The sequence below is a fragment of the Microtus pennsylvanicus genome, chromosome 7, assembly GCF_037038515.1.
Source record: "Microtus pennsylvanicus isolate mMicPen1 chromosome 7, mMicPen1.hap1, whole genome shotgun sequence".
NCBI classification, from domain to species: domain Eukaryota; kingdom Metazoa; phylum Chordata; class Mammalia; order Rodentia; family Cricetidae; genus Microtus; species Microtus pennsylvanicus.
This window is the reverse complement of record NC_134585.1, coordinates 108,531,547-108,603,635: the sequence shown is the minus strand read 5'-3', so window position 1 is coordinate 108,603,635 and position 72,089 is coordinate 108,531,547. Positions and strand designations below refer to the sequence as shown.

The window sequence follows — 72,089 nt, the reverse complement described above, 5'->3', positions numbered from 1 at the left end:
AAATTTTGTTCCAAATGGCAGATTTTATTCTTTTAAATATTGTATAACATATTTAATTGCATATTATAGCACGTGGTTTCTAAAGTTTCATTCTTTTCTATACATTTGCAGTGATTTTGTACCTTAAATAACTAATAATAATGCTACAATGAATATTGAAGTGCTATCATTGACAATATGGCTTATCTATTCTGTTTTTGATAAAATCCACTCTCAATAATGTTTCAGTTTACATTTTTTCCTGAAGAGTAATGGGCCAACTATTTTTATATATCTTTAGGACATTTATATTATTATTTGAAAAATCTATTCAAGGTCTTCTCTCTTTTACAATTAGGTTGTTTCCTTGAAATTGAGATGAGTTCTTCATATGTTTGGGATAGCATTCCTAGCAAGATAAATAGTTTGCAGATATTTTCTCCTCTTCGTTAAGCTGAAAATCAATCTACTTCAAGATCCAGTCCATCACTCATGGGTATATACTCATGATGAATTCTACATCTTACTATAGAGATACTTGCTTATCCATGGTCACTGCTGTTCTATTCATAATGACCAGAAATGGGAAAGAGATTAATTGTCCATCAGCTGAGGAGTAGATAATGAAAACATGACACATTTATACAATATAGTATTATTCAACTGTCAAGAAAAATGACATTTGCATGTAAATGGATGGAGTTAGAAACTATCATCCTGAGCTAGGTAACCCAGACCCAAAGGATAATCATCACATGTTTTTTCATATATGTGGATGTTTGACTTTAAGCTTTGCATATGTGTGCTTCATCTGAATAGCTAAAGAGGTTATGTAATTAAAAAGGGATCAGGCAGGAGGATACACTCTTCCAAAACAGAAAACAAAATATAGTTTTATAAAGAGATAAAAGGAAAATAGAATAGGAAGACTAAGTCGTGGAGGGGATGGTGGGCTGAATAAAGGAGAGAATAAGGGGAGTGACAATCTACATTAAAAGCTTTTTGACAAATCATATGGAAACCTATTACTATAGAGATTATATATATATATTAGATTACATATTATATATAAAGATATTTTTCTTTTATTGAAGATAGATTCTCTTATCATACAACATATCAAGATTACAGTTTCCCCTTCCTCTTCTCCCATTCTTTCCTACTTCCCTTTCCTGAAAGAGTACTCCCTTTCTGTCTTTCATTAGGAAAGAAAAGACTTCTAAAAATAATAATTGAACATGATAAGAATAAGATAAAACTACCATATTGAAGTTGGACATGGAAAACCAACAGTAGAAAAAGATTATGAAGCACAGTCTCAAGAATCACAGCTCCACTTGCTTTCACAGTGAGGAGTACCATAATATGCTAAACTAATAGTTATAATATGTATGAAGAAAACTTGTTCTTGGCCACTGTAGACCATGAGCTTATATGTACTTGTTTAGTTGATTCAGAAGTTCTTGGTCTTCTGGTGTACTCTATCTCCTCTTCATCTTAGGACCTTTCTGCCAGCCTGGTGGAGGTGGCACATGTCTTTAATCCCAGCAGTCAGCAGTCAGGTTCAGGCAAATGTCTGTGAATTCAAAACCAGCATGGACTACAGAATGAATACAGGATATCCAAAGCTACACAGAAAAAACTCTGTTTAAAAAACAAAACAAAGCAAAAATGTATCTGCTTCTCATTTGGCAGGATTCCCTGAGCTCAGAGGGGGAGGACTTGATGTAGACCTCTCAGTTTCACTCTCTCAATGTATAATGTCTGACTGTGGGTCTCTGACTCTGTTCCCATCTGCTGTCAGAAGAAGTCTTTTTGATGATGATTGGATAAGGTCTATGACTATAGCAGAATACTATTGGGAGTCATTTTATTTGTATTTATTTCTTTATAGATCAGTAGTGTTTTGTTTTACCCTAGTTCTTTGGGTTATCCATTTGCTCGTTCTTGACTACCCTAGAATATCAGGCATGAGTTCCTTTTGTGGAGTGGGCCTTAGGTCAAATCAGACATTGGTTGGCTTCTCACAGTAGTTCTGTGCCACAATTGTAGTAGCGTATTTTGTAGCAGGACAGATTGTAGATTTTGTGCCTGGGTTGGTGTCTATGTTTGTGTTTCAGTAGGTTGCAAAGTACTTTCCCACACCAAAGAGACTAGGACACAGGGTTGAAGGCTACATGTGGGCACCAGCTTAGCTTCTCCATGTTCAATGAGATGTGTGGATGTTTTCCTTGGCAATGGGTCCCCACTGTCATTATGTGGAGAATGGCCTTTTGTTTTAGCAACATCCTGGGTGTTTTGGGGAATTTCCAAAGGATGCCCTTGGCCAACAACTCAATTAAATGTAACCGGTCCTACAACTGAATAGCTTACCTGGCTAAAAGTGGTGAATAGTTGAGATATCATATCTCCCATTATTAGTAATCCTCATGAGGGTCACCTTTATAGATTTGAGGACATTTCCATTTTATTAGGTTTCCACTCAACAACCCTAAATTCCCCTCCCCATTCTAACTGTGTAGTTGGAACTTTTTCTCTCCTACCAGTCAGGTCGTAATGCAGAACATGGAGACTTTCTTAATTATGAAAGCTCAGTTAATAACTTAGGCTGGTTTCTAACTAGCTCCTAGAACTTAAATTAACCCATTTCTATCAATTTGCATGTTGCCACATGGCTCTTGGCTTGTTAAATTTTCCTTTTCATTGTTTTTCTTGAGCTATACATTTTTCTTCACTCCCTTCACTTTTTCCCCCACCTCTACCCTCTCTCCTGACCTCCAAGCCACCAAGTTATTCAGGAGATGTTGCCATTTTCTCCTTCCTATACAGATCCTTGAATGTCTCTCTTGGGTGTCCCCTTTGTTGTTTAGATTCTCTGGGGTTGTGGACTGTAGGCTGGTTTTTCTTTGCTTTCTGTCTAAAAACCACTTATTTAGTGAGTGCATATTATATTTGCTTTTCTGGGCTTGGTTTACCTCACTCAATAGGATTTTTTTCTAGATCCACCCATTTGCCCGCAAATTTCAAGATGTCATTATGTTTTACTTTTGTGCAGTACTCCATTGTGTAAATGTAACACATCTTCTTTAACCATTCTTCAGTTGAGGAGTAGCTAGGTTGTTTACAGGTTCTGGTTATTATGAGTAGTGCTGCTTTGAACACAGTTGATCACATGTTCTTGTGGTATGGTTGAGCATCCTTTGGGTATATACCAAACAACAGTATTGCTAGGTCTTGAGATAGATTATTTCCTTATATTCTGAGAAACCCCCATACTGTTTCCCAAAGTAGTTGTACAAGTTTTCACTCCCACCATCAATGGAGGAACATTCTTGAAGCAATTAGAAATATAAGATATTTTCATTACAGTTTTTAATAGTGATACTACAGCTATGAAATAGCAATGAAATAATTTTATGGTTGGGGTCACCCCAACATGAGGAACTGTATTAAAGGGTAACAGCATCAGGAAGGTTGAGAACCATTGCCCTAAAGTAATATTCTCAGAAACTTAGGGGAAAGGAAAATAAACCTAGAGTTTTCATGTCCTCTCACAATCCTTGCACTTAATTCTTATGATACAGTCATTTCATTACCACCATTCCCATCTGTTTGTAAAGTCAAGTCAATTAACTTATACTAATTATTATAGTGTATACTAAAGTAATTACACTTTAGCATTATTCAACACTTTATCTGATAAAACAGCAAGGAGGTAATTATGCTTTTAAGTTATATGTAGTACAAATACTGTTAGTACAAGACAATAAGACTGAAGAGTTATATAGATCTGATTTCTCCGAGTGGCTCTGACCTCATTTATGGTGATAATAAAGTTTTAGTGGTGGAAGAAAATACCTCAAATAAATCTTCAGCAGACAGTATGACACCAGCCCTTCATAGTTTCAACAGACACAATACTATAAACAACAATGCTGTTTTAAATGGCAGGACGCATGAATTTAAACATTTCTCTGTTTTTTTTTTTTTTTTTTTTGCTTTAAAGGAATAGCAAATTGAAAACCCTCTTGGCCATTGGAGGCTGGAACTTTGGATCTGGCCCGTAAGTTCTCTTTAGAAAAGCAATTGTTCATTAAAAGTGATACATTTCAAGCCTTTTAGATTTCAAAACTCCTGATGGATATTAAGGACCTCCATTAAATTAAGGTCTAACTTAATAAAGTACCATAAAAAGTCATAATTCTTATTGGAAAATTTTAGGATGTCTATTGTGACTTTCCTAGGGATAAATTTTGATGGATGCTTTGGGATGCCATCCTCTGAGTTTTAGTTGCTTGCTTCTAAAGAAGCCTCTTCATAAAGTATATAAAAAGCACAAGGACTGATGAAGGTTGTGTATATCTATTGTCTGTCTTCCTGACAGGTATACCAACAAGACTTACTTGAATACACATGAACTTGGAGTGTATTTGAAGATACAGAATTGTCTGTGAACTAAATTGGTTAGGCATGAAAAACAACAAGGCAATTTGCAAAAAAAAAAACCCATCTAAGTTGGGAGTGGGGATGAATGATAGGATAATGTGGATTCTGAGGTACTGTGACTGGCAAGAGTAATAATTGCAAAGAGAGAACCCTGGAATGTACTTTAATTCTCAATCAGGTTTTGGATAAGGACAGTGAGGAAGAAATTGAACTGCAAACTGTTTTTATTCTGATACATAAAAAAAATGTCAAGATCTTATTCTGCCTTATTTTGGTTTGTCTCAGCTTCACTACCATGGTCTCTACTTCCCAGAACCGCAACACCTTCATCACTTCAGCCATCAAATTCCTGCGCCAGTATGGGTTTGATGGACTGGATCTGGACTGGGAATACCCAGGCTCTCGTGGAAGCCCTCCTGGTGACAAGCATCTCTTCACTGTCCTGGTGAAGGTGAGAAAAATGGGAAGAGGTGGTATCCCCATAATTCAAAGCCTATTTTTTTCCAAGGACAACTGAGTGCTTTCATAGTAGAACCAAATATGACTTGATAATTATGGAATTTTAGCATAGTAAGGGTACTTAGATACCATACACTGCTTGAACAAACTATGTCTTGGACATTACTCTATATACTGTTTTCAGAACAATTCATTTCATCTTAACATTTACTCTATTATGTAGGTTTGCTAAGCACTAGGGCCCTCATTTTATAGATAAGCAACCTAGGCACTGAAAATATGTAAGTATATTGACTGTCACAGAGCTAGTAAGTGTCACTAATACCCATGCTGTCTGTTACTGAGCCATTGCTCAAAACTATCTACTGTTATTGAGGAATTTAGCTCTGTGAAAGTTATTTGGTAAAAGCCAAAACCAAGGATAAGGCAGAATCTTGACTTTATAGAACACATATCTGAGGAATGAAGCATAAGCAATAACTCTAGCACGTTTTGATAAATACTGATGTAATAACGGTCTACAGACTCCAAAACCAAATGAGGAGTTACCTGATTCTGCTGTTGTGCAAAGACACAAGGAGCATTCTAGGTAAAGTGATGTTGGACTTCATTGAGAGAACTTGGTGTTATCCAATTCAGTGAGGGTAGAAATCACACAAGAGAAGACAGATTTGTGTGTGCAAGTGGGGAACGAGTTTCAAGCCTGTGAGAACAAATAGGTGGCAAGAATCAGATCATGTGGAGACTTTTATATCAAGTTAAAGAATTCTGAACTCACCTAAGGACAACGTAGATCTTTGAAAGATTTCATGACCAATAAATATGACAAGACTTGGAATTTTGGAATGGTTATTTTTGGATTAACTATGACTCATGAATTGGGAGTGCTGAGGCAGGATAAAGCAGGAGTTCAAAAGAAGTAAGTGAAGCAAAAGGTGACCAAGATTCCCCTAGTGGCCTTAAGACTGGAAGAAGAAGAATAGACAGAGATCTATAAAAAGAACAAATATCAGTAAGAATTGGGTTTGAAGTAGAAAGGATTCCTAGTTTTCTGATTTGGAAGACTAATTTTATTTTAGTGGAGCTGGTATAGATAGGGAGAATAATAAGGTTGTTTTATTTAGCTTTGAATATGCATATGTCACATCTGGAATAACCACAAATAATTGAATAAATACCAATCTAGAGGTCACAATAAAAAACACTACTGAGCTCATCAGCAAATGTATATAATTGCTAAGGAAAAATAAATGGAATGGTAAAGCAATAGTTATTATGTTTGTCAAATTGGGAAAGAAATTGGAAGTTAATAAATTGACTCTTTACACCACAGTAATAAGAAAACCTGTTTTTATTTGTTTTTGTTGTTTTTATTTTTGTACATTGGGAGTGGAAGCAGTGATAAGAGGTTTAAAAACAGTATAGCAAAGTAGGATGCATATTGGAGTTGTTTCTGTATTTGATGTTCAAGAGTGAATATCTTAGCATGCACCTTCTGCGTGTGTAGTTTCCACCGTGTAAATGAGTGAAGTCCTGACTATGCACCTACTAAACACATCCTTTCCTGTCATACAATCTCTTCCAGGAAAATCAAGCCTGTATAATTGAGGGACACAAAAGTTAGGTAGTCTTGGTTGATCAGTTTCATAGAAGGCAGTCTAAGGTGAGGTAGTATTGTGGTTTTATTTGGCACTTCTAGTTAGCAGTTTGGCTGGAGACAAGGTTTTTTTTTAATTTTTATATATATTTTTTTATTGAGAAAAGGAAAAAAAAACAAGTTTCCGCCTCCTCCCAGCCTCCCATTTCCCTCCCCCTCCTTCCACCCTCCTCCCCCTCCCCCCACCTTTCTCCACCTCCCCCCACTCCTTTCCCCCTCCCTCTCCAGTCCAAAGAGCAGTCAGGGTTCCCTGCCCTGTGGAAAGTCCTAGGTCCTCCCCCCTCCATCCATATCTAGGAAGGTGAACATCCAAACTGGCTAGGCTCCCACAAAGCCAGAACATGAAGTAAGATCAAAACCCTGTGCCATTGTCCTTGGCTTCTCATCAGCCCTCATTGTTTGCCATGTTCAGAGAGTCCAGTTTTATCCCATGCTTTTTCAGTCACAGTCCAGCTGGCCTTGGTGAGCTCCCAATAGATCAGCTCCACTGTCTCAGTGGGTGGGTGCACCCCTCGTGGTCCCGACTTCCTTCCTCATGTTTCCCTCCTTCTGCTCCTCATTGGGACCTTGGGAGCTCAGTCCAGTGCTCCAGTGTGGGTCTCTGTCTCAATCTCCATCCATCACCAGATGAAGGTTTTTTTTTTTTTTAATTTATGAACCAAACTTGTGAAATTAAGCTGTACATTTTCTGACCTTTCAGTGACCTCACCATAACATGGGTTTCAGATAATAATGTAAATTATTTTCTTCATCAATTCATGCGTCAGATGTTGCCAAACAAACCTTTTCTACACTATTGCTCTCATTTGCTAATCAAAAGCTGGTTGGCTGATATCTGGGCAGGAAGTGTAAGAGCCGGACTAGTAGAATTTTGGGAAGGGGAAGGTCAGACACAGAAAGCCACCAGAGATAAGCAAGATGAGAACGTTGAACCGAGAAAAGGTACCAAGCCACTTGGCTAAACAGAGATAAGAGTTATTGATTAATTTAAGTGTAACAGTTAGTTAGTAACAAGACTGAGCTGTTGTCTGAGCACTTTTGAATAATATTAATCATTTGGTTTGGTTATTTGGTACTAATCAGTTGGGATAGGATAACATCTGTTTACAATCAGATCATCAACTGGCTTCATAATAACTTCATTTTTAAACTAGTGAGATGCTTTGGTAGGTAATGTTTTTGTCCAGGCATGAGAACCTGAGCTCAAGTTTCTAGCGCCCACGTTAGGCCAAATGCAGCAATGCACATCCGCAATCTAGGGTTCCTATAGAGATGGGAGGGAGAGACAGGAGCATCCCTGGAAGCGTGTGGACGAGCTAGTCTGGCAAGCACAGTAGCAAAAAACAAAATGAACTGCCTCAGGGAAGGTAGAAGGTGAGACTGGCAACTGTGGTTGTCACATGTGCTTGGACTCACACATGTGAACAGGAACATTTTATGTGTGTGTATGTATACGGTACATGTATGTGGGGTGTCATTCCACAGACATTGTCCTCTTTGATTTTTGAGTCAGTTTCTCAGGATCCTAAAAATAATAATTGGCACAGGCCAGCTGGCCAGTGCACCCTAGGATCTTTCTGTCTCAGTTTCATCAGAACCAAGATTAACAAAAATGTGCCGCTTTGCTTTGCTTAAACATTTTATGTGCGTTCTGTGGGAATTGAACTCTTGAACCCAGGTCCTTCTGCCTGCCTGGTAAGCACTTCATCCACTGAGATATTTCCACAGGCTCACTTTAGTCTTTGTTGAATAGCTCCAAAGATCAGAAATGGCAATCTTTTCTTAGCCAAAACATGACCACTGTAAATTATAACATATAATCATTGACTGCAGTTCTGTTCAATGAAGTGACATAGAATAAAACCACAGACATTACAATATCTGTGTTTCCCATTTGAAGACAGACAAAACATTCTGCTTATATTCTTCTTCCAGTAAAATATTTCAGTTTTTAAACTATAACCTACACAGCAATGTTCAGAGGTATCCCTGGAATACCCTCTGGTGATGCAAATGCCATTATCAGAGCTCAACTTAGCGTTCCAAATACATGAGAGTCATACAGAATGCAGGTGAACTAACATCTGTCACTGAGTTGGACCTGTCACCCAGACCTTGCCACCTTCCCCTCTTGCTAATTCAGTACACTACTGAATGATATATTGGTGTTGTAAGGTGAATGGAAGCAACTTTCTATACTGCTGGAAACTAGATAAAGGGCGCCAATGAGAGTGTAGCTTCAGAAAATTTCCAGCTGTCATGCATATTGCATAGCTGTAATTCTTAAAATTAATGTTATCTATACTATTGAAATTATTAAGATATTGATAGACTAAATCAGACAAAATAGATGAAAGCACTTTAGAGAAGAAAGACGCTGTGAAAACATGGATTCATTGTATGTACATCTCTGAAACTAACTTCAAATATGCTTGCCTTGTTCTACAGGAGATTCGTGAAGCTTTTGAGAAGGAGGCTAATGAGAACAACAAGCCCAGGTTGTTGATAACTGCGGCTGTAGCTGCTGGCGTTTCCACCATTGAGGCTGGCTACGAGATCCGTGAACTTTCCCAGTGAGTGATGTACTTATTCTAAACTTCTGCAGGAATAATTAAAGCACTGTGGTTATGCTAGAAATGTCTTGCACTCAAAGACCTTGTTTGTGAATTTGCTTTGGAATAGGTGTCTTTGTTGGCATAGATGTGATAAACAGTTGTCAGAAACTTTTAAATACGTTTAAATCTTACTACCTATCAGGTACCTAGATCACATCCATGTCATGACATATGACCTCCATGGCTCCTGGGATGGCTACACAGGAGAGAACAGTCCCCTCTACAAAGACCCTACTGACACTGGCAGCAATGCTTACCTCAATGTGGTAAGACCCTACAGGAATGCAGACTAGGGGTAAAGTAAACCATATGGAAATAAGGCCTCCAATTTACCCAAATTCAGCAACTGTCCAAATTAGATAAAGATCTTCTTAAGTTACTGGCCATATTTCATGAACTATAACTTCATCAAAAGTTTTTGAAAAGAAAATATCAAGGAATAAATCCATTGGTTATGAGCATCTTATAATTTGCCTGCTAAAACAGGGAACTAATATAATTAAATACTGACCATTGCCTCTTTACTGCCATTACAGGAGTATGCCATGAATTACTGGAAGAACAATGGAGCACCAGCTGAGAAGCTCATTGTTGGATTCCCAGAATATGGACACAGTTTTCTTCTGAGCAACCCCTCCAATAATGGAATTGGTGCCCCTACCTCTGGTGCTGGCCCTGCTGGACCCTATACCAGGGAGGCTGGGTTCTGGGCCTACTACGAGGTCAGTAGATTGGCTGTCTAGTGCTCTGTGAATTTCACATTCAATATTTTACATAGCCTTCAGTTTATGATCTCCTGGATCTGAAAGTTCATTTTTCCTATTACCTACCTGTAGTATACAGTTCACTCCTGGTGCCATATGTTTGGATAACAAGCTTCTAAATTTAATCCAAATATTTCTTCAAGCAAAAGATCATGCTCCCAAGAACAGTTACATTAGCATAGAAAGAAACCAAATGAACATATTTCTCATTCTACTATAGATTCCAATATTCTAGTACTAAAATAGGGATAAAATGTAAGAACTTGATAAATAACTCCATCTGGGAGTGTACACTATTTACCTAGAATGCAACAGCCCTGGATATAATTTCTAGTAGCATAGGACAAAACAAAGTAGTAAGATGTTGTACAATGACATTTTGTAAAAAATATTCCAAGCCTTTTGGTCATTCATTTAATCTGAACATTTAGGAAGTTCAAGCAGTCCTATGTCCAAAGCAAAGCATAGACAGAGTCTACCTTAAAAAGGGAATACTAGGGGTGTGATGTAGCCCAGCGATAGTCTGTACTGAGCAAGTCATGTCCTGCGTCCATTGCCACCACTGCCATGATGAAAACAACTCATTTTTTTTTAACCACAAACAAAACTGAATCATAAAGTTGAGGTAGCCCCAACTGAAGATATAGAAAAGAAAGAAATCAATGTTTTCTCTCTTTCATGAAATTAACATGTGAACGGTTGAAATCTCTTGATGTTTAAAGATTTGCACCTTCCTGAAAAATGGAGCCACTGAGGTCTGGGATGCAGCTCAGGAAGTGCCCTATGCCTATAAAGGCAATGAGTGGGTTGGCTATGACAATGTTAGGAGCTTCGATGTCAAGGTAAGGTCAGCTCCTTGGATTTGCTGACATCACAGCACCAAGCCTCAGGAAATCAAATTAACCTTACATTTTCGATCTTTAAACAGACTCAGTGGCTTAAGCAGAACAATTTTGGAGGTGCCATGATCTGGGCCATTGATCTTGATGACTTCACTGGCTCTTTCTGTGATCAGGGCAAATTCCCTCTGACCTCTACTCTGAATAAGGCCCTCGGTGTGTCCACAAGTAAGTGACGACCTGAGTATGCAGATGGCGTGTTTCTAATGTCCCTTTATCATTATAAAGGCAGGCTTGGCATGCTCACCCCCATTGCATGGGGTATACTCTTCCCATTCCATTCCCTTGTTCTTGCCCAGGCAACCTTTCCTAAATCTCAACTTCTAGTGGAATTTTGGGAAACCAGCCTAACTTTGGTGTGTGTGGGAACAATTTTTATTTTCTTTTATTGAGCTATACATTTTCTCTGCTCTCCTCCTTGCCTCTCCCTTCCCCCTCAACCCTCTCCCATGGTCCCCCTGCTCCCAATTTACTCAGGAGATCTGGAAAATTTATTTAGGACTTCAAGGTTCGTAAGAGTCTGCAGAAATTGTGCTTATCTTTAGCATACAAATCGGTATGTGTCCTTTAATGAGTGTGTGTGTATGTGTGTGTGTGTGTGTGTGTGTGTGTGTGTATGTGTTATTCAATGTCTTGCTTAGGTTCCTGTGATGAAATAACAGGAAGTCATGCCAGTAGTACTCTTATTTATCCACAACTCAGGGAATGTCTCAATCTCTCTATCTGTTTCTAGAATTTTTCTCCGAGGTATTAATATTCAGATCTTAAAACCATCTCTTTGTGCTAATTTGTGAATGCCTTAGATGGCAAAAGAGAGAAAAATAAAAATCGGGACTGGATCCACACTTTTTTCTTTATTCCTGATATGTAATTGTCTTTGAGTCTCTTCAGGTGTGAGACTTCAGCTAATTGCATCCCCTCCTGGCAATAATGTACCTAGTTTTCTTTACTTAGATGTGAAATTCATAGCCATAGCAGGACCACCCCTCTACTCTCTCTATTATTATATTTTAGGCTGCACAGCCCCTGATGTGCCTACTGAACCTTCTGAGCCAGTGACTTCTCCTCCAGGAACTGGAAGTGGGAGTGGGAGTGGGAGCTCTGGAGGAAGCTCTGAAGGCAGTGGATTCTGTGCTGGCAAGGCTGATGGCCTGTACCCTGTGGCCGATGACAGAAATGCCTTCTGGCACTGCCACAATGGAATTACATACCAGAAGCACTGTCAGGCAGGGCTAGTATTTGATACTAGCTGTACTTGCTGCAACTGGCCATGAACCTGACTCTGTCACGCTTTCCCAAACTTCTGCACTTTCCTTTAGCTCTTGCCAAAGATATTTTGCTTCCATCTAAAGCTATATAATAAAATCAGTTCCCAAACCTCGGGCGTCCTTGATTTTTCTTCATTTAGAAAGACCAGCTCTCTCTCTCTCTCTCTCTCTCTCTCTCTCTCTCGCGCGCGCGCGCGCGTGCGCGCGCGCGCACGCACGCACGCACACACACACACACACACAGAGAGAGAGAGAGAGAGAGAGAGAGAGAGAGAGAGAGAGAGAGAGAGAGAGAGAGAGAGAGAGAGAGAGAGAGAGAGAGGGAGGGAGAGAGAAGAGAGTGTGACAACATGGTGGAATCACGAATCCTGCATTTTTTTTACCCTCCAATGTTCATGTGCATGATAGCCTGGGCTCTAGAAGATCTTTCATGATGGGTCAGTAACCTAGAGATCATCCCCAAGTCTAGAGAATATACAGTGCTGCTTGCATTGCTAAGGAATAAAATTGAAGATCCGCACTCTCGCTGGGGATCTGGTGCTATTCTAACAACTCTGGAGTTGAAAGCAGTGACTAGATACATGCCATGGACTCCTCTTTGGATGCCTACCTAGCAAAAAGGCTTGCAGGTGTCTTTATCAAGAGTATCAAATTAACTCCTAATGATTTAGTGTCTCTCTAAAGTGTCACCAGAGATGCTTTGTTCTGCAGTAGAATACAATTAATGCAAAGACCCATAACTTGTCAATATGTGGAACATAGGAAACTGTGGAATGCTTATTCCTAAATGAGATATCTACATCACACCCCTCCTCTCAAGACTCAAGGATAACCATAGAAGAGGTTCTTAAAAGATTGTAAGAGTCATAATCAGCAGATAAATACAAGAGAGCAGCATTTTCTGGACACTATCAGAAACATATAACATCACAAAAGTTGTGACAGCATACACAAGAATAACATGCCATAAGCACCATCAATAATCTCTACATCAGCTCTTGCCTCCAGGTTCCTGCTCTTTTTTTTTTTATAATTTTGTCTGACTTCCTTCAGTGATGGACTGTGATGTGGAAGTATAAGTCATATAAACCCTTACCTCTCCAATTTACTTAGGTTATGGTATTTCATGGCAGCAATAGAAACACTAAGACAAACTAAACTAGGACCAGGATAGTGGGGTATTGCTGTGACAATCATGATTATGTCATTTTGGGGAAAACTGTGGAAAGACTTTGGAACTTTGGGCTAGAAAAGCCATTGAGTGTTGAGAGTGAACCATTTTGTGGGAGCTTGGGAGATAAGAATGTTGAGAGCAGAGCAATGATAGAGGAATGGGTGGTAAAGTTTCAGAGAGATGTTTAAAGACTATCAGGGCCATTTGTTATTTTGATTTAAAATTCTGTGGTTCTGATCATTTGGGATTGGAAACTCAAGAGACCAACAATATTGAAATGAAAACTTTGCATTACTGGGAAAACTGATGCTCTTTGATTGAGAAATTAGCAGTGATTAAGAAGAGACTAGAATCATTGAAATGAAAATTTTTAGAGTGTGTTTTTTCAGTCAGCACACCAAAGCTGTCTTCCAGAGGTGGCCAAGGTTGTGTCTCTTTCTGGTAGCCAAACTTTGTAGTGTAAGAGTTACTCAGGTAGTACTGGTTTTAATAGCAGGACATGAAGATGTCGTGGGGAACAGCTAAGGTTTGGCACTGTGGGAGTTCAAGAAAACCCACTGGTGAAGGTATAGCCAGGATAGTAGCTGAAGGCCCAGGACTAAAGGCAGATAAATTGAGGCTTGACACCATGAGAGAGTCAAGAAGAGGGCATTGGTGAAAATGTAGCCCAATTGCAGCAGAGATCCCAATACTTTGAAGATGCTGGTACCATGGGATTAGGATTAGCTCCAAGAACAGCATCAAAGGCCACTGGAGCCACCTGACGCACGGAAGACAAACTGTGTGTCAGTAAAGAGAGAAAGACCTTTCAGAGGTTTCAAGAAGATCAAGAGTGAATCCTATACTTTGGACCTGGAGCTATTTATATGTTGTTGGAGTTTGATTTTTTCTTTGATCAGACTGTGACTGTGTAGTTTTTCCCTCTTGAAAAGTTTTTAACATGATTTTAGTTTTTTAAAAATTTATTTATTTATCAAAAATTTCCATCTCCTCTCCTCCTCCCATTTCCCTCTCACCCCCATTCCCTCTCTCCCTCCCTCTCCAGTCCTAAGAGCAGTCAGGACAGAGAACATGAGCAAGAAAGTCAGGACCGCGAGGGGTGCGTCCATTCACTGAGACAATGGGACTGATCTAATGGGAGTTCACCAAGGCCAGCTGGACTGGGACTGATGGAGCATGTGATCAAACTGGACTCTCTGAATGTGGCTGACAATGAGGGCTGACTGAGAAGCCAGGGACAATGGCACTGAGTTTTGATTCTACTGCATGGACTGGCCTTGTGGGAGCCTAGTCTGTTTGGATGCATCCATTCCTAGACCTGGATGGAGGGGGAAGGACCTTGGACTTCCCACAGGGCAGGAAACCCACCCATGATATCTCTTCCATTTCCCCTTCCCAGAGAGATGTCATTGGCCCACCTTAAGCCCTCCTTGTTACCTAGCCTCTATGATGTGATTTTTGTGTCAAGTTGACAAGGTGTCAATTGTGCTGGAAAGTTTTGTGTCAACTTGACCCAAGCCTTAGTTATCTGAAAAAAGGAATTCTAACAGAAAAAATTATCTTCATAAGATCTAACTGTAGGCAAGTCCGTAAGCATTTATTTATTTAGGGATTGATGGGGAAGGGCCATCCCAGACTGTTGGTCCTGGGTTCTATAAGAAGCAAGCTGATCAAGCCATGGGCAGCAAGCCAGTAAGCAGGACCACTCCAATGCCTCTGTATCATCAACTCCTGCCTCTAAGTCTCTGCCTTGTTAAAGTTCCTGTTCTGAATTCCCTCAAAGATGAACTATGATGTAGAAATATAAGCTAAAATTTCCTTCTTCTCCAACATGGTTTTGTTATGGTGTTTCATTACAACAATAGAAACCCTAATTATGACCATTCTCAACTTGACCACATGTGTTCCAGCAATCAAATTCAGAGCTCAGGTCATTAAACTTTGGTGGTAGGCACCTTTACCTGCTGAGACATTGCTCCCTGTGTGCTGTCTTTACAACAGTTATTTTACTTATTTTGTTTTCCAAGTACCTGGATTTTTTTAAAATATGGTATCTTTAGAAGTTTATACATTCTAAGGTCAGAAAAAACTAAGTTCTCTCTTGGATATTGTATATGCCTCCAATGAAAAAGAAAGATTGTTTAAAAGGATAGCAATAATGAATAAATGATAAATTCAGCCAACTGACCAACTTTAAGATGTGCAGGCCTTAGTGCAGAAACAAAACAAGACAAAAAAATTCAGGCAATGCTATCCTCCTGCAACCTTGGTAGAACTCTGAAACACAGCTTGCTCCAATACTGAAGGGACTTAAGAGGTGAGTGAACAGCCATGTAGCAGGACACCCTACTCTATAGGATCTCCCCAATGGGACAAAACCCCCAGGCACCTTCCCCAATTCCCTCAGCTTTTCTAGCCATCCAGCATGGAGTTTCCTGTGGTTAGGCTCTCCCAAAACCCAAACACATTCACTGGATCCCCCAAGCTACTAGCCACACTCTGCATAAGAGCTGAGAGCTTGCTATAATACTAATAGGGGCAAGAGCTTGCTACAACATTGAGGGTATTAAGAGAGAGCACCAAGAGAGCAAACCAGGAGAGAAGACTAAGAGAGAGGCTTTTTGAGACAGACATTGACAGTACAGAGCAGACCAAGAAAAACTCCCAAACACTCAGACAGCCATAGCAAGGATTGGACCAATAAGCAAAGACACTGTTGGCCTCTTTTGAAGGAAGAGATGGGTAGGCTCCAATGCAAGAATTCATCCAACAGCCTAAAAAGTGACATAGTAACACTAGAATCCAGTGGTCACACAACAGGAAGACTTGATCATTTAAACCCAGTAGAAGTAGAAGAAAATGACTTTAAATGTAACTTTATGAAAATGATGGAGACTTTTAAAGAGTAAATGAAAAACTTCCTTAACGAAATGGAAGAGAAGACGAAAAAAATTAAATTAGCAAATCCCTCAAAGAAACCCAAGAAAAACAAGAAAAAGCAATCGAACAGGTTAAGGAAACAGTTCAAGACTTGAAGACTGAAATAGAGGTAATAAAGACAATATAAATTGAGAGAATTCTGGATATGGAAAATATAGGTAAATGAACAGGAACTACAGAGAAAAGTATAACCAACAGAATAAAAGATATAGAAGAAAGAATCTCAGGCACTGAAGATACTATAGAGGAAATAGACTCATTGGGCAGAGAAAACATTAAATCCAACAAAATCTTAGCGTAAAATATTCAGGAAATCTGGGACACCATGAAAAGACCAAACCTAAGAATAATAGGGGTAGAAGAGGGAGAAGAACTCTAGCTCAAATGCACAGAAAACATATTCAACAAAATCTCTGCAGACAAAAAAATCAAAGAAAACAAACTAATATACATAATATAGACTCTAAATGTATTTCTCATCTTTATATGACTTATTTTTCTTTACTCCTTTAATCTACGACTCTGTACTCTTTTATATTACTTTTAATATCTCTTTAAAGACTTTACTTCTTTTTATAACTGTCTATACTTTTTTTCTCTCTCCCAAGCCTATGTACATTTTTAAATACACTGTGTCTTGTTTAGAGGTCTTTTATGCCTTAATCTGTCCTAATGTGTATCTGAAATCCTTTTCTGACAAGGAACATTTTAAAATGGCAAGCAGTATGGTTGCAGCAGCCCTGGACTTTTGTGGAGGTATGTTTACTGCTAGCTCTGGGACTGCTGGGTGGGAGCCATGCTCACCACCTCAACTCTTGGTAATACTGTAAAGCACATAAACCCTTTTTTTGTCTGAGCAAAACCTAAATCTGCCAGGCAGCATGCTGCACAGCCTAGAAATGTCTCTGTGTATGGTGGCAGGAAACAGCCATGTTTTCCTGCCTGTGCACGCCTAGCAGACCCAATCCAGCTGTTCATACATGTGGAGGTGCTAGGTGGCAGGCATGCTCTCGGTTAGTTTCCTCCTAACTGTTGGGACTGCACCAGAGCGTTGGAATTCCATCAGAGTTGGGGGTTTGGGCCAACTGAGGATGGCCTGAGATGGGAGAAGGAGGGGCAGAGGGTATGCCCTGGGGTTTAAGGCCTAGAGATTAGGGTAAGTTTAGCTGGGAGATCAGTCATTAACTTCTTCTAACTGGTATAGGTGGTATTTGTGCCTATAGGAGCTGCTGATGTTGCTGGGGTAGGTGAGGGTGTTTGGCAGATTGGGTCCTGTGGGAAGAGTCCAGTGGGTGGCAGCAGTGGTGGTGCAGCCTGCCTATAGGTCTTTCACCTGCTAGTGGGCTACTGGGGTCTGTACCAGAGTATTGCGGTTCCAACTTGTGTTTCTTATTCTTTGTCTATATCTACTATTTTAAAATGTGTCTTTTGATAATGTCCCAGGTAACCTGCATGTTTTGTGCCAGAAGTATTTTCAATTTAACATTTTTTTCTGCCTGATGTATCCATTTCTTTTATTGTGTCTCCAATACCTCTGTTTCTTTCATCTCCTGTATTCTGTTGGTAAAGTTTGCCTCTGTGGTTCCTGTTCAAGTTCCTCAAATTTTTACTTCCAGATTTGCCTCAGTTTGGATATTCTTCATTGTTTCTATTTTCACTTTCAAGTCTTAAAGGGTTTTATTTATTTTCTTTCACTATTTGTTTCCATTTTTTTTCTAGATTTCTTTAAGGAATTTGTTTCCTCTTTAAGTACCCCTATCATATTCACAAAGGTTGTCTTAAGGTCTTTTACTTGTACTTCAAATGTGTTGGGATATTCAGGGTCTGCTGTGGTAGGATGACAAGAGTCTAGCAGAATTATACTGATATGCTGTTATTGTGTTTTTACTCTGGTGTTTAGGCATCTGAGCTTGGAATGATAGATGTAGTAATGATTTATGGGTTTGTCTTTGTTGAGTGTGTGTTATATTCCTTCATTTCTGTTTCCTCTCTAGTTCTTAGAGAGTGTGGTGCCGTGTGTTGCCTGTGGGAAAAATCTTCTGGGGTCCTGATAGGTATAGTCACTGGTGGATTCATGTAAAATGTGTTTCTTGTATGAAGACCTTAGATTTAAAAATGGGAATGGGCTATGGTGGTAGATGAACTTTGCAAGAGGGAGGAAAGCCTAGTTTTCCACTAATATGTGCTTAATTGGTCTCCTGGGAATTGGGGCAGGGTATGAAGAGAGGCCACAACTGAAGGTCTTATGTTGAGTTTGAGGTGAACCTGAGGGATTGGTCTTGGAGTATGGGTGGAGAGGAGGGATCTGAAGTTTGCCTCCCTGCTTCCCTGGCAGGAGTGGCCTATGGGGTCCCAGGGATTCCACTCTGGTGTTGGGGATGGGATAAAGCAGCAAGTGGGATAGGATGGTCTAGAATGGGAAGATCTGTAGAATCCGCTGGAGATTGGGAGAAGCACAGACATGTAGTGTATTTTCCAAAAAAAAAAAAAAAAAAAAAAAAAACCATTAACGCTTTTGTTTATTTTTTCCACTTGAACTCTCAGTGATCTCCTTTATATTTGAAATATGGCCTCTTCTACATTATTTTTTTCCCTTGAATGACACAGTGGGTTTGACTATTTAAGCCCACGTGCACTGTAAATTATTGCAAGATCACAGATGAAGGGATTTCAGGAGAATTGTCACCTTACTTGTGGGAACATGGACAAAAGTGTCTCTTCCTTCCCCATTGTTTCTGTTGGAATGTGAACCTCCAACATAGGCTTATAGGTCTGAATATTGGTTCAAGAGCAGGTGGAAATCTTTGGGAAGCTTGTTGAACTTTTACAAGTTAAATTCTGGAGAGAAAAAGTACGTCACCAGGGCTAGTCCTTGAGGTTTTACAGCTCAGCTGTAACTGAACAAACACTTTCTGTTCTCTTTGGTTCCAGAATGTGATTGCTGTGTGACCAGCAGGTGCCTGATACAATGCCTGCCCTGTACTCTGTCTCTTGAGAACTGCAAGGCATAAGAAACCATAGCTCCCCAAAGTTGGGTTTTCTCAGAGTTGTTTACCAAAAACAACAAGACAAATAGCTCAGACAACAGTTAGCCATCACCATATATGAATTTTCAGTGGAAGGTGAATCCTCATGATGACCCCCATTATTGTGAATGATTCTCTACTCAAACTGTTAGTACCTGCAGTATAAACAGTAACAGCAATACAAAAAACTATGGAGAGAGAAGTAACACCTTGGTTGAATAATAAAGCCTCAAGAAATACTCTTTTATATTGGCAGAAATTATATGCTATATATTATACATATTGCTGACAATGGTTCTTACTCTAGGCACAGTGGTTAGCCTAGAAACCATATACATAAAACAAATGAACTTGGTCCGCCGCTGCCGCCTCCTTCTTCTGCCGCTCCTGGTGCTGCCTGTGTGCTCCTTCAGTGGAGACCTGGTGCCTCTTTTTTTTTTTAATTTTTTATTGAGAAAAAAAAGTTTCCGCCTCCTCCCAGCCTCCCATTTCCCTCCCCCTCCTCCCGCCCTTCTCCCCCTCCCCCCACTCCTCTCCCCTTCCCTCTCCAGTCCAAAGAGCAGTCAGGGTTCCCTGCCCTGTGGAAAGTCCAAGGTCCTCCGCGCTCCATCCAGGTCTAGGAAGGTGAGCATCCAAACTGGCTAGGCTCCCACAAAGCCAGAACATGAAGTAGGATCAAAACCCCGTGCCATTGTCCTAGGCTTCTCATCAGCCCTCATTGTTCGCCATGTTCAGAGAGTCCGGTTTTATCCCATGCTTTTTTAGTCACAGTCCAGCTGGCCTTGGTGAGCTCTCAATAGATCAGCCCCACTGTCTCAGTGGGTGGGTGCACTCCTCGTGGTCCTGACTTCCTTGCTCATTTTCTCCCTCCTTCTGCTCCTCATTGGGACCTTGGGAGCTCAGACCTGGTGCCTCTTTTGTGAAGCGGCAGCTGAGGAGACTCTGGCGTTCGCCATGGCATACACGAGAAACCCAAGGAAGGAGTCAAGACCGAGAACAACGATCATATTAATTTGAAAGTGGCGGGGCAGGATGGCTCTGTGGTATAGTTTAAGATGAAGAGGCATACACCACTTAGTAAGCTAATGAAAGCCTATTGTGAGCGACACGGTTTGTCAATGAGGCAGATCAGATTCCGGTGTGATGGGCAGCCAATCAATGAAACAGACACACCCGCACAGTTGGAAATGGAGGATGAAGATAACGATTGATGTGTTCCAGCAGCAGACAGGAGGTGTCTACTAAAAGGAAAACCTGATACTTTACTCCAGAATTTTGTTATAGACCAAGAATACATTCTCAATTAGAAAGCCATAATTTGGTTCCACCACATCCTGACTACTACAGTATAGTTTTCTCTATTCTTTCATTTCCCTGTCCCCATTCCCTTATTGTACATAAAGTAACTGGTGTATGTGCACAAGCATATTGTGCTTTTTTCTTTCTTTCTTTTTTTTTCTTTTTTAAACTAAATGACCCATGTTCTGATTGACAGCAGATGGAGGTGGTCTGGGGGAAAGCACAGTTCTGTGAAAATATCCCCCTGCTCCATTAGTGGCACGCTCATCAGCTCTTATCTTTATATTCCAGGAAGTTATTTTGCTCTCAATGTTTTAACAAAAGAACTCAACCACAAAAATCCTTGCATACCTTGTTCGATTGGAGAATTTTAATGTTTTTCATTTATCATTGTAAATTGACAATTTTATAACTTTTTTGTACATAGCTGTTACATGTAGGGCAATCTGTCTTTAAGTAGGGATAAATTACTCTTGAACCAAATGATCCTAGATAGTTTTCCCTTCAAGTCAAGCGTCTTGTTGTTTAAATAAATTTCTTGTTTAAAAAAAAAACAAAAAAAACCCAAATGAACTCAGTTTGTTCTATTTTTATAAATTTGATCATACATAAAAATAAACAAGTGAAAAGTGGACAGCAGCAGGAGAGGTGACAACCCAGGGAAGGGCTTGAGGGAAGGTAACTGGTAGGGGTTGGAGGAAGAGCAGGGACGAAGGAAGGGATATTGTGTATCTTGACTAAAATCACTAAAGAAACAAAAGAAAATAAAACGTCAGGTATATTTTGTCTAGAGTTGTCTTTCAAATGAATAATAAAGAATGCAAACACTATTCATGGTCTGACAGGCACGGAAGAAAATGATCGACACAATTAACATATTGAGCTGTATGTCAAGGGAGGGCAGCTAGTCTTCAATCTCTCCTTATTGATGAGGAAGGAGGCACAGAGAAAGCAACAATCTGAGGTCACAAGCAACAGTTTGTGGCAAGTTTTGTCACTGTCTCATCTTTTCTTAGTCATTTTATAATATGGTAAACTTTGAACAACTATGCAAAGTGACCACAGCCACGCAAAAAAGGAGAAAATGTTTGGTTCCATTAATAGGAGATTCATAGATTTAATCTTGCTTATCAATTGAGTTATGAAGAACTGGAGATTCAATATTTAATGACTATTACTGTGAATTTTTAATAGAGTAGAAGTCAATAAGATGAAAACAAAGGGGAAAATAGTGACACACCTAATTTGCTGTTCTGTTGTGTTAAAACACTGACAGAATCTATCTATGGAGAGAAAACAGCTTATTACAACTTATATGATACAATGTATCATCAAGGAAGACAAGACAAGTTGGGTGTGAATCAAGGGCACGAAAGGAACACTACTTGCAAACTGATACTAAAGGTCTGTACAGTTACCTCTCTTATATAACCAAGGGCCACTTGCCTAAGGATGCCTTGCCCACTTTGGGATGAGTCAGCCCACATCAATCAGTAATTACCAAATTGTCACACAGACCAATTGTATGGTGGTTCTTTCTCAGTTGTGACCTCCTTTTCCTAGATATGTCTAAATCTGAACTAAGTTTAACTGTGCTTGAAAAGCAATATAAATACAATTTTAATATGGACTGCATGCTGAAGAATAGTTGAGAATATCAACTGGGAGTAGTTTTGCTACAAACCGCCATGGAGAAAAGGTAGATGCAGCCTGATGAGTGAATTCAGATCAGTCAAGGCAGTTAGGACTGAAGATGACGGCTACTTTATAATTTCTTCAAGAGGGACTTGTACTCATGAGAATGCCAAGCAGAACTGCCCACCTTGGAGTCCTGAGGTGTAAGGAACATTTTTTAATGCTGGATGCCAGACAAGAGACCTTTTCTGTAAATGTTCTTATTCTGATCATGTGCCCAGATCAGCAATATTCCTCTCCAGGGTCTCATCCATCATGGCTGTTAAATAGAAGCATGTATGACTTTGGAATCAGTTCATCCCTACTCACTCTCTTGCACCTCTCTAACAATGCACAAATGACATTTCTACATCTACGACAGAATAGAGCAAGTTAAAATTTCAGAGACGTGGATTTTCATATCTCATTATATTCAACAGTGTTCGGAAAGATTATTTTGTCCACATAGTGAAGACTAGAGAACCCTAAGAAGCCTGGGAAATGGAACAGGTCAAGTTCAGGCCCAGATGCACAATTACAGCTTATACAGCATACAATGCATTCATCGCACACAGTTCTTCTGGAATGTGATTGTTGTTAGGTCATGCCAGAAGCTACTGCTGTCACTCTTCATGCGAGTGACAGAATCAACAGTCCAGAGTGACAGTTCCTACATACTCCTAGAGCAGTAGCTACTAACAATACATCAGAACAGAGGATCTACACCTGAAATACACACCACAGGGAGCATGGAAGTGAGCTTCCAGTGTCAACAGCTTCTCCAGAGGAAAAGCGAGTATGTTTGTGCTGTCCAGAAGAGAGATGTGAGCTATGCCTAGAGGAGTCCCTCAGATGAAGGACTTTAAGCTCTGAAGGTAACTTTCTCTTTTGGAAAGACAGGTTGAAGTTAGAATAACATTCAATTCAATAGATTCTACATGTCGTGTGAGGGTAGACCTCTTGTCATGAAATTTACACATAACTGTGCATCCAGCCAGCCTACTATATAAATGGGCCAAGATCCCAAACTTCCTAGTGTAGGCATCTCAATATTTATAAAAACCTACCTCGTAGGAGTGAAACAGAATGTAAGAAAAATTTTTGAACTCAAATATCCTGACAAGGGAATCATACCAGCATTTGTGAAAGCCCATAAAACAAAAGGTAAAACTAAGGAGTGAATGGGGGAAGAAGAGGGAGCTAGAAGAAAATGGGAAAGAAATAATAGTTTGTAGGCAGAGACTGCTCTTTTGTTTCCTGGCTGCCCAGACCCAAAATAATCACACAGAAACTATATTAATGACAATAGGTAACTTAAGCGTATTTCTAGCTAGCTACTACATCTTAAATTAACCCATTTTTTATTTTATATTTTACCACGATGCTCATGATTTACTGGTAAGGTTTCTGGTATTTGTGTCCTTCTGTTGCTACATGGCGTCTCTCTAATTCCACTTTCTTTCTCCTAGCATTTTTTCTTTCCATAGGCCAAAGCAGATTTATTCATTAACCAATAAAAGTAACACATGTACAAAAGGACTTCCCATACCAAGAGTTTGGTAAAGGGGGAATAACATCATCAAATAGTAGGAGGTGCTGAAAGGATTCTGAGACCCAAGGAGAGATGAAAGAGTGACCTGGACTTTACTGCTCAACAAGACATTCAGCTTTGCATATGCTGTGCTGTCTTGTAGTCACTGTGACTCCTCCTGGAGTTTTGTCTCAAACTGAGAGATATAAATGATCCAAGTCTTCATTCATCCCTGCAGTAACATCAAATGCTTCTTTCCCAATCTCCATCCATTATGCACAAGAATGCTGACAGATAAAAGACCATGAGGTTCCTGGCTCTACAACTTCTTAACACATGTCTTCTAGTATTACAGCCCACACAGACACACACAACTGCTGTTTTCATGTGAAAGAAAAAATTCTCCAAATTCACACACACACACACACACACACACACACATACACACACACGGAGAGAAATAAAGACTCATGATCTGAAGGATGATTTTATTTTAGTAATTTGGGGAAGAGCAAGGGAGCTTTGCAAAAAAACAAAGGATACCATTCTGTTCAGAGTAATGAGAAGAGCTGAAAGGTCAAGCTCATGCCATGTCCCCTCATCACGGGTGGATTGAGGACAAGGTCCACTTGGGATATGTGCAGGGATTAGATTGCATTCAGGCCACATAGGAAGGCATCTTTATTATTCTCTTGTCACAGAAGGCAGAGAATCCACTGGCTCAGTTGTGTTCTTCTGATTTCCACTCCCACTGTCTAGTGGAGCATTTACCAGATGAAGGTCTGGAGCAGAGACCATGCAACCTGAAAGACACAGCACAACAGGATGAGTGGAAACCTTTATTTTTAAAAAAAACCTTTCCTAGAAGTGAAGTGAGGACAAGATGCACTGGAGAGGAGAGGGGTGATTATCTCATCTTCCTCACATTAGATCAGAAGATTTCTCTATCGTCAGAAGTTGAAAAGGGATGTCATATTGACCTGTGTTCTCAAGTGATTGCCTGTCTTTGTATCTTTCTTCAATGACACCCTTTCAATTTAATATGTCTTGCTTTATAAATCATATATGACACTGTGAGCTGATGGAAGCCACGTATATAAAAGCTTCTTATCCAAAAGATCTTGTTACAAAAATTAAAAGGTCATTCCGGTAAAAGAACTAAAGTACTCTTAATTCATTTCTGTCCTGTTTCTCCATGGAGACAGAGTGAGGCAATGAAGATGGCCTTCACAAGGAAGCAGATACCTATAGTGAGAGTCAGTACAGTTTCTAAATGTTCCTATACATCATGAAATTTAGGAATCTTTGCACGTCCCTTTGAATGCTAGAAGTCCAAGACAGTAGCAAGGAACTTTAGGTACTGGAGAGCATCAGGATATTTATCCCACTGGGGATGAGCAATGGGATGAAATGGGAAGATCCTCTCCATGCAAGGTGACACAAATGTCAAGAGTGCCTTTGGCTCAGTGAAGGGACATGCTTGTACTATTGCAAAACCCTGCTGTCACTTACTTGTACTGGTCACCTTGAGGGCTTCTTTTACTGTAGAGGTCAGAGGGAACTTGCCCTGGTTACAGAAAGAGCCACTGAAGTCATCCATGCCAAGGGCCCAGATCATGGCACCTCCAAAATTGTTCTGCTGAAGCCACTGGGCCTGGTTCAGGAGAGAGGTTAAGAGTCATTTGGATTCTTGCCACTTAATTTTGGGGCCTCTGGTCTTCCAAGGGAATGAACATACCTTGATGAGAAAGCTCCTGACATTGTCATAGCCAACCCACTCATTCCCTTTGTAGGCATAGGGCACTTCCTGAGAGCCTTCCCAGATCTGAGTGGCTCCTTTTGTGAGGAAGGTACAAACCTTTAAAAAGACAAGAGATCAAATTCTTAAAATATTATGCTAAAAAAGAAAAATATATTTTGTTTAGTATTCTCTGTGCCTCATTTTAAAATGAGTGTTATTTGTAATTAAAGACATTGAGTTACATTTTAAGTGGGGCTGATCAGTGGGGGAAAATTCTCTACAGCTAAACTATATCAAAGGTGAATTTTCTTTTTATCTCTCTTTTGTTTACATTTTGTTTTTTCCCATTTTTTGTTTTAGATAATATCTAGGTCTGTAGCACACAGTAAGTTTACACTCTCGCCTCTCCTGCATTTTGGCTTGAAATACGTTTACAGGTGTGAGGCATCACAGTTATCAAAACCATTCAGTCACAACTTTTCCCCAAACCCTAGTAAATGAACCCAGTCATTTTCACCAAGAAAAGAACTGGATCACAGAGGAACACCCAGCTAGTGCTATCATCCGATGCTCATCTAAGGTTGAGATTTAAGCACTGGATTTAGAGAATCCACATAGTAAGACACATTCTTCAATATAACTTTCCTCTGTGCTAATGCAGATACACATCAGTATGTGGTCTGTTACATGAAGAAATAGTATTTAATGTTAAACACTGTATATTTGTATGACTAAAGAAGTATAAATTAAAACATTTTATAAATTTGGAAGAACATTTATTAGATCTAGTAAGAACTGGACAGAATGAATGTTCAGATTCAGCTGATTCCAATCTTCCACCCCCTGACACCTGGCTACAGCCCAGTTCTCATCCTGAAACTGAAACAGCACAGGACGGCCAACCTACAGACCTCATAATAGGCCAAGATCCCAGATTCCTGTGTGTAGGGACCTTCAGGGCCAGGGCTTGAGGTTGGGGCACCAATTCCATTGTTAGATGGGTCAGTCAGGGAGAAGGTTTGTGCATATGTTGCGAATCCAACAATAAGCTTCTCAGCTGCAGCTCCATTTTTCACCCAGTACTTCATGATGTAATCCTGAAACACAGCAGGCGATTAAAAGTCCCAGACAGCTGCTGAAGACTTGTGGCTGTACATGTTAACTTCCCAATAGCACAGATTCTGTGATTAAAATAATTTTAGAGGTTTTTCAAAAACATATATCTAAATTTATTGTTAATGATAACAATAAAAACCAGTAATTTGAGAAGCTGTGTATGCTTCTAGCTATTTCTTGTATTAATTTACTCATCATTTAGGTTGTCTCTAGTATGATCTGCATTGCATCTTTTCAGGAACATACCATATTAAGGAAGGCATTGGTGCCAGTGTCAGTTGGGCATTTGTACAAAGGACTGTTTTCTCCGGTGTATCCCTCTTTATAGTCATGAAGATTGTAGTTCATGACTAGGATGTAGTCCAAGAACCTTGAGGAAAAGAGACTCTTAAATAATTTCTGATGAATATTTTCCGCACTTATTCAGAAAAAAGACATAATTTCCAAAACTTGTACGCAAAGCTTTGGAGCAACAAGACCCCTATGGGTTTGTGTCCCCTGACTTAATTCCAAGGGATGAAAAAAGAGTAAGAGGGACCACTTACTGGGATAGCTGGGGTATCTCATAGGCAGACTCAATGGTGGAAATGATACCAGCTACTGTAGCAGTGACCATCAGCCTTGGCTTCTTGCTTTCCAGGGATTCTTGCTGAAAAGCTTCAGACATTTCCTACAGAACATTTATGTATACTTCACATTCATTTTGCCTATTCAAATATATTATGGATGTATATATAATTGTATAATAATTAATAAGATGCTTTTAACATTTTGCCTCTTCTTAACATGATACTGTATCAAAATCTCATGATATATGACATTAAAATTTGTCAGTTATCTAATAAACATGGATATTAGAAAATCTAACTATGCCCCACCTCAGTGTCTTATCCAGTCACCTACAATGTAGAGTCCATGTTTCTGGTCAGAGCTTCCCCACCCGTCAGTACTCTGCCTGAGAAATTTCACTAGCAGGCTTTCCTCACAGCCAGTTTTCTATGGTGGAAAAACCTGCTTCTACTTTCTCAGTAGCTGAACTATCTCATAAGGCCAAGATTTTATGGAATGAAATGTATAGTTGGCATAATACAAAGAGGAAGTTGGTAAAAAATGGTTCATAAGTATAATTAAGTTACAGAGAAAATCAACATGTATTTAGGTCAGCTCTAATAAACAAATTATTTTGGTATGCAAATTATTTCCAACCAATTGCTACAGACATTACTATTTAGATCAGTGGTCATTTGTCTAAGAATTTTTACAGGATGGATAGACCAAATAAAATGAATGGGCTTACCACCTCACCTCAAATATTAAACCCCTACACACTGCATTATATGTGCATTGATTTTGTGTAGATCGAGAAGCAAGGACTAGGAATCATAGCAGTGTCTGGAGGCATGGCTCCCTTGTAAACAGAGGAGCTGTGTTTGATGATTAGTGCTATTAAATAAAAGTAACCTAAGGCTGACTTAGTGTCTTACGGTGAAACTATTCAGAGTGGTTGAAGATCTGGTATTGGTGGTGTGAAAAAGAATCTGTCACTGGAAGCATATCCCATTGGCATAATAGTCTGAGTGAAAAATGAAAGACTAGGAAAATAAATCTAGGAAGTAAAGGTTCTGACTTGCAAGGGGATAGATGTACAAAAGCATCTGTATTCTTAGACTTCACATTATTTATTCATTTTGCTTCCTAATCACCTACTGTTGCTGATACCACCAGTAAAGTAAATTATCTCAGGTTCTTTTGCATGAACTCTTAGTTATTATTTATTCAAGATGTTTTGGGCTTCTGGAGTTATCACACCCAACAGCTTTATGGATATTCATCAATTCTGTTCAAAATCTCCTTGTCTGTGTTAACCATCTTACCTAACATTGTAAGGGTCAAATGATCTCAGCAGGAACATGTAGCTCTCAAACTTTTTCACATGAAAATGCTCCCCTGGTCCTATTGATAATGTCTCTTTTATAGTCTCATGTACTTGACATCCTACCTTTGTGTACAACCCCTGTTTAGTACTGATTTAACTTTTACCTTGTTGACTGACTTCTACGGCTTTCTGTCCTAACATGCCTCCTCAGATTTTTCCATCCTTCATGGTTAATGTCTCAATAAATACCCAGACATACATATGTCACAATTCTACACTCTCTCTAATCCTTCAACTAATTACATAGAATGGAATAAGAATTCCAAATACTTGAATATACACAAAGTGCCCCATGATCAGATGCTAGTCATTTTTGCAAACTCACCTTTTCTATCTTACTCCTTTACTCATGTAGATCCCTATATGCCATCCTCTCCTGACCTAACTGAACACTCCCTGAATTTGTCAAGACTGAGATCGAGCATCAACATGAGAAGTTCTTTCTCATCCTACCATAGCATAGACTTGGGTAAAAACTAGATACTGAAATTTTGTCCTCCAGGGACCTTTATCATATCAGTTACCTAAATGAGCTTGTAATTGCAACTATGGCTTAAAGATTCCACCCCAGATATACATTATGCAAATCTAATTATGCTCAGTCATCTCTGTTTTGACATAGTCCAAATATTTTCCATATGCCTTGCTTATTAACAACAAACAGTCTCACACAATTGTTCCATGCATTGAACTCTACAATCAGATTGCACTGGTGATTATAACATTCAGTATCTTTGGGATCTTGGATGAGATATTCTCTACTGTAGTTAGTCATTTGTGAAATAAACACTCATGCTTAGGGTTCCTATTTGACAGAAAATGTGAAGATGAATCTTGATTGTTGAAAAGCACGCAGAGTAATACCCAACACATAATAACTTGTTGCAGTAAGGTGTGGTGATATCTAAGGATCTTGGTAAGCCTAATATTCTCAACTCTAAACTCTTTTTAGACTTTGCTCTGCAACACTCCTTAGAAAGGACAGGTTTTGTATCTTCTAGGACTCCAACACTTTATCCTTTTCCTCACCTGCACCAGGACAGTGAAGAGATGCTTGTCCTCAGGAGGGCTTCCAGGAGACCCTGGGTATTGCCAGTCCAAGTTCAGCCCATCAAATCCGTACTGGCGTAGGAAGTCAGTAACTGATTTGATGAAAGTCTTGCGGAACTCAGGAGTGGACACCATGTATGAGAAACTGAGGAAAACCAAAAAAAAAAATAAGGTAAGGCCATGATACAGACACGTTGGAATCAAACCCGTGAATAACTCAATTTCTGCCTCCGAGCCCTTCCCCTGGCCTCTCTGATTTTCATCCTGCCTTCTTCCAAAATCATGACTTTTCTCAGACATGGTACCTTAGTATAGTTTTCTTTTTTCTACTCTATAATTCCTGAATTTCCTGTGGTGTTTTCACCAACCAGATATCTGAGCTAACTGTGTTTATTTTTTCAAATGTCTTCCAAATACAGGGAAACTTATAAATCTTCTTATCCATAAGATTCCCTTTTATTTCTCTTCTCCAGAACACAGAAAAATGGAAAGACATTCGTCACACCTCTGTCCATGACAGTTTTAGGAACAGGCTGTTTGAAAGGCACTAACTCACAGCTGTCCATTCGTATCATTCCAAAATTAAATACATGAAAGCCAGGGTATCCTTTTCAATATCTTCTACTTACTATTTAGGCTCTAGTGAAAGATTTAACTGAATTTCAAAATTCATGAAATGACATCTTTAATGCCCATGGTAATGTTGTGAAATAACAGAACGCATATAGAATAGAACTAGCTTGTTTTCACATAAATGAAACTCTGAACAGAGCACTTACGGGGCAGATCCAGTATTGCTGCCTCCAACAGCCAGGAGAGTTATCATCTCATTGTTCCTTTAAAGAAAAAGTTAAAGATGAGAAATTTTATACTCTGTTGGTCTCTCTTTTTAAAAATGTTCTGTTACCTGTACTAAGACTTGTATTAGTTGTTGTCTAACATAATCCATCATACTATAGTTTAATCACATTGCATGACTGAAAGATTTATATATTTATATATAATATGTACATTATATTATTTGTATATACATATAACCAACTAAATATATATTTTAATAAATGCAATTCAAGCCCTTTATGCTATAATCCAATTTTCAATTTGATTTTCTGGAAGTAATAAACTGTCAGGTATTTATATTCCTATAACAAAAAAGTTAAAATTAGCTTCTATTCTCTTCTACAACTAGTTTTGTTTAACTTTCAAATACTGTATACCATAGTAATGTGAAATGTTATCTAAGTCCTTGTCACCTGACAGCTGACTCCTGAGCCAAAAGGGTGAGTATCGTATGCAGTAATTTTTCTTGAAATAATGTCTTATGCAATACATAACAGAAAGCTGCCCTTCTGCATCACACCATATGTTAAAATTATTTGAAACTGAAATTATTGAGTAAATATTAGATGTGACTTTATCAAATGATTGCAATAAAGCATGTAGTAAGCTCCATAGCAGTGGCTGTACATGATTTTTCTTGATATGAAATAAAAACAAAGGCAACAAATTTAAAAATGTATACTAGGATTTAATCTGTAAGGCAAAGGTTAAAAAAGAGGAACCACAATAATAAAGGATGAAGCTTGGAATGGAAGAAAACTTTTGTAAGCCATACAAATAATAAAGGATTTTTATAATAATGTAAGGAACATTTGAGATCCAAGTTAGAGGAGGAAAGGTAGTCCCTTGTTGGAGCCCACAGAAGTGGGTCTGCTTCACCTTGACTAAAGGTCAGAGAGTTTAAGTCTATTCTTGTTCCTTCAAGGTTATGACAGGAGGTTTGACCCTGGGTGTTGCTGCCTGTATGATATTTGGCCTAAGGTATGGTTGCTGCTTGTTCTGAGTAACAACAGAATACTTAACTCAGGATATAATTACTTGGTGTTTCAGGTACTGAAGAGGTAATTACTCTGTTTGTTGTTTGTATCATGCTAAAGAAGTCTTTTGCCTTCTTCCCCTCTTTTTGATCGGGGTATATAAATGTATGGAAAATAAATGTGGGAGGATACAGTATTTACTGGGTTGCCCTCCCAACTCTATTCTGTGTCTCTTTGTCTATTTCTTTTGTATCTCCATTTTTTCTACTCCCTTTTCTTAATTTTCACATTTCCTTCTAAGTATGGAGTAATAAGCTGGGTGGGACCCAGCTGAACTCTGTCATCTGGATGCGGGATATGGCAGTCCCTCCCCATCTGCCATTTGCAAACTCTTATGCTTTTCATTCTGCTAGAGCTGCAGTTCCCATTCAAAGATTAGAGCAGGGTCTGTTAGGCAGACCTTCAACACTCAAAACGTATAATCTTCCCTGTCTCCCATAGCCTGCTTGAGCTGCTTTTCTTGAGCCAGGTAAACTGAGACAGTCAATCCCTCCAAATTCCATGTCTTTAACTCTGGAGAATGTGGAAGATTACCCACACTAGTGACCCAGCCCATGCCAGAACACAAAACACTTCATGCCTACTTGCAGTGGCTTCCCCCAACAACCCCATTTGTGCTTTCACATATTAAAAGTGATTGTCTGAATAGAACTCTGACAGCATAGCAAATCAGACCAATAATAAACAAATAAGATTGCAAGAAAGATTCTTCTATACGAAAAAGAAATTATTAGTGAAATGAAAGGGCATTCCACTGAATGGGAGAAAACATTTGCTAGGCATCCATCACTTAGATGATTAGTGACTAGAAAAGTGGAAGAAAAAAGAACAAATCTTAAATTTGAAGAAAATCAAATAGGCTAATTAAGCAATGCAAAGGGATTGTTTATACATACAAAAAAGAATAACAAAGGACAATGGCACGGGGTTTTGATCCTACTTCATGTTCTGGCTTTGTGGGAGCCTAGCCAGTTTGGATGTTCACCTTCCTAGACATGGACGGAGGGGGGAGGACCTTGGACTTTCCACAGGGCAGGGAACCCTGACTGCTCTTTGGACTGGAGAGGGAGGGGGAGAAGAGTAGGGGGAGGGGGAGAAGGGTGGGAGGAGGGGGAGGGAAATAGGAGGCTGGGAGGGGGGGAAACTTTTTTTTTCCTTTTCTCAATTAAAAAAAATAAAATAAAATAAAATAAAAAAAGAACCAAGAAACACTTAAAGAAGTGATCAACATCCTTAGCCATCAGGAAATGTAGATGAAAACTGCTCTAAGCTAAGCAGTAGTGGTGCAAAGCTGGTGGGGTAAACAACCCATATCTAATTTTATTTAGGACCGTGCTATTAGATGATATCAGTCCCCAACATTGATCAGGGGGCCAACAACCTGAGACCAGAAAGGTCTGAGACACAAGGGCAAACAAAATACAACTGTTCTGCTAAAGGAATAAAGTCATAAGACAACTAATGACACTCTACTGTTCTACAGGGAAGTGCCTTGATCAGTCATCTTCAGAGAAGCTTCCTCATGCAGTAGATGGGAACAAATGCAGAGACCCACAGCTCGACAGTGTGCCAATGTGCAAAGAGTGAGAGACCTTGGAATACTTAGTTCTAAGCGGGATGGCCTCATCAAGTCCTTCCCCTCCCAAACCCCCAGAATAGAGGGAGCCTTGCAGAAGAAAAGGCAGAAAGATTGTAAGAGGCAAAAGGGATCAAGGACACCAAGGAAGACTGTCCAATGTCCTCTAAACACAGCCGCACAAACAGACTGGTAGGATGCTCAGGGACTACACAGGTCTGCAACAGAGGGGGTCTCAGCACTGAAAGGAGAGGTGGGCACAAGCCCCTTCCCTAGCCCAGAAACTATCGTCAATTGATAAATACAAGTGAAACTTTAGTTTTCTCCAATGGGGTTTCACTGGGGCTATACACTACTGTTAAAGATAGGCTCTTTATTGTGTATTTAAAGATATACAATAAATTCAATGGTGTCTTTGGAGGGACTTTGTCTCATAATGTTTTGTCATGATATTTTCTTAACCTTACAGGTTCTTAGCATATATAGCATATGATGTCTGGTGGTTTTGTATTTTTACAGGGTTCCTATGTATAAGAACGCTAGCCAGGCAGTGGTGGCGCATGCCTTTAATCCCAGCACTCAGGAGGCAGAGGCAGGCGGATCTCTGTGAGTTTGAGGCCAGCCTGGTCTACAAGAGCTAGTTCTAGGACAGGAACCAAAAGCTACAGAGAAACCCTGTCTCGAAAAATCAAAAAAATAAAAAAAGAATTGCATGTATCTCTGTGTCTGTATTTGATTCTGTAGTTTTATCTTAGGCTCTTTACCATTCATTTGTTTTTGTCTATTGTGGTTTGATTGTTTTTGATTTATCTTATTTTATTTTTCATTTTTCTGTAGATGCTTGTTTAATATTTAACCAGAGATGGAAAGGGTGTGAATTCAGATGAGAGGCGAGGTAGACAGGATCTTGTAGGACTTTAGGTAGGGGAAACCATGCTCAGATTTAGTGTATGAAAAAACCCTCTATTTTCAATAAAAGAATTCAATAAAATAGTCTGTCAAAAATTTCAGAATGACTACCATTAAATTATCAAAAGACCAAAAACGATTGTTTTTATCTAGCACAATAAAGCAAATATGCACTCCCGGTGTGTATGTAAAATAGTGCAGTCAATTTAAAAGTCAGTCTGATGAGCACAACTTTTCTGTGGATGTGTCTTAAGTAGTCTAGACTGTAGGGGAAACTCCGCCCAATGGGGGGCGTGTTCGCCTCAGGCTAATGTTTACATATAAATCTGGCGGCCCACCGGCCTCTCTTTTTTGTACCGGCCTCTCTTTTTTGTATCTCCTGCTCATCGCTGGATCCCTGATGTTGTAAGCCATTCCTTCATTAAAATTTGCTGTTTCATATTAAGCTAGCCTGGTTATTACGCCGCCTACACTAGACCTCACTGCAGAGGCACTTGCGTGTCCCCTTTCCCTAAAACTCTATACTCAATAGCTACATAAAAGAATCCCTTCAAATTCCCTTCAAGTGACAAATGTATAAGTAATATATTGTACATTTTAGGTAGCTATAAAGAAAATGAAAACTTTGAAATTTTGCGGAAATCTATAAAAGTGAAAAATTACCAAGAGAAGCAACCTAGGTAGGGTAAGATAAAAGTAACATGCTATCTTTTGCATGCTGATGTAAGTGTTTATTTTCCTGGTGTTTACTATTAATACCTTAGGACACAAGAGAAGAGAAAGTGAATGATTTGGATAGTGGGTAAAGCCTGAGAACAGTGCCATGAAGGTTAAATGGCTGTGAAGAGGAATATACATGTGGTGTAAATATTTCAGCAGGAAGATGGGTGTAGGTTGAGGAAAAAGGGGGAAACAGAGGAAAGAGAATCAAGGAAAATAAAGTGCGTATGAGAAAGCCACTGTGCAACCTCCTAATGGGAAATACAGTTAACCTTTGGGAGAGTAGGCACACAGAAAATCTACAAGATAAAGCAGCACCTGACTATAGGCAATGAGGCATTAAACAAAACCTATTTCAAGTATGAGAACCTCTCTACAAGAGTCACTGATGAGAGAGGCCACAGAAGCTGCAAAATAGTAAAAGTTTTTGCCAATGTTCTTGGTCTCACTTATGAAACTATATGATGAGTCCATAAGGGTAGGTAGGAAAAGAAAGACTAGAAAATTGTTATAAGAAAACAAAAGGGACTGGAGATATGACTCAATAGTTAGGAGCTCTGGATGCTCTTCCAGAGGTCCTGAGTTCAATCCCCAGAAACCACATGGTGGCTCACAACTATTCGTAATGAAATATGGTGCCCTCTTCTGACCTGCAGGCATACATGCAGTCAGAACACTGTTTACATAATAAATAAAAGGTGTTCTCTCTCCCCCCTCTTTTTCCTAAAAAAAAAACACCACAAAATAAAAATTAAATAAAGATGGATTCTAGAATACCAAATTGAGAAATTTATCATTGAAATGAGTGTGTATGGATACATGCCAACCATGTACTGAAACATTCCAGGACATGGACAGGATGCAAATGTTTGTTTTGTGTGGTAAATATATACAGTCCCGGTTAATACAAATGTAAAAAGATGGCATTGTCTGGGATTGCACTTTAAAAAATTGCTTCTGAACCACATTTTAGAGAAAGAGACACTATAGACACAAAACAGATAGTTTTTCCCTTCTCTGACCTGTTTTTCAGGGTACGTAAAATTTGGTAGTCAGACAAGTCACCCATTCTTCTTTGTGTGATCCTGTTGTTCTGAATCTCCGCAAAGGCATAGATGAGGTGAGAACACAGGCAGGGGTCAATATCACCAACACTGAAACTGCCCAGTCCTGGCCTGTCCTGGGCCGCATTGTTGTAGTAGCACATCAGCTGGTAGGAAGAACCTGTGGGATGTGAAGAGTAAGAAGTACAGTATGCGGCAGGTGACAGTGGGTCTGCTGACTTTTGTTCCTTCCTCTTTCCCCTACTGTATCTCAGGTACCTTTTATCTCTGAGAACCAGATTGTGTGGAGACTCTTGAGTATGAGTCCAAGGTTTCTAACTCATGCACCAGGCTCTCACTGAGTTTTGTTATTTAGAATTGGTAGAGGTCCATGTTCAAAGCTTGCATGAGCATAGGAGCTCATAAGAATTCATGCTTACCATTCCCGAGAAGCTCTACAGTTACCAGTTCCTTAACACTCAGAGGGAAACACTGCTGAGGACAACACAGATGGCTGAACTAAGAGTCATTCCTTGATGATAACCCATCCCTTTCCCTGGGTGATTTATCTCCTCACACTGTTTTACAAGTGCACTAATATGATGGTGTGGTGTAGGAGTCCCTTTTGTATGTGTGCTGCTTTCATTGGTTAATGAATAAAGAAACTGCCTTGGCCTAGTTGATAGGGTGGAACTTAGGTAGGCAGAGAAAACAGAACTGAATGCTGGGAGGAAGAAGAGCAGAGTCAGAGAAGCCATGGATCCTCCACCTGAGATGGACGCTGGTTAGAATCTCCAGTAAGCCACTGCCACATGGTGATACACAGATTAATGGAGATGGGTTAAACTAATGTGTAAGAGTTAGCCAATAAGAAGTTAGAGCTAATGGCCAAGCAGTGTTTTAATTAATACAGTTTCTGTGTGGTTATTTTGGGTGTAAGCAAGCTGGGCAGCTGGGACAAACAAGTGGCCCCTTTTCCTGCAACAATGGTATATTTTTAAAAGGACACACAATAAGCAGACATATGTTGTAAAAATAAATATGATAACATAAGGCTTATGGGAGGAAAAGACTTTGTCAAGAAAATGAGGTAACATCACTAACTTACCCAGCTGGGCATTCAGCAGAAGTGCCAGACCTAGAGAGAGAGAACAAACATGGACTTAGAGGTAGCTGTTGGAATCCTTAGCACTTCTGAGAAATCTGGACAATTGTACTAGAAGTTGATCAATATTATATAAATAGATCTTCACATCTGTACCAAGGGTGACCTTTTTAATTAACATAGATACATTTTCCTCTACTCTTTATGAATTCACAAAACATGCAAAGACACTCCTGTTTCTCCTTCTGTGTCAAAATTGAAGATAATTTTCAGAAATCAACTGTCTATACTAGCAACAAGTGCTAAAATTTTACAAATTGGTTCTCTTTTGTGACTCAACATTCAGAAATACCCAGCCTGCCAGAACCCTTGGGATCCCAGACTTCCAACACTTAGGGTATACTCAAGCATCAAGCAATACACCCTCTAGATGTGTTTTTTGAGTCATCTTTGAAGACTTTTTCCCACAGTTAATATGATGTGAGGAGCCACATATCTATTATGGGCTTCAAAAACAGTCCTTGAATTTTTTTAAATGGGTTTCACCTTTTATTTTGTTTTTGGCTTTTAACTGGCAATCTCACTATTAGCTCAGACTTTCCTTCAACATTGAACCTCGTCACTCCTGACAGATGAATGGTAGACATCTGACGTCACAATGCCATCAGACCACTTGTACTCTAAATCTCTTATTCATTGAGCTTAGGATCATTTGAATATATTCAGCATTTTAGCAAAGTTTGTAAACAAATTTAGAGCAGCTGGTAGATTTTCAATGAAATGGCATAAACAACTACTAACACAATCTCTTTGAATGAATCCATAAAAATAACACTTTTATGTCACCAAAACTACAGCATGTTCAAGGACAAATGAGAAAAACATTCTTCATTGTAAGGGGCAAAGAACACATGGCTAGCTCTAGCTCCTCCCAATCATTTTCATCTCTGTAGAACTCTAGTTTCAAGACACTAACAGATTCATAAGCACAACTTCAAAGTCAGGCAAGAGGTAAACCAAGAGAAGCAAAGAGAATGATTGGCTGCAGCAAGGAGAAAAGAGCACACACATTGCACATGAGTGAGACTTTCTGCTAGGCCATGGCATTGATATCAAAAAAGAAGTGTCACAATAGCCCATGGTGGAAGAGCAGGAGAAATCCTGGTTAAAAACGAAGAGAAATTAAATAAGAAAAGATAATCAATTTAATCATAGTAGTACTATACTATGAAATATGCTCCTTGGTTGTCAGATCTTGAGGCAAAAAAAAAAAACAGGCAAGATTGAGGCTCTAAATCTGATTACCAACTCACCTGTGACAAGAATGAGCCTTGCCATGGTGCCTTTAGGACTGCCCCAGCACAGCCTCCACTGCCTTTTTATGCATTTGAGAGCCTGCTTATCACAGATTTAAGATGAAAAGTAAACACTTTATGGGTTTTTGTGTGGGTAATCAGTAAATCCAGAGATCTATATACTGACTCAGCTCCTTCAGAATCTCACCACCATTACCTCCTTACCTGCCCTTTATTGAAAAAATGTTATATCTCCTTGCATTATGCTGGATATAATAGCCCTAGAAAAAATCATTCTATCAGTATCTTTTAAACAGGGTTCTTCCATATATCAGCTGATCAAACATAAAATTAAAGTTTTGTTGTGGAGATATTTCATATCAGGCATAAAATCACATTCCTCTTGAAAGGCAAACAAAACAATTCTGTAGAATTTATTATCTACTTTCCACATTTTTTCTTCCATGGAATTATTGCCATGGAAGTCAAGTACCCACTTGACATAATAAATTCTAAGGAAATCCTTAGAATCATAAGAACATACTTTAAAACCCTTCACTCCACTAAATTTGAAAGTCTAAAAGAAATGGATACTTTTCTTGATAGGTACCACTTAGTAAAGTTAAATCAAGATAATATGTGCATTTTGAACAAACTTATAACTCCTAGTGAAATAGAAGTAGGTCATTAAATTTTTCTCAACCAAAATCCACCCAGGACCAGATGTTCTTTGTGCAGAATTCTATCAGAATTTTAAAGACAAGTTAATGCCTATACTCTACAAATTATTCCACAAAATAGAAAGAACATTGATCATTTTTTTCTATGAGGTCACCATTACCATTATACCCAAACCACATAATGAACCAGCACATAAAGATAATTACAGACTAAACTTCATAAAGGACATATATGCAAAAATACTCAATAAAACACATGGAAACTGAATCTAAGAACACATCAAGATCATTATCCACTCAGAGGAATGTTCAACACCTTCCCTTGACTTTTAGGGAAATGCAATTCAAAGCTACTCTGAAATTACAGTTTAAACTTCTAAGGATGGCTAAATTCAATAACATGAGTGAGAACTCCTGCTGGCAGGATATGGAATAAGGGTGTTCTAGGATAATTTTATTTCATCATGACAGAAGCTGAATTTATCTGAGGGGAGGCAGCCTTTGTTAAGCAATACCTCAATGCTATCAGGCTGTAGGCAGCCTGTAAAGTATTTTCTTGACTAGTAATTAATGGGAGAAAGCTAAGCTCATTGTGGGTGGTGCCATCCCTGGGCTGGTGGTCCTAGTTTCTTAAAAAGACAGATTGAATAAGCCATGAGGAGCAAACTAGCAAGCAGAATCCCTCCATAATGTATGCATCAGCTCCTGCTTCCAAGTTCCAGTCCTGTTTGAGTTCTTTTCCTGGCTTCTCTGTGAGTGTAAGTCATGTAAACCCATTCCTCTCCAACTTACTTTTGCTCATGGTCCTTTATCACCGTAATAGAAAATCTAATGAAGATAAGATGGTACCAGCATAGCTGGGAATTGCTATGACAGACCTGGCAGAGTTTTGGGGAGGATTGTGGAAAGATTTTAGAACTTTGAACTAGAAAGCCATTGAGTGTTGAGAGTGGGATGTTCTTTGGGAGCTTGGAAAATAAGAATGTTGAGAGCAGTGCAGAAGATGGAGGTTTGGCATGTCAAGTTTTAGAAGGGATTTTCCAAGACTCCATCTGGGCCATTTGTTAATTTGAATTAAGATTCTGTGTCTCTGGTATGCTTATGCTGAAGAATAATCTGTGAGTAGCAAGACGCCAGAACTACTAAAGTGAAAACTTGCTTCACTTGAATACTCAATGTTGGCTGGCTGTAGCTGAGAAATTACCAGTGATTAAGAAGGGACCTGCATCATTGCCATAACATCTCCTGGAAAGTGTTCTCTCAGAGATAGCATACAAGGTGTATTCCAGAGTTGGCCAAAGTTTCATTTCAAGCTGTCAGAATAACTTGATAGTTTAAGGGTCAGCCAGGTGGTAATGATTTTGAAGGCATGAAGGGATCATAGAGAGCAGCTGAGGTTTGGCACTCTGAGGGGCCAGGATAGGCCATTAGTGAAGGTACAGCCTCAGTGGTAGTTAAAGGTCCAGAACGGAAGAGGTCATGCAGAGAAGTTGAGGCTTGGCACCATGAAGAGAGCCTATGAGAGGCTATCGGTGAAACTAAAGTTCAGTTGCAGAAAAAGATACCAGTATTTTGGAGATGCCAGCAACTTGGGATGACCACTGAGCATAGCAGCAGGTGTAGAAAAGATCCAACTGGAGCCTAGAATACAAGCTGTGTGTGCTTCAGAAAGCAGAACATGAAAAATGATGCAAGCCCCTGGGAGGCGCTCAGGAGCTCCTGCATGTATCTCAGACATTGGGCATTGCATTAATTATACAGTTGGAGTTTGGTTTTTCCTTTGTTTATATTGTTATTCTGCTTTGGTTCTTTCTTCCCTCTTGAAGTTAGGAAGTAGTTAACTTTTATTTTTAACATAAACCACAGAGATTTCAAACTTTTAAAGGAATTTTTGGATTTTAAAGACACTGAATATGTTAAGGGACTGAATTCTTAATGTGTTTAAATTTGTAAAGATTGTGGGCATTTAAAGTTAAGTTTTTAATGTGAGATCTTGGGAATAACTGAGAAAGAAAAGACAACTTAATGGTAATGTGCTTGTCAATTTGACATGGAGTAATTTGATGGATTGTTTTATGTCAATTTGGCACAAGCTTGAGTCATGTGAAGGAACGTAGCTTCAATTAAGAAAATGCCTCAACCCCATTTGAGTTCCTCTCCAGACTTCCTTCAGCAATGGACTATGATGAGGATGCATAAGCCAGAAAAACTCTTTCCTCTCCAACTTACTTCTGGTCATAGTGTTTCATTGCAGCAATAGAAACTAGAACTAAGTCAAGAGGAAACACTCATATATTTCAGATGGGTGTGGAACAATGTACATCCACTATGGATATCAGTGCGCAAGTTCCTCAGAAGGATTGGAATTGATCTCTTTCAGGATCCAGTGATACCATTTTGAACATATACCCAAAGGATGTGTCATCCTACCACATAGAGACTTGCTCAACCATGTTCATTGTTTTTCTATTCATAATAGCCATAAATTGGAAACAACCTAGTTGTCCTTCAACAGAAAAATGGATAAATAAAAGTGGTGCATTAACAAAATGGAATATTACCCAGCTTTTAAAAAGAAAGAGAACATGAAATTTGCAGGCTAATGATTGGAACTTAAAAGAATATTACCTTGAGAGATAACACACACCCAGAAAGTTAAATATGGTATGAATTCACTTACATGTGGATATTAACCTTTAAGAAATGATAATCAGGCTACAGTCCATAGATTCAGAAAAAAATTAAGTATAAAGAAGGGGACTTGGGGGGACACATAGATCTACCTAGGATGGGGAAATAGAATAGATTTTAGGGTCAACTGAGGGTGGGAGGGATGAGTATGGGAGGATCATATGGGGAGGGGCTTAATAGGGGGGAGACTTCTAGAATTGAAGAGTATTTGAGGGGTGATATGGAAACCAAGTGCAATGGAAACTTCCTAAAATATATGAAGGGGATCCTAATAAAGCAACCAAATGATAGGAGAGAAAGAGTCCCAATTGGCCATCTCTTGTCAACAAGGGGAAGCTTCCAGTGCTGGGACTCGTTACATCCAATTGAGTTGACCAAAGGTATACCAGGGAAATCCCCAAACAACCCAGGCTATTGCCAAGACAAGAGATTGATCTTCACAGAGCAAGGACCTATGGCTCAAGACCATACCCATACAACTCATTGAGCAATGGAGATGTCTAGATGGTGCTCGCCTAGAACTTTCTCCATATGTTCTAGTGTCTTTGGTATAGAAAGTTACTCTATGGCCTTCTAAAAGGGAAACATAAACACCAACCCAGTCACAAACACTTTGATCTACAATGCTTTCCTACTTTCAAGTTATGCTAGATCAGTGGTGACACTGCTTGTCAGTAACCAACCAAAGTCTGATTTGACTTAAGGTCTACTCTAGTAGATGGGACTCATGCTGACACAGCCTGGGTGACCAATAACCAAGACTGGATATCCCAGAAACCTAGGATAAAACAAATGCTACTGATCTTAAAAGATAGTAGTGATAAAATGACTCCCAATGATATTGTACTATAGTCATAGACTGGTGCCTATTCAGCCATCATCAGAGAAGTATCCCCTGCAGCAGATGAGAGCTGATGCAGAGACCCACAGGCCAATGATATACAGAGAGTGAGAAACCTTGAAAGACACAACTCTAAATGGGATGCCTGCATCAAATCAGGGAAGGAGCAGGTGAAAGGAATGTAAGAGCCAGAAGGGATGTAGGACCCAGGAGAGCAAGGGCATCTCAATCAACTGAGCAGAGCTCATGGGAACTCACAAAGACTGAAGCAGCAAGCACAGGGATTCCACAGGGCAGTGCCAGTTCCTCTGCAAATAGATGGCAGCTTTCCATTGAGTATTTTCATGGAAGTCCCAAGTTTGTGAAGCAGTGGGTCTCTGGAGCTTCAACCTTCTCTTCGGCTCTTTTCCTTCTTTTGGTTTGCCTTGTCCAATGTCAAGGTGATGGTTTTGCTTCATTTTCATATGCATTGTTGTTATCTTTAAAAGGCTGCTCTTTTCTAATGATAGACAAATAGGGAGTGGATCCAGAGGGAAGGCTAGTTGGGGAGGATGTAGGATGAGAGGGAGGGGAAACTAGAACAAGGAAAAATTTATTGGATGAGAAAGAACCTATTTTCAATTTAAAAGGGGAAAAATATAAAAGTAATCACTCAGAAAACACCAAGTAAACTAGTCGCAGACATGTGAAAAAAAAGAAGTAGAAGACAGGACCATGTAAGAAATGATCTAATTTTGTTTTATTTTTATAAATTTCAAATTATTTTTTATTTTGGAGATTGTAATGGTTATAACATTTCTTTTTTCTCTTTACTCCCTCAAAGCCTTCCTTATACCCCTCATTTCTCTGTTTCAAATTCATGACCCCCCTTTTCATTAATGCTTGTATCATGCAAATATCTATATGTATATACATATATATTTCTAAGTATAACCTGGTTCTCAGTTTGTTAAAAATAAAAGTGCTCACTTGTGGGACCAGTCTCAAGACACCAAGCCTGTAGCTGTTCTGTAAAATGACTCCAAATTGTCTTGCAATAGAATTTAATATTATAATGTAACTTGTAGGTACAAATTATTCATTCTTAGGTCACTCAGAGGCTTCTAGTCTTTGTGTCATAATATCCAAAGATTTCTGGCAAAGATTCCAGTTGTTTATAATATATAAAGATAAGTGTAATGCAGACGTCAACTATAATGGACCATGGGCATCATTGTAAGACCAGATATAATGAATCCGAAAGAAGAGCAAATGCAGAATAGACTTGGATTCATTGCCACAGGAAAGAACTCTGAACAAAACACTGATAGCACAGACATCAAGACCCCAATTACTAAGTGAGACTTCAGGAACCTCAAATTCTTCCTACAGCAAAGCACAAGGCCATTTGAACAAAGTGGTAGCATACAGCAAGGGAAAAAACTCATTATAATTCTCATAAAGTGAAGTATTTAAATCTGTAAATAAATTTTAACAACTGAACATCTAGAAAACACAGAAAAAATTTTAAAGAGTTTATAAAACTATAGGGAAATTTCTTTTTTTTGCATGTTCACAAATTTTTATTTTTAGAACAAGACAAATTTCATTGGAAAAGGTACCAGGGATATTAGAGGACCTTATGTATCTCTGAAAAAAAAAGGAGCATTCCCCCTCCCAACACAATTTTATGTCTGTCCCTCCATACTTTGTGAATTTCACTTTAACGGCTCTTCACCAAATCATAAACATAGATATAGACATCGTTATCAAGCTTGATGAAATACATGGGAGGTTCAGTGGGAACTAGGTGAATGATTTTGCCTGACTTTTGGGTTCCGTTGCTTTTTTTGTACTGCACACATTTGCCTGTCAAGACATCCCTGCCTACTTCTGAGGTCACCTCTACTGGAGGACACTCTGTCATGATGTGGAGGTTGCCTTCAATGTAGTGATCCACGAGGTAGTAAATGTACAAGACCGGGTATTTCTCATAGGTAATGTAGAACCAGGGCTTCATGATCGGCACCTCCTCTAGGACCATCCCCTCCACTCAACCGTAGAGCCATTTTTGCCCTCGAATTTATATTTCACTGCTCTGCCAACTATGGTGTTTGCGAGGTGGGTGTCTGTCACCTGAGGAAATGGCATGTTATCAGGCAGGATCTTAAGGTTTAAAATCCTTTCATCACTGGGAAGCTCCAATTCATAGACACATCAATCCCATCATACTTCAGGAAGTAGAAAGATTTGTCGGCGGTTGATCTAGAACGATGGCATTCCACTGAGTGACTGGCTCATTGCCTTCTTTCCATCCATGAGAAATTCTGCGGCCTACAGTGTTCTCCAGGGCCTCAAAAGGATTGCCCAATTTTTGCTTCTGGAGAGATGACCCGTCCCTCTTCTGGAGAGGTGGCCCGCCTCTCATACTCAGAGGCATCTTCATCATGGCTGTAGACCTAGTGTGGAAGGCCACAGCACTCCTGGTCCACTGTTTTGTGGCTATCTTTCTGTGCTTGGGCATCATAGCTGCCCACTCTCTGGGTTGGAAAAGCTCGTCTGTTTAAACCAGACACAAAGTCGTTGCCTCCACCATGAGTGCCAATAGAAAATGTCCTAGTTGTCCAGATTCTGTCCTCTGGAAATGTTCAGGCACCAAAAGCCTGTTGAACACTCATGGGACTCGGGAGCTGAACTGACCTCCACAGCCGCAGTGAAGATAGTGAACCCACCTTCAAGGGAGTCTAGCATCCCTAGTGGAACAGATGTGCAACCCCCACCCAGGGCTTTGTGACATCACCAAGACTCTACTTATGTCATAGAACCCCTCATAGGCTGGTTTCTTCACTAGTTACCCACAGAAGAGTCCAGCATCCAGGTCCTAAAATGCTGCTCATACAACCATCTGGAGACAAAAACTAAAATCCCTTCTCATCTTCTCTATTACTTGAGTCACACTCTGACCCAAGCAACTCACTCCCAGTATCTTTATTTTCTGAAAAAGTCTCTAGTTTCTGAGTCAACAACTCACTTGAAGGTTTTTTTTCCTAGCTCCTATTTCTCCCTTGGTTATCTTTTTAAAATTTTTTTTAAAATTTATTTATTATATATACAGTATTTTCAGTACTCTGCCTGCAGGCATGCCTGTAGGCCAGAAGAGGGCACCAGATTTCATTACAGATGGTTGTGAGCCACCACGTGGTTGCTGGGAATTGAACTCGGGACCTTTGGAAGAGCAGACAGTGCTCTTAACCGCTGAGCCATCTCTCCAGCCCTCTTTTTAAATTTTTTAAATTACTTTATAAATAATACCATTCAAGATTTCCACTTCCCTCCCGCTTCACTGCTAACCCTCCCCCCTTCACCTCCAGCCCTAAAGGAGGGCAGGGTACCCTGCCCTGTGGGAAGTCCAAGGCCTTCCCCTATCCATCCAGGCATAGAAGGGTATGCATCCAAACAGACTAGGATCCAAAAAAGCTAGTACATGCAGTAGAGAAAAATCCCAGTGCCATTATCATTAGCTCCAATTGTCAGCCACATTTAGAGGGTCCAGAATGATCCCATGCTCGTTCAGTCTCAGTCCAGCTGGAGCTGGTGAGCTCCCATTAGCTCAGGTAAACTGTCTCAGTGGGTTGACCAACCCCATGTGGTCCTGACTTCCTGGCTCATCTTCTCCCTCCTTCTGCTCTTCAACTGGACCTTGAGAGCTCAGTCCAGTGCTTCAATGTGGGTCTCTGTCTCTATCTCCATCTGTCGCTGGATGAAGCTTCTATGGTGATATTCAAGATAGTCATCAGTCTGACTACAGGACAAGGCCAGTTCAGGCACCCTCTCCTCCATTGCCCAGGGTCCTAGTCGGGGACATCCCCGTGGACACCTGGGAACCCCTCTAGAGCCAAGCCTCTTGCCAACCCCAAAATGGCTCCCTCAATTAAGGTATCTTCTTCCCTGCTCCCATATCTGTCCTTCCTCCATCTCAACCATCCCACTCCCCAAAGCTCTCCCCAAACCTCTCCTTCTCCATTCTCTCTTCCCCTCTTCTCTTCCCCCATTACCACCCCCATGCTCTCAACTTCTTTCCTGGTGATATTGTCTGCTTCTAATTTCTAGGAGGATATATATATATATATTTCTTTGGATTCACCTTATTATTTAGCTTCTCTAGAATCATGAACTATAGGCTCATTGTCCTTTGTTTATGGCTAGAATCCACTAATGAGTGAGTACACGCCATATTCTTACTTTTCATCTGGGTTATCTCACTCAGGATAGTGTTTCTATTTTCATTCATTTGCATGCAAAATTCAAGATGTCATTGTTTTTTTTTTTACCACTGAGTAGTATTCTAATGTGTATATATTCCACATTTTCTTTATCCATTCTACCATGGAGGGGAATCTAGGTTGTTTCCATTTTCTGGGTATTAGAAATAATGTTGCTATGAACATAGTTGAATAAATGCTTTTGTAGTATGATTGGGCATTTCTTGGGTATATTCCTAAGAGTGGTAGTGCTGGTTCCTAAGGTATGTTAACTCCCAATTTCCTGAGAAACCGCCACACTGATTTTTAAAGTGGTTGCACAAGTTTTCATTCCCACCAGCAATGGATGAGTGTTATAAAGGGAAATTTCTTAAAAGATGAAAAAATAAATGACTAAGAAAATAGCTGTTGAGAAAATTCAAATTAAACTACTTTGAGATATCATTTGCTCTCAGTAGAATGGCCAAGATAAATAAAACAGAAAGCAGCATATGGTTGTGAAGATGTGGGGAAAGGTAAAATGTTTCCTTAACAATTGGAGTACAAGCTGGGATGTTGCTTATGAACATCAGCATAGAGATTCCTCCAAAAATTTGAAAATTTACCCTCAAAACAGTCCAACGATCCTACTCTTGGGCATATCTCCAAAGAACTCCATATACTTTGTCATCATGGTTATTGCTACTAGTCTTAATAGTTCATAATTGGAATCAATCAATACATCCAAAACTGACAAAAGTATCATGAAAATATGGAATATTATTGGGCAAGTGTCTAGGCAGAAAAGTCAACAGTCAGGTGAGCCAGTCAGGCCCATAAATGCCCACACCATGTCCAGCCATTTCTTGAGAGAATTGGAATGGTACCTGTGGCACATGTTACCATCAAGGGCCATGAAGAAGGTCATGGTCTTTCCTGTAGCCTAAAGCTATGTCCATAGGCTGTAATGCCTCCTTGTGTATGTGTATGTGGTGGGCATTTTGACGTGAAAAGTTTGACACGCCACCTGAGGCCCTAGTGATGCCCAGGTTATTCCTGCCACAGAGAGTCATGTCTTGGCCCATGGTCCTAGTGTAGCTGGGGTCTGTGTTGATGTCATTGGCTCCTGTTATCACCTAAGGCCATGCAGATGCCCTCGGTCTGTGATGCAGCCTGAAACCATGTAGACGTCATGTGCAATCTCCAGGGGTCACATTGTTGTGAGTGGTCTGGGCTGCTATCTTAGTCCATGTTGATGTCTGGTGTTCTAGGAAGCCTTTGAGGTCCTTGTCTATGTCCAGGACTCTACTGTAGCATTAAACCATGTTATAGTCTGTGCCTTTCATAAAAATGATGTGCAGACCCATGATCCCTGTCTGCTCCTGTTGGCAGTGAAGAGCAAGGAAGCTAATTTTATTGTGATATTGATACTGCAGATACACAGTTGAGAGGGAGGGGCATAGAAGGCTTCTGTGACAACCCTACTTGCAACCCCACCCCCAAGTAAAAGCCTAGACAGGAAACCACCAAATAAAATTCTTAAAAAGTGTGATGGAAATGTTGAAGAGTAGCTCTTCATAACTGATGGCGTCGGAAGTTGGGGGAGAGGATTCGGTTCTATTTAAGGATCATTTTACTAAGAGTTCAGTTATGCTCCATGAGTATATAGATAACCCAAAGTGGACTTGCATTTTTGTTCTTTTTTCTTTACTTCCTTATGCTTATATTTAACTTCTTTTGTGGGGGAAGTCAGAAGGGAGAGTGGATATGGAAATACTGGGAAGAAACTGTGACTGGGGTTCATGATGTGAAACTCCCAAGGAGCAAATAAAATGTTATGGGGAAAATAAACAATGAAGAAAGACAGAACATTAAACACAGTGGAATATTATTCAATTGTTAAGAAAAAAATTAAACTTACAGGAAAATAGATGGAGCTACAAACAATCACCCTAAGTGATATTGCTCCAGACTCTTAAAGACAAATATTGACTTTCCCTATGAACATGGATATTAGCTTTTAAACTTTAGATATATGTGTGTTGCAATCTGAAAAGCCCCGAAGTTAGTTACCTAGTAATGGACAAAGAAGTAGAAGGGCTTTTTCTAAGAATGGATAAAAGGAATATAGAATTTTGTAGAGATGATGGGGAAACTAGAGTAGAAGGATTAAACTGAGAGGCGTGCAGGGGAGAAGGATAAAAAGAGAATAGAGGGAGACAAAACAGCAAAATGCGCCTTTAGAAAAGCAACATAGAAACCTACCACCATAAAAGCTTCCTAAAATACTCACATACCTTAAGGGAATTTACATGGAGTTTCCATATAACTTGGGAGAGAATACTTCCAAAAGGAGATCTTATGCTACCAAATAAAACTTCCAGGAATGGTTTATATTTTTTTGATTCCTTGGGCAAAAGGTCCCCTTGACATCTCCACAAACATCACAGCCTATTTTCAAAGCTGTTTGGTTACTCTCCATAACCTGCTGTTAAGACTCTATTGCTGAAGACACAACTTATTTATGCCTTGGAGTATGGAGAAATTGAGTTGCTATCCAGCTGAAGCTTGACTGTTACTGATAAACATTCATAGTACTGAAAGTCACTTTGTATGCTACCAGAGAAGAAAAGTAATCATCAATAAATATCACACAGCTACAAGCTTGGTAACCTACAGTAGCAACCTGACCACAGGATATGCTAGTGCAATTGTGGAGCAGATGTCATGGGAGTAACCAATCAGCTTTAAAATTAGATTTAAAGCCTCCTTCATGAATTACATTCTATATCTGAAACTGCTAAAGTGGGAAACAATTGGAGACTAGATAGTTGATATGTCCTTTGGGAAAACTTACAAATATCATTCTGCTAAGGGAACATAGCAATAAAATGACTTCTAACAACAAATAATTATATCCACGATCTGAGTATCACTCAACCCTCATCAGTGTAGCTGCTTCTTATCCTAGATGGTAATTAACAGAGACATTGCTGGAGAATATGCTGAGAATAAGAGACTTGGGAGTACTCAGCACTAAATGGGATGTCTATATTAAAGTCCTCAGTGTTCCCCTCAAGGCTCAGGGATCTATGAAGTAAAAGAAAAGTAAAGGAAAGAGAAGTTTAAGACGAAGACACAGATGAAGAAAGGTTGTAATAATCATAGGTGATATGATTGTAATAATCATCATAGGTGACGTAATTACCAAGCAAATAGTGATACTACAGATGCACATAGGACCGTACAGAAACTGTGGCAGCATGCACAAGAGCAGCAGAGGTTGGTTTTTCTTTTTTAAAGAATTTTAAGTTTTATTTTAGTCATTTTACTTTGTGTGTATATATGGGTGCGTTTCAATTTTTAAGAGCTGCAAAGGAAAAAGGTCAAGTAACATATAAAGGTAAACCTATCAGAATTACACCTGACTTCTCTATGAAAACCATAAAAGCCAGAAGGTCCTGGATAGATGTGCTGCAGACTCTAAGAGACCATGGATGCAAGCCCAGACTATTATTCCCAGCAAAGCTTTCTTTCACCATCAATGGAGAAAACGAGAATAATAATGTATACCCCATGTTAATGTATGTTGGAAGTATGTGGTCAACTTTTTCATTTGACTTTACAGGGGATTATACTAAGACATTGAATGAATCTCAGAAGAGATTTAGAACTTTGAACATTCAATCATTGTTGAGACTATGGTAGACTATGGGGACTTTTGCAGTTGGACTAAATGATTTCTGCATTATAATATTGTTAAAGGGCTAGGAAGTGGAATATGCCAGTTTGAATATATTTGGCTCCCCAATCTCTTAGGGAGTGACACTATTAGGAGATGTGGCTTTGTTGGAGTGGTTATGACCTTATTGAAGGAAGTGTGTCACTGTAGGTGTGAATTTTTAGGTTTTCTATGTTTAGGATACTGCCCAGTGAGTCAGTTGCCTTCCTGTTTCCTTTAAGTCAAGATGTAGGACCCTCAGCTCCAGCACCATATCTGCCTACATGCCACCATGCTCCCTGCCTTATGATAATGAATTGAACCTCTGAAGCAGTAAGCAAGTTCCCTCAATTAAATGTTTTTCATTTATAAGAGTTTCCATGGTCATCATGTCTCTTCATAGCAACAAAATTCCTAACTAAGATACTCACATCAAGAAATCAAGAAAATACTAAAATATACAAAACATCAAAATAATCCAATCAGATCTGAGCAAAAGATAACATCTAGTTTAAGTTTCATTTTATAGATTTCTTATTACAACATAAAATTATGGATAAATATACATTTCTTTATACCTTGAAGCCCAAAATTACAGCAGAAAAATAAGAGCTTACTGTGAAAATTTAAAAAGAGTTTGTAGGACTATGGGTCAGCATCAATTCTATTATGTGGGTAGCCATTAGTTCAATCTCTACTGGAGTCAACTCTTCTATAACCTTCTATCTACTAACACTCAGCTGTATGCATCTGAGGGTTTGAGTAGAAAATGACTATTTGGCACATGCCCAAAGATAAGAGGTCAGGACATTCTCCCACTTCCAATGAAAACTTGAACAGCTCTTACACCTCTGAGATTTGGGAAATATCTCTGCAGTGGACTCCTCTTGGGAAGCATGCTTAATTACAGGTCAGAGAGGATATTTTTCTAGACAATGCCCCTCTCATTGCAGTCCTCACAGTAGCTGCCATCATCCGTCATACGTCCACTACTTTGTTTGATTGGCTGGCATTCACTAATAGTAGACATGTTAATACTTTTCCACATTCTGTTGTAGTAAAATATATATAAAGCTTACCATATAGCTTGGCTCTTCTTTGGTGTGCAAGTTCAATTTAATTAGATACGCTCATAATATTTTCTTTAATTTTTTGTTCTTTGAAAGTTTTGTACATTGTGCTTTGATTAAGTCCCTCCCTCACTTACATAGATCTAATCTACATGGGAAGTAGAAAACGACAAGCTTTCCTGAGTAAACTGGGAGCATGCGGATCTTGAGGGAGGGTTGAAGTGTTTTTTAATTATTATTTTTATTGAGCTCTACATTTTTCTCTGCTCCCCTCCCTACATCTCCTCTCCCCTTCAGCACTCTCTCAAGGTCCCCATGCTCCCAATTTACTCAGGAGATCTTGTTTTTTTCTACTTCACATGTATATTAGATCCATGTATGTCTCTCTTATGGTCTTCATTGTTGTCTAGGTTCTCTGTGATTGTGATTTGTGGGCTGGTTTTCTTTGCTTTATGTTTAAAAATCCCTTATGAGTCAGTACATGTGATAATAGCCTTTCTGTGTCTGGGTTACCTCACTCAAAATGATGTTTTTTTTAGCTCCATCCATTTGCCTACAAAATTCAGAGTTCAGTAAGACTGATGATTCCTCTGGTAGTAGGCATAGCCCATTTGAGTACTTTAAAAAGAAAGCCAGTAGGGATTCAGCTTCTAGGTAAGTACCATATTGATTTCTTCATGTTCTGGACTCTGTTAGTTTCTTCATCAGTAGAATCTTACTGTCAAGTTGTAGAAGAAAAACACTGGCAACAATTGGGTTTCGGTGGGACCTCACTGTCCAAGAACTCTAAAGAGGTAACCCTTTCTTTTCATTGGACTTTTAATTTGCTATCCTATACTATTAAGAAGGAGCATTGTTCCATTATAAGGTATCCCATATTAACTTTTATATGTATATGTGTATATACCTTTTAGGAAGCTTTTACTCTACTGTGTTAGCATATGAACTTTTCAAAGGGTCCTTAATATTAGTAATTTCTCTGTCTCCTCTCAAATCATCTCAGTCTAGACCTCCATGTATCACTATTTTCTTGAAACCCTTTAAACCACTGTGTTCTAACACGCATTCTTTGAATGTCCTTCTGCCTACTATTTGGTGATTTCTTTCAGATCACCTTCATTTATGTGTATATTCCAGTTAGCTTCTATTGTATTAAGTTTCCATACTACCACTCAAATGGTCCTAAGTTTAGCAGTCTTTCCCCATATTCTTTGATTGACTCACACGTACTTCTTCCCTGTCCTTTACTAATATAGGTTCTGGTATTCCACAACTAGAGAATTTTCTATATCGTCTTGATTTGCAATTGGATCTGAACTCATTGTTGGGGAAAATACTGCAGTTTATTTATCCTAGCTTCCAATTCTAATTCCTTCCTCTCATGAAGACTTGATTTCTCTCAATTCAAAGGCAGTTTCTATGTTCATTGCTTTGATTCTGTGGGATCCCAATGTTTTCCAAATACCCTGATTTATGATTGTTAGGATTGTTTTTGCAAGGCAGTCTCTTTATTTAACCAGTGAAAGAAACACATAGAAAGAAGATCCTCCTACACCAGTCGCCTGAAAAATTAAGCATAGGTAAAAGAAATATGCATTTGTAACCAATGCCACATTAAATATTTACAGAATTTTTTGATCTTATTTGTACAGTTAAATGTTCCCTGAAAGCATTTCTTTGATGCTTTGCCTTGTCCTGTGATTGGCAACCAAACCTTTAAAATCTGGTCATTAAAGAAGGAATGGATGCATTTCAATTTCCATATGGATTAAATGGAGAAACCAGTCTAAACTAACAATAGCTCCAGTGTGGAATAGACCTATCATGATGAACATTCATTTGCTACCAGTTAAGTTCTGGGTATTGTCACAAGTCAACATCTTATACACTGTCCAGACAGTGTGCATTACTGTGAAAAAAAGAATGAAGGGAGTACAGAACTGAAACATAAGAAGGTCTAATATTGACTCGAGGGATTGTCATTGGTTAGAGAGGGAGATGAGAAATAGCAGGTCAGTTTGAGCAGAAACAAGCAAAATATGTCAGGGGTTAGAGGTACAGTATTTTTAATATATAGAAATTTAATGTAAGATAAGGGAGCAGAACATCTTTGGAGGGAGTAGGAGGAACTAATTTTTGACACAAATTCAGAAACTTTGCAACTAGTAAACGGTTTGAGAAAAGAGACATTTCATTTTCTCAATCATCTTTCTATATTGGCAAGTGAAAACATTTTGTAGAAACTCCTATATGTCAGATGACATTTTAAAAGTCTAGAGACCGCCTTTAGGCCTGGAGAGATTTTCCATGGCCTATGTGTTTTTATAAAAATTATCTAAACCCATAACACAGAGTCATTTCTAGAAACAGCTGTTGAATGAGGATCAAGAAAGTGGTACAATAAGCAAGAAAGAATGACATTAAGACTTTAATGGGAGTAATTCCAGAAAGAAAAAGATTGAGAAAGAGCTAACAACTATGAAGGATCTGTTTGATCTCCAGTAAGACTGGAATTGGATGTTAGTTATGAAGTGTCTAAATCACAAAACATAAGTGCTATATTTGAACAGGCGCTGTGTGCCCTAAGATCTGCTCAAGGCAGTTAAGTAAATGAGTGTTCCCTATGGTAATTTTATCCACCATAATAGTATAGCTTTGCCCATAAAGGACAAGAAAGGTGATGTTGTGTTGAGATACTGAAGGAGCTGAGTCAGGTGGTGAGTCGTTGAAGAGGGCAGTGGAACCTGCGCTGGTGTAAGCCAAAGGGAGAGGTGGCAGGGAGGCAGCAGGAGGAGAAGTGGAAGTGTCTGTCTGCTGAGGCTGGAAAGGTGTGGGTACCTTAGCAGGGTCCCAGAGTGGGAGGTGAAGAAGTCGAAGTAGCTGCCCGCTGGGGTTGGAAAGGTAGGGGTTTGTTAGCTGGGACCAGATCAGGAGCTGAAGAAACAGGAGTTGCTGCCCCCTGAGGTCAGAAAGGTGTTTTTTTTTCCTGGGTCCAGAGAGGAAGTGGAGGGTTCTACCAGCTCAGATAGCATAGCCAGGAACCTGTGAGCAGTGAACAACTTGCAAGGACAGAGGGCTTAGACTTAGAGCTTAGATAGTAAAAGGCTTGGATATAAGAAAACTCCTTCCATCCTCCTGTGTGCTGCCAGTTAGAAAGCTCCCATAGCATATAGGATAAAAGGTGCCATTAGGTGGCCACTTTAAATTGTTATCTAAATTGTAACAAGGCCATTTTTCAAGCAAAGACAGACAAGTGTGGAAATCTATAAGAAGGGCATTAAGGCCTGGGGCTTTAGTGCCTCTAAAAGCTTCCCAGGAGGCTCACAGACAAGGTCGGATGGACAGCTTTCCATGAAGTTTCTGCCAGCAGCACACGTGTAGAAGTCATTGTTGTAAGGGGTCAGGAGAGTCTGTACACTGTTGGCAGACAATCCAATGACAATAGTGCTGCCCAGTTTGCTGCCAGCGTTAAACTCCCTTCAGCTGTGTTCAGAGCTATGCTGGTACTTTGCTGTCTGAAGGGGAATTCTAAATATTTCCCCTCCTCTTTTCCAGCATTGCCTGGCATGTCATGTGGGATCTACTGATTGGATTTTATAATTGGCACCTCTGTTTCTGTTTCACATACTTTACTCTCCTAATCTGATGTGACCCCACCCATTTCTCCGCTGATCAAAGCATGGAGAATTGCTTCCTCTTTTATTCTATAATCCTGCTATTTCAAGGGAATTTTTTGCTTATATCAATTTACAAGGAAGGTAACTCCATTGTGTAAGAGAACACAAAGAAGAGGCAGAGAGTGAGAGGGTTCCTTAACAGAGGTTAGAGCATGTAGAGGAGAGTTACCCAAATAGTACCTGAAAGTTTTTTGGCCCTATCAGATTTTTTTTCTCTCTCTTTTGGAAGTTGTTTCTTTATCCCACTTTGATGGGTTTTTATTAGACTCACACCTGGTATAAACCTTAAAGTGAAGCAATTGTTTTAGATGTACTCAGGCTTTGGAGAAATCATTGTGATAAGCAGTGATTGTTTTTTGTGAGTTGTTTTTCTGCAGGAGCTTTACAGCCTTTGCATGATCTTAGTCACAGTATATTCTTGGCAAACCAGGAAGTCTCACACCATTGAACACTGTAAACAGTGTACAAGAGCAGTTGAGATTGCAGAGGTGATGTGTTCCTTCAGCAAACACAGATTAGATCAGGGGCTCTGGTATGAGGAACTTGTTGCACTCTAAAAATAGCTTTTATATAACAGTCAATGCATGCTTCTGAAAGCTTGCTTGGTGTTCTATCCTTGAGACTGTTTCCCCGTTCCTTTAAGGCTTCTTTGCATCCTTACACATCTCCTTTCTCCGGCTATGTTGCATAATTCAAAACACCAGTATCCCTTTTAAGTTAAAATTTTTGCAATATGGATCACATCCTTTAATAAATAAATGCCTGATAGCCAGTTAGTAGTCTGTGCAAGTTGCTGTGTTCTTACTGTCCATAACCTTCAATAATTCAGCTGAAGAACTGCAGTAAAAGGTGTTATCTTGTCCCACTCACTGCTAATAACCAGAAGCATCAGTTCTCATATCCAATGGCTCACAAAATGGGATGGAGACACTGAATGTGTTTCTATAAGTAAGTAGAGTTAGGGAAGACTACTTTCCCTCTATTCCAACATTCTCTTGTATATATTTCCTCTTCTCCTGAATCCAAGATGACTTCTGTAGGGCTCCAAAGTGCTAGAGTCAGGGTAGGGGTACAAATTTTATGGTTTTTGAGAATATAGGTATCTGTTTACTTTGGAAATTCCTTTTTAGCCTGTGGCCCAAGTTCCTTGTATTAGTTAATGGCATAATTCTGGAGTAAAAGCAGGTAAGTAACACCCAGGTTCCACACAGAGCCTGTGACTTAGGAGCTAAGCTCTTGTGGCCTGGTTGTATCGGTTGAGAATGTGCCAGTAGAACATCAAGGGGCATGCTCTTTGGAGTTCTGTCTTCTCCTCAACAAATTTATTTCCATTACAAGTGAATGTTTATGCCTCACACATAAATTTTCTATTTTATTCAATTCTTTTATTTTTTAATCAAATAATTTCTTTATTTCGTTTTATTGTTAGTAGTCCTTAGAAAATTTTGTATAATGTATATTGATCCAATGAACCCTAAGAGAGCCTAAGAGCCTAAAGAGTCTAAGAGAAGATTCAAGACCCACAGGTTCATATACTTGGAATTCCATCAAAATACTAGATAGAATTCTGTAATATATATGTAACAAACTTATGGAGTGCCTGTGCTTGCTGCTTCAGTTTCTGTGAGTTCACATGAGCCTTGCTCAGTTGACTGAGAGGGTCATGGTCTCCTGGCGTCCTATATCTCCCTTGGCTCTTACATTGCTTCTACCTGCTCTTCCCTGCCCATGACTGGAGGGATTTGATGGAGACATCCCATGTAGAGCTATTTGTCCCAGGGTTTGTCACTCTTCATGTAATATGTTCCTATGTGTGTTCCAGACATGGGACATTTAATTATTTATACAATTGGAATTTGGTTTTGCTTTGTTCAGATTGTGACTATGCCTTGGTTCTTTCCTCTTGAGGTAAGGAAGTATTTAACTTAATTTTGTTTTATTTCAGGGGTAGGAGGGATATAGGTGGGATTGGGAGTCATGATACAAAAGATATAAAAATAATTTAAAAAGAAAGTTATAACAAAATTACTCATTTCTTGTAAATTTCTAATCTAGTGGAGTGTGTGTTTTAAAAACATCTTCTTATGATTCTCAGAGTTTCCTCTGTTGTTTTGTCAAGAGGACACTTAAGAATTCCCTGGCAATCATTTCAGGAAGAAAAATAATGTTAAAAATATCTAATAACTTCCACAGAATTGTTTTGTTTGCCTTTCAACAATAATGTGATATGATGGGAGTGTAACTCATACAGCCACTTTGGAGGCTGATATGGCAGTTTCTCAGAAAACTAGGAATCAATCTACTTCAAGACCTCACTATGGAAACCCTGGGAATATTCCCAAAGGCTGCCCAATCATTACCACAGGGTCACTAGCTCAGATATGATCATATCAGTTTTATTTGTAATAGCAAGAACCTGGAACAAAACCTAGATCCCCCTCAACTACAGAATGGATAAAGAGAATATGTTACATTTACTCAGCTCTAAAATACAATGACATTATCGAATTTGTAAGCAAATGGATGAAACTAGAAAATATCATCCCAAATGAGGTAACCTAGACCCAGAAAGACAAACACGATATGTTTGTCTTTGAAGACATAGAGGAAGGATTGTATGGAAGCGGCTCATAGAAGCTCACTAATTTGGGACCAACATCTAGGTGCCTGAATGGGACCAACCTAGGCCCTCTACATTTGTGTGACTGTTGTATAGATTGATCTACTTGTGAGACTCCTAACAGTGGGACTAGGGCCTGTCCCTAATTCTTGAACTTGCCTTTGGAAACTTATTCCTCTTACTGGGTTGCATCACCCAGCCTTAATACAAAGGAAGGAGCTTAGTTCTACTTCAACTTGATTATACCATACTTTGTTAACATCCAAGGGAGGTTTGCCCCTTTCTATACAGAAACAGAGGAGGGGTGGATGAGGGTGCAAAGGGGAGGTGGGGAAAGAAACAGGAGGAGAGGAGAGAGGGAAAACTTTAGTCAGATGTAAACTAAATACAAAATTAATTATTAAAAATAATGAGATTTGATGCCAGATATGAAATACTGGCACCACAAAACTTTAATGTGATATTTGAGCAGGTGTTATGTGGCAGACCCCTATCCTGAAGTTGCTGAATGAATGCGTGTTTTCTAGGGCTATTTTACCCACTATAATACAAGGAGATATGGCATTGTTTTCCAATAAAGGGCAGGAAAGGTTGTGATGGTGGTTAGATACTGAAGGAGCTGAGACAGATTATACGTAGTCCTCTGGATTTACTGATTAGACACACAAAAACCCATTGTTTTTACTTTCTATCTGGAAAATCAGTGATAACCCGGCTCCCAAATGTATAAAAAAGCTGCGGAGGCTCTGCTGGGGGCAGTCCTGAAGGCATCATGGCCTGGCTCATTCTTGTCACAGGTGAGTTAGCAATCAGATACACAGCCTCAGGCTTGCCTGGTTTTATTTTGCCACATGATCTGACAACAAAGGAGCATATCTCAGTTCTGTTATGCTTTAATGAATTAACTTTTCTCTTTTTATTTAACCAAGATTTCTCCTGCTCTTTCACCATGGGCTATTGTGACACTTCTGCTACTTTGATGTCAATGCCATGGCCTAGCAGAAAGTCTCACTCATCTGCAATGTGTGTGCTCTTTCCTCCTTGGTGTAGCTAATCATTCTCTCTGCTCCTCTTGCTTTACCTCTTGCCTGACTTGGGAGTGGTGCTTATGAATCTGTTAGTGTCTTGAAAGTAGAGTTCTACAGAGATGAAAATGGGTGGGAGGAGCTAGAGCTAGCCATGTGTTCTTTGCTCCTTACATTGCAAAGCGTTTTTCTCATTTGTCCTTAAATATTCTGCAGCATTGACGATGTAAAAGTTCCAATATTATGGAATGGAGTCATTCAAAGAGATTGTGTTAGTAGTTGTTTGTGCCATGTCATTGAAAATCTACCTGTTGCTCTAAATTTGTTTACAAAATTTGTTAAAATGCGGAATATATTCAAATGATCCTAAGCTCAACTTGGAAGTGATTTAGAGCACAAGTCGTCTTTTAGCATGGTTATGATGGATGCCTGCCATCTTATCTGTCAAGAAGCACAGTTAGGAAGTTCAATGTTGAAAGAAAGTCTGGGCTAATAGTGAGATTGCCAGTTGAAAACCAAAAATCAAAACAAAAGATAAAATACATTAATGAAAATCCAAGGATTGTTTTTTTGAAGCCCACAATAGGTATATGGCTCTTCATATAATCTTATCTGTGGGAAAGAATCATCAGAGATGATTACCATAATTCCAGGTTGTATTGTTTTCTGTTTGAGTATACCTCAGGTGTTGGAAGTCTGGGATCAGTCTGGCTCTGGAAGATCAGGTATTTCTGAATACTGAGTCACAGAGGAGAACCAATTTGTAGAAATTTTAGTGCAAAAAAAAAAGAAATTTTAGTGCATGTTGCTAGTATAGACAGTTGATTTCTGAAAATAATCCTCAATTATGACACAGAAGAAGGAACAGGGACGTATTTGTGTGTTTTATGAATTCATAAAGAGTAGAGGGAAATAAATGTTTGTTAATTAAAAAGGCCACCCTTGTACATATGTGAAGTTTCATCTGTATAATATCAATCTACTTCTGGTAGGATTGCCCAGATTTCTCAGAGCTCCTAAGGATACCAACTGCTGCCTCTGAGTAAACATTTGTTCTCTCTCTCTAGGTCTGGCACTTCTGCTGAATGCCCAGCTGGGTAAGTTAGTGATGTCACCTCATTTTGTTGACAAAGCCTTTTACTCCCCTAGGCCTCAGATTATCTAATTTATTTTTACAGCACATGTCTGCTTATTTTGTATGCTTTTAAAATTATACCATCATATTAGTGCACTTGTAAAACAGTGTGAGGAGATAAATCACCCAGGGAAAGGGATGGGTTATCATCAAGGAATGACTCTTAGTTCAGCCATCTGTGTTGTCCTCAGCAGTGTTTCCCTCTGAGTGTTAAGGAACTGGTAACTGTAGAGCTTCTCGGGAATGGTGAGCATGAATTCTTACTGAGCTCCTATGTTCATGTAAGCTCTGAACACAGACCTCTACCAACTCTAAATAACAAAATTCAGTGAGTGCCTGGTGCATGAGTTAGAAACCCTGGACTCATGCTCAAGAGTCTTCACACAACCCGGTTCTCGGAGATAAAAGGTACCTGAAATACAGTAGGGGAAAGAGGAAGGAACAAAAGTCAGCAGACCCCACTGTCACTTGCCGCATACTGTACTTCTTACTCTTCACATCCCACAGGTTCTTCCTACCAGCTGATGTGCTACTACAACAATGCGGCCCAGGACAGGCCAGGACTGGGCAGTTTCAGTGTTGGTGATATTGACCCCTGCCTGTGTTCTCACCTCATCTATGCCTTTGCAAAGATTCAGAACAACAGGATCACCCAAGGAAGAAACAGTGACTTGACTGACTACCAAACTTTACGTACCCTGAAAAACAGGTCAGAGAAGGGAAGAATGATCTGTTTGGTGTCTACAGTGTCAATAGTTGTAACCAATCAATTAAAATATAAAGACAAAGGCATTGGCTAGGTCCACACATCAAAAATTGCTTACAGACATGGAATTTGTAGGGGTAGACTTACTCAGTCTTGCCTGTCTCTGGAAAGGCAGTTCAAGTGAGCTATAGGAGAAAGGGAAGTTTATAGGTTTTTGGTGTTGAAGGTCTCCCTGACTGTGTCTGTCCTGATCTTTGAATGCGAACTGTAGCTCCAGAAAACTGAAAAGGATAAGAGTTTACAGATGGTAGATGCAAGGGGACTGCCTTTCCTATTCTAAATTGAATACTGAATGTTCCTCACATCATTTTATATTGATTTTTATTATATGTATAGTTTACAAATCTTTTCTTCCATTCCAAACTTCAGTGTTTATTATGTTGCTTCCAATTTTCTCCCTTGCCTTGCAGATTCAATTGCACTGTTCATTTTTGATTTGTTGCCTTTGTTTTGATTTCATATTGTGAAAATCACACAGTCACTACTACAGAACTTTCCATGGCTTTCTTGCAATTATTTGATGAAGTCAAAGCTTTTATCTATGCCTTTCTTTCTGTTTTAAGTTGTTTTTGCATATGGTGTGACTCGGAAGTGCAACTTCCTTGTTATGCATGTGGAAAGACATTATTTCAAGCAGTCCAGCAGCAAATGATACTTGCCCTTCTGGTTCGGGAGCCAAGAGTGAGATAACAAGGAATTAGATAACATTTCACATTACTGTGGTGTACAGTATTTGAAAATTAACAAAATTAGCTGTGGAACAGTAAAATAGGAGTTAATATTACTTTTCTGTTATAAGAAGATAAATACTTGTTATTTACTATTTCCAGAAAATACGATTGAAAACTGAAGTACATATCAAGGAGTTTGGATCATGTTTCAGACACATACACACATACTCATATTTCAGTCATATAATACAATTGACCTATAATATGTTGGGTTAGGTTAGATAGCACTGAATTACAGGAGCCATATTATAGATAATAATACTATTTTAAAAAGAGAAATCCACAGACTATGCAATTTCTCATCTTTAACCTTTACCTTAAAGGAACAATGAACTGATAACTCTCTTGGCTGTTGGAGGCAGCGATACTGGAACTGCCCCGTAAGTGATATGTTCAGAGTCTCTGGCCCAATTACTTTGAAAGCAAGCCAGCTCAGTTCTATATGTGTTCTGTTACTTCATTATATTAGCATGGGTATTAAGGATGTCATTTCATAAGATTTGAAATTCAATTAAATCTTTCACTAGAGACTAAATAGTAAGTGGAAGATATTGGAAAGGCTACTCTGGCTTTCATGTATTTAAGTTTGAAATTATGCAAATGGATAGCATCCTCTGACCTGTGAGTTAGTGCCTTCCAATCAGCCTGTTCTTAAAACTGTCATGAACAGAAATGTGACCATTGTCTTTCTTTTCTTTTCTTTTCTTTTCTTTTCTTTTCTTTTTGTCTTCTGGAGAAGAGGTAAGAAAGGGAAGCTTATGAATAAGAAGACTTCTTTAGTGTCCCTGTATTTGGAAGGCATTTGATGAAAACCTGGTTAGTTCAGATATCTGCTTGGTGAAAATACCACAGGCAATTTGGAAATTATTAGAGTATAGGCAAGGAAACTGTGCTGAGGTACTATGTCTGAGAAGAGGCACAATTGTGGAAGGAGGCAGGGTGAAAACCAGAAAGGCCACAGGAGGTGTTTAAAGGCAGAAATTGAGTTATTAATGGGTTTAATTCCAATGTGCCTATATTATGGTCTTACGCTTTTTTGTATGTGTGCCTCAGTTTCTCATACATGGTGTCCACTCCTGAGTTCCGCAAGATTTTCATCAATTCAGTTATGGTCTTTCTGCGCCAGTATGGATTTGATGGGCTGAACCTAGACTGGAGATATCCTGGGTCTTCTGGGAGCCCTGCTAAGGACAAGCATCTCTTTACTGTCCTGGTACAGGTGAGTAGAAGGTAAAAGTGGGTTGAGCCTAAAAGATACAATATCTATACTTCTTTGTTTCTTTTTTTTTTGAGACAGGGTTTCTCTGTAGCTTTGGTCCCTGTCCTGGAACTAGCTCTTGTAGACCAGGTTGACTTTGAACTCACAGAGATCTGGAGTGCTGGGATTAAAGGCATGCACCACCACCACACAGTTCCAAATTCTGTTCTTTCTAAGGAGGGTTGCAGAGAAAATTCTAATAAGAGTTTGGAGTTGAGAATATTAAGATTACCAAGATCCTTAGGTATAACTATACCTTACTGCAGCAAGCTATATGTTAGGCATTGCTCTGTGTGCTTTTCAACAATCAAGATTCATCTCCACATTACCTGTCAAATAGGTACCCTAAGTATGAGTCTTTATTTCACAAACAACTACCTAGAGTAGAGAAAGTGTAAAACTGACTCATCCAAGAGCCCAAAGATACTGAATGTTATAACTATCAGTGCAATCTTAGAGCAGATTTCAATGCATGAAACAATTTTATGAGACTGTTTGTTGTCAATGAGCAAGGCATATGGAAAATATTGGAACTATGTCAAAACTGAGATGACTGAGTATAGTTAGATATGGGGAATGTATATCTGAGGTGGAATCTTGAAACTATAGCCACAATTCCAAGCTTATTGAAATAACTGATGTGATAAAGGTTCCTATAGAGCAAAATTTCAGTATCTGGTATTTACCTAATTCTGTGATATGACAGGAAGAGAAAGAACTTCCCATGTTGGTGCCTTATTTCAGTCTTGACAAATGCAGGGACTATCCACTTAGATCAGGAGAGGATGACGTATAGGGATCTACATGAACAAAGACTGGGGTAGAAGGTAAGTTTGCAAAAATGGCTAGCATCTGATCAGGGGGCACTTTGTGTGTGTCCAAGTGTTTGGAATTCATTTTCCATACTGTGGAATTGTTTGAAAGATTATGGAGAGTGAAGATGTGTACCAACATGTGTACATTAGGGTGAGTATTTGGACATTAACCCTGAAGGACAGAAAAAAGTGCAAAGCTTGGAAGCTGAGGTTGAATGTTAGGTACACAAATATATAACAGTCAGTGTCTATCCGACTTGGGGAACACTTTGTGAAGAAACAGAGAACCCCATGTTTCTGGTTTGACCATTTGACCCTTACAATATTTGGTAAGATGGTAAACACAGACAAAGAGATTTGAACAAGAATTGATGAATATCCATAAATCCAGGAGCCCAAAATGTCTTGTTTGGATAGTAACTAAGAGTTCATGAAGAACCCTAGATAATCCACTTTAGTGATGTTAACATCTACCTACTGATATAACCAGTAGGTGAGTAGGAAGCAAAATGAGTAAATAGTGTGAAGTCCAAGATTACAGATGATTTGGACATCTATCCACTTGCAAATCAGAAACTTTACTCTCTAGACTTACTTTTTTATTCTTCCTTCCCCCCCCTCAGATTGTTATACCACTGGGATCTTTTTCCAGGGACATATTCTTTTTCATACCCCCAATACCAGATCCTCAACCATTCTGAAGAGTCTCAGCATAAGACAATAAGTCAACTATACTTTGCTTTATTACCTCTCTTCATCAGATATACTACACTATTTTCAAGGGAAATATGCCTCCAGGCATAATTATGATTCCTAGTCCCTGGCACTAGATTTTACCTTGGAACAATAAAAATCAGTGCACATATAATACAACATTTGAGTTTAATATTTTCCAGTATGTCTAGTTTTATTTGGTATATCTGTCCAGTAAATGTCTTACCCAAAACGACCACTGATCTACATGGCAGTGTCTGTAGACATTTTGTTAGAAAAAGATTTACATACCAAAATATTTCTTTATTAGAGCTGACCTTAATACATGTTGATTTCCTCTGGAACTGAATTGTATTTGTAACTCAGTCTTTATCAACTTCCTCTTTGCATTACTTTCAGTCTACATTTTATTCCATAAAATCTTGGTCTTGTGGCATAGTCCAGATACTGGAAAAATGCAAATAATTTTCTTCACCATGAAAACCTTGCTGTGTGGAAAGCCTGCAAAGCTCTCAGTGTAGTGATGGTTGTGGATAATCTAACAAGAAACCTGGGAACTAGATTTTGGATTACTGAATAATAAACTGAGATGAGGCATAGTAATATTTTCTAATATCCATGTTTATTAGAAATCTTTTAAATTGCTGAATATTATCTGTCATGAGTTTATCTATATGGTATCATGGTAAGGTGAAACAAAATATTTAAATCATTTAATTAATTATTATATAATTATATATACATATAATATATTTAAATAGGCAAAATGAATGTGAAGTATACATAAAGGTTCTATAGGAAATGTATGAAGCCTTTCAGCAAGAATCCCTGGAAAGCAAGAAGCCAAGGCTGATGGTCACTGCTACAGTAGCTGGTATCATTTCCACCATTGAGTCTGCCTATGAGATACCCCAGCTATCCCAGTAAGTGATCCCTCTTACTCTTTCTTCACCCCTTGGAATTGAGTCAGAGGACACGTAGGGGTCTTGTTGCTCCAATGCTTTGGGTACAGGTTTTGAATATTGTGTATTTTCATGAATGAGTGTGGCAAGTGTCTGTCAGAAATGATTTATGAGTTCTTTCCCTCAAGGTTCTTGGACTACATCCTGGTCATGACCTACAATCTTCATGACTATAAGGAGGGATACACCGGAGAAAACAGTCCTCTGTACAAATCCCCAACTGACATTGACAAAAATGCCTTCCTGAATATGGTAAGTCCCTAAAAAGATGCAATGCAGACTGCACTAGAGACAATCTAAATGATGAGTAAATTAATGATGAGAAATAGCTAGAAGCATACAAAGCTTCTCAAATTACTGGTTTTATTGTTATCATTAACAATAAATTTAGATATATGTTTTTGAAAAACCTCTAAAATCTATCTTAATAACAGAATCTGTGCTATTGGGAAGTTAACATATACAGCCACAAGTCTTCAGCAACTGTCTGGGACTTTTAATTGCCTGCTGTGTTTCAGGATTACATCATGAAGTACTGGGTGAAAAATGGAGCTGCAGCTGAGAAGCTTATTGTTAGATTCGCAACATATGCACAAACCTTCTCCCTGACTGACCCATCTAACAATGGAATTGGTGCCCCAACCTCAAGCCCTGGCCCTGAAGGTCCCTACACACAGGAATCTGGGATCTTGGCCTATTATGAGGTCTGTAGGTTGGCCGTCCTGTGCTGTTTCAGTTTCAGGATGAGAACTGAGCTGTAGCCAGGTGTCAGGGGGTGGAAGATTGGAATCAGCTGAATCTGAACGTTCATTCTGTCCAGTTCCTACTAGATCTAATAAATGTTCTTCCAAATTTATAAAATGTTTTAATTTATACTTCTTCAATTATACAAATATACTATTTCTTCATGTAACAGACCACATACTGCTGTGTATCTGCATTAGCACAGAGGAAAGTTATAGCAAAGAATGTATTTTACTACGTGGATTCTCTAAATCCATTGCTTAAATCTGACCCTTAGATGAGCATCTGAAGATAGCACTAGCTGAGTTTTCCTCTATGATCCAGCTCTTTTCTTGGTGAAAATGACTGGGTTCATTTACCAAGGTTTGGGGAAAAGTTGTGTTGATAACTGTGATGCCTCACACCTGTAAACATATTTCAGGCCAAAATGCAGGAGAGGCGATAGGGTAAACTTACTGTGTGCTACAGACATAGACTGTACCTAAAACAAAAAATGGGGAAAAAACAAAATGTAAACAAAAGAAAGAATAAAAAAAATAAAATTCACCTTTGATATAGTTTAGCTGTAGAGAATTTTCCCTCACTGCTCAGCCCCACTTAAAGTGTAACTCAATGTTTTTAATTACAAATAACACTCATTTTAAAATGAGGCACAAAGAATACCTAACAAAATATATTTTTCTTTCATAGCATAATATCTTAAGAATTTGACCACTTGTCTTTTTAAAGGTTTGTACCTTCCTCACAAAAGGAGCCACTCAGATCTGGGAAGGCTCTCAGGAAGTGCCCTATGCCTACCAAGGGAATGAGTGGGTTGGCTATGACAATGTCAGGAGCTTTCTCATCAAGGTATGTTCATTCCCTTGGAAGCACAGAGGCCCCAAAATTAAGAACCCAAATGACTCTTACCCTCTCTCTTGAACCAGGCCCAGTGGCTTCAGCAGAACAATTTTGGAGGTGCCATGATCTGGGCCCTTGGCATGGATGACTTCAGTGGCTCTTTCTGTAACCAGGGCAAGTTCTCTCTGACATCTACAGTAAAAGAAGCCCTCAAGGTGACCAGTGCAAGTAAGTGACAGCAGGGTTTTGCAATAGTACAAGCATGTCCCTTCACTGAGCGAAAGGCACTCTTGACATGTGTGTCACCTTGCATGGAGAGGATCTTCCCATTTCATCCCATTGCTCATCTCCAATGGGATAAATATCCTGATGCTGTCCAGTACCCAAAGTTCCTTGCTACTGTCTTGGACTCTTCAAGGGAAACAGGATCACCTTAGCATTCAAATGGACGTGCGAAGATTCCTAAATTTCATGATGTATAGGAACATTTAGAAACTGTACTGACTCTCACTGTAGGTATCTGCTTCCTTGTGAAGGCCATCTTCACTGCCTCACTCTGTCTCCATGGAGAAACAGGACAGAAATGAATTAAGAGGACTTTAGCTCTTTTACCGGAATGACCTTTTAATTTTTGTTTGTAACAAGATCTTTTGGATAAGAAGCTTTTATATACGTGGCTTCCATCAGCACACAGTGTCATATATGATTTATAAAGCAAGACATATTAAATTGAAAGGGTGTCATTGATGAAGATACAAAGACAGGCAATCACATGAGAACACGGGTCAATATGACATCTCTTTTCAACTTCTGACGATAGAGAAATCTTCTGATCGAATGTGAGGAAGATGAGATAATCACCCCTCTCCTCTCCAGTGCATCTTGTCCACACTTCACTTCTAGAAAAGTTTTTTTTTTAAATAAAGGTTTCCACTCATCCTGTTGTGCTGTGTCTTTTAGGTTGCATGGTCTCTGCTCTAGACCTTCATCTGGTAAATGCTCCACTAGACAGTGGGAGTGGAAATCAGAAGAACACAACTGAGCCAGTGGATTCTCTGCCTTCTGTGACAAGAGAATAACAAAGATGCCTTCTTGTGTGGCCTGAATGCAATCTAATCCCTGCAGATATCCCAAGTGAACCTTGTCCTCAATCCACCCGTGATGAGGGGACATGGCATGAGCTTGACCTTTCAGCTCTTCTCATTACTCTGAACAGAATGGTTTCCTTTTTTCTTTGCAAAGCTCCCTTGCTCTTCCCTAAACTACTAAAATAAAATCAGCATTCAGATCATGAGTCTTTATTTCTCTCCTCGTGTGTGCGCGCGCGCGCGAGTGTGTGTGAATTTGGAGAATTTTTTCTTTCACGTGAAAACAGCAGTTCTGTGTGTCTGTGTGGGCTGTAATACTAGAAGACACGTGTTAAGAAGTTGTAGAGCCAGGAACCTCATGGTCTTTTATCTGTCAGCATTCTTGTGCATAGTGGATGGAGATTGGGAAAGAAGCATTTGATGTTGCTGCAGGGATGAATGAAGACTTGGATCATTTATATCTCTCAGTTTGAGACAAAACTCCAGAAAGAGTCACAGTGACTACAAGACAGCACAGCATATGCAAAGCTGAATGTCTTGCTGAGCAGTAAAGTCCAGGTCACTCTTTCATCTCTCCTTGGGTCTCAGAACTTTTTCATCACCTCCCAGTATTAGATGATGTTATTCCCCCTTTACCAAACTCTTGGTATGGGAAGTTCTTTTGTATATGTGTTATTTTTATTGGTTAATGAATAAATCTCTTTTGGCCTATAAAAGGAAAGAATGCTAGGAGAAAGAAAGTGGAATTAGAGAGACGCCATGTAGCAGCAGAAGGACACAAATACCAGAAACTTTACCAGTAAACCATGAGCCTTGTGGTAAAATATAAAATGATAGAAATGGGTTAATTTATGATGTAAGAGCTAGATAGGAATACACTTCAGTTACTTATTGTAATTAATATAGTTTCTGTGTGATTATTTTGGGTCTGGGCAGCCAGGAAACAAAAGAGCAGTCTCTGCCTACAAACTATTATTTCTTTCCCATTTTCTTCTAGCTGTCTCTTCTTCCCCCATTCACTCCTTAGTTTTACCTTTTTTTTATGGGCTTTCACAAAATCTGGGTATAATTCCCTTGTCAGAATATTTGCATTCAAAAGACCTTCTTCCATTCTGTTTCACTCCTATTAGGTGGGTTTTTTATAAATATTCAGATGCCTACACTAGGAAGTTTGGGATCTTGGCCCACTTAGATGTCAGAAGGCTGGCTGGATGCACGGATTTGTGTAAATTTCATGACAAGAGGTCTACCCTCACCCGACATGTTGAATCTATTGAATTGAATGCTATTCTAACTTCAACTGGTCTTTCCAAAAGAGAAAGTTCCTTTCAGAGCTTAAAGTCCTTCATCTGAGGGACTCCTCTAGGCATAGCTCACATCTCTCTTCTGGACAGCACAAACATACTCACTTTTCCTCTGGAGAAGCTGTTGGCACTGGAAGCTCACTTCCATGCTCCCTGTGGTGTGTATTTCAGTTGTAGATCCTCTGTTCTGATGTGTTGTTAGTAGCTACTGCTCTAGGAATAGTTAGGTACCGTCACTATGGACTGTTGATTCTGTCACTCGCATGAAGAGTGACAGCAGTAGCTTCTGGCATGACCTAACAACAATCACATTCCAGAAGAACCGTGTGCGATGAATGTATTGTATGCTGTATAAGCTCTAATTGTGCATCTGGGCCTGAACTTGACCTGTTCCATTTCCCAGGCTTCTTATGTTTCTCCATTCTTCACTCTGAGGACACAATAATTTTTCCTAACACTGTTGAGTATAATGAGATATCAAAATCTATGTCTTTGAAATTTTAACTTGCTGTATTCTGTCATAGATGTAGAAATGTCATTTGCGCATTGTTAGAGAGGTGCAAGAGAGTGAGTAGGGATGAACTGATTCCAAAGTCATACATGCTTCTATTAACAGCCATGATGGATGAGACCCTGTAAAGGAATATTGCTGATCTGGGCACATGAGCAGAATAAGAACATTTACAGTAAAGGTCTATTGTCTGGCATCCAGCATAAAAAGATGTTCCTTACACTTCAGGACTCTAAGGTGGGCAGTTCTGCTTGGCATTCTCATGAGTACAAGTCCCTCCTGAAGAAATTATAAAGTAGCGGCCATCTTCAGTCCTCATTGCCTTGACTGATCTGAATTCACTCATCAGGCTGCATCTACCTTTTCTCCATGGTGGTTTGTAGCAAAATTACTCTACTCCCAGTTGATATTCTCAACTATTCTTCAGCATGCAGTCCATATTAAAATTGTATTCATATTGCTTTGCAAGCACAGTTAAACTTAGTTCAGATTTAGACATATCTAGGAAAAGGAAGTCACAACTAAAAAAGAACCACCATACAATTGGTTTGTGTGGCAATTTGGTAATTACTGATTGATGTGAGCTGACTCGTCCCAAATGGGCAAGGCATCCTTAGGCAAGTGGCCCTGGGTTATATAAGAGAGGTAGCTAAGCAGACCTTTAATATCAATTTGCAAATAGTATTCCTTTCTGGCCTCTGATTCACATCCAACTTGTCTTAACTTGTCTTCCTTGATGATACATTGTAGCATATAAGCTGAAATAAGCTGTTTTCTCTCCGAAGATAGTTTTTGTCAGTGTTTTAACACAACAGAACTGTAAATTAGGTGTGTCACTCTTTTTCCCTTTATTTTCCTCTTATTGACTTCAACTCTATTATAAATTCACAGTAATAGTCATTAAATATTGGATCTCCAATTTTTCATAACCCATCCTGATAAGCAAGAATAAATATATGACTCTCCTGTTCAAGGAACCAAACATTTCCCCCTTTTTCAGGTTGCATGGTCTCTGCTCCAGACCTTCATCTGGTAAATGCTCCACTAGACAGTGGGAGTAGAAATCAGAAGAACACAACTGAGCCAGTGGATGCTCTGTCTCCTGTGCCATGAGAATAATAACAATGCCTTCCTGTGTAGCCTGAATGCAATCTAATTCTTGCAGAAATCACAAGTGGACCTTGTCCTCCTCTGTCCATGATAAGGGGATGCAACATGAACTTGACCTTTCAGCTTTTCTCATTATTCTGAACAGAACACTCTCCTTTATTCTTTAAAAGTTCCTTGCTCTTTCCTAAATTTCTAAAAAAACAAAAAACAAAAAAAACCCTAGCATTCAGAACACGCATGTCTCTCTCTCATGTTTGTATGTGCTTATTTAAGAACAACAGCACAATCTGGTAAAAACTATTCTTGTGATAATTAACTCAGTCCCATGTGCACAGCAAATCACACTTAGAACTATCTGGAAATAAAGTAAGTTAAATACAGATCAGATGTGAGTACACCAAAACTCTCTGTAAGGAACAAGTGACATTGTCTTCATTTAGATTTCTATTGCTGTGGTGAAATATTATGACTAAAAATCAAGTTGGGGATGAAAGATGTCCTGAGTTATTGTGGGTCATGACACAAATACAGCAGACAGCAATGGATAATTCAGACATCAGCCCACCAGATGAATAATTCTCTGATGGAGGAAAACCTCATTCAGTTAAGACTTTTGGGACCACCAACTCTGACAACTGTTGTTCCTGTCTGCATTTTTATGTGTACAGAAACAGTTATGATATCTTCCCAATGCCTGCACTGTAATATGTAATCTTATATGATATGTATATGCAATCTCATGTTTATACCTCAATTTTATGGGCACATATATCCATAGATGATCAGGAAGATGACTTCTCATTAAGCTGTATAATTTTGATGAACAGAAATATACTACGATATGTTTCATAATTAGATCTATTATTCCACAAAGTCGGTACAAAACTTAGGCCCTGTATTTTTGTCATTAGCTCAGGCTGACAATGGTATATTTTTAGCTTCAAGACAAGTCACATACAATTAACTCATTTAAAACCTCAGCTCATTTAAAATTTCAAACTAGGGGCTGGAGAGATGGCTCAGAGGTTAAGAGCATTGCCTGCTCTTCCAAAGGTCCTGAGTTCAATTCCCAGCAACCACATGGTGGCTCACGACCGTCTGTAATGGGGTCTGGTGCCCTCTTCTGGCCTGCAGGCATATACACAGACAGAAAATTGTATAAATAAAATTGCAAACTAGTCTGTTTCTGTATATAGATCAAAAGTCAAACAGAAGGACAGAGTTTCAGATGTCTAACCAAGATGATTAACACAAAGCAACCTAAAATACTATGCCAATTTCTCTAACTATGCCTGTGTCCACTTCCTGCTAAATTCCTTAACAATTAACACTCTACACAACTTCTAAGCTCAATTTATGATATAAAACTCAAGGTTCAGCTAGCTAACTTTTTATTGCTTAGGTCCTAACCAAGACCAAAGAAAAATAGTTTTATATTCAGCGACTGTGGGTAAAGTTTTATAATTA

The 72,089-nt window shown here is 39.2% G+C and overlaps 3 protein-coding genes and 2 pseudogenes across 3 annotated transcripts in view; 3 read left to right on the top strand and 2 right to left on the bottom strand.

Annotated features, from left to right (window-relative positions):
* LOC142853878 (acidic mammalian chitinase-like) overlaps positions 1–12,196 on the top strand; it is a 13,674-nt gene extending 1,478 nt beyond the window's left edge. Inside the window, exons 2-9 of the mRNA XM_075979031.1 lie at positions 3,986–4,042; positions 4,711–4,876; positions 8,990–9,114; positions 9,299–9,422; positions 9,693–9,878; positions 10,643–10,762; positions 10,849–10,987; positions 11,834–12,196. Coding sequence (XP_075835146.1) covers positions 3,986–4,042; positions 4,711–4,876; positions 8,990–9,114; positions 9,299–9,422; positions 9,693–9,878; positions 10,643–10,762; positions 10,849–10,987; positions 11,834–12,093 — 1,177 coding nt within the window. The 3' untranslated portion in view covers positions 12,094–12,196. The remainder of the gene's footprint in view (positions 1–3,985; positions 4,043–4,710; positions 4,877–8,989; positions 9,115–9,298; positions 9,423–9,692; positions 9,879–10,642; positions 10,763–10,848; positions 10,988–11,833) is intronic.
* A 4,730-nt stretch (positions 12,197–16,926) lies between these two features.
* Positions 16,927–20,646, top strand: LOC142854049 (small ubiquitin-related modifier 2-like; annotated as a pseudogene).
* Positions 20,647–24,415: 3,769 nt separating this feature from the next.
* LOC142853877 (chitinase-like protein 3) lies at positions 24,416–38,142 on the bottom strand. Its single transcript, XM_075979030.1, has 11 exons — positions 38,118–38,142; positions 36,808–36,837; positions 35,679–35,880; positions 30,354–30,410; positions 29,554–29,719; positions 27,134–27,258; positions 26,835–26,958; positions 26,384–26,569; positions 25,470–25,589; positions 25,244–25,385; positions 24,416–24,534 (listed from the first exon to the last, which is right to left on the bottom strand). Exons 1-11 carry the CDS (start codon positions 38,140–38,142, stop codon positions 24,416–24,418), a joined length of 1,296 nt encoding a protein of 431 aa, XP_075835145.1.
* Positions 38,143–43,762: 5,620 nt separating this feature from the next.
* LOC142854047 (Y-linked testis-specific protein 1-like) lies at positions 43,763–44,817 on the bottom strand (annotated as a pseudogene).
* A 13,574-nt stretch (positions 44,818–58,391) lies between these two features.
* Positions 58,392–70,625, top strand: LOC142853876 (chitinase-like protein 3). Its single transcript, XM_075979029.1, has 11 exons — positions 58,392–58,416; positions 59,712–59,741; positions 60,287–60,488; positions 61,600–61,656; positions 62,330–62,495; positions 64,862–64,986; positions 65,154–65,277; positions 65,544–65,729; positions 66,499–66,618; positions 66,696–66,837; positions 70,513–70,625. Exons 1-11 carry the CDS (start codon positions 58,392–58,394, stop codon positions 70,623–70,625), a joined length of 1,290 nt encoding a protein of 429 aa, XP_075835144.1.
* The last annotated feature ends 1,464 nt before the right edge of the window (positions 70,626–72,089 follow it).

Coding starts and splice junctions, on each gene's coding strand:
- LOC142853877 (XM_075979030.1), bottom strand. CDS start 38,142: ATGGCAAGGCTCATTCTTGTCACAG. Junction 35,881..36,807: donor TCTGCTGAATGCCCAGCTGG/GTAAGTTAGTGA, acceptor CACATCCCACAG/GTTCTTCCTACCAGCTGATG. Junction 27,259..29,553: donor TCTTCACTGTCCTGGTGCAG/GTGAGGAAAAGG, acceptor AATGTTCTGTAG/GAAATGTCTGAAGCTTTTCA.
- LOC142853876 (XM_075979029.1), top strand. CDS start 58,392: ATGGCCTGGCTCATTCTTGTCACAG. Junction 66,619..66,695: donor TCAGGAGCTTTCTCATCAAG/GTATGTTCATTC, acceptor CTCTTGAACCAG/GCCCAGTGGCTTCAGCAGAA. Junction 66,838..70,512: donor CCTCAAGGTGACCAGTGCAA/GTAAGTGACAGC, acceptor CCCCTTTTTCAG/GTTGCATGGTCTCTGCTCCA.